Raw genomic sequence first — 72,089 nt, 5'->3', positions numbered from 1 at the left:
AAATGAAAAAAATCGAGTCAATACCTTTTTCGTTGGATGTATCGATATGTAAAGAAGAAAGTAATATATTCTGTATTATCTTATTGGTATAGATTTTGATTTTAAAATGAGTTAAAAGCATATAACAATTAGACATAATTTAAAAATATATTTATACATAATAATATCAAACAAATATCTAATAAAATCTATGAAAAATAACAGATAACAACGTATTGGTAAAATATAATATAATATTGAAAAGCCAGAGAAGTCGCTCAGCGGTCCGTAAGTATATATATGGAAAAGTGGAATGTTTCAAGTATTTTCGGTTTATACTTTACAACAATATAACAAATACTATTTGTAAAGAAATCTTTATTTTACGTGTTTATATTTATTCAAGGTAGACAAAATGTCAACTTAAATCGTTCAAAAAATTTAATATATTATGGCTTTGTGCTAAACTTTTTTTTAACTTTTATGAAAAAAAATATATGAGAAATTTTATATTACAAACCAAATAGGTTTAATTTAAAAATTGCAAGATTATTTAATTACAAAATAATTTGAATATTTTCATAATTTTGTTGAATGTCTACAATGTTTACATGTCTTATAAAAAAAATGTGACTACCTATGTATTTTATATTTTGTAATAACATTAAAAATAACCTAAGAGGAATCTTGTATCAAATTGTTAAATTTTTTTACTCGCTGGAAAATTTAATCAACTGAAAAACAAATTATAAATTCGACAATTTCAAATGTTATTTTAATAATATAAAATATATAATATATATTATTATAAATAGCACAAAAAATGCAAACATATTTAAAAAAATATACCATGTATAAAAAATGTTAATATCAAGTATCTACAGTTATTCATTTCCAAATTACCTAAGAGTACAAAAAAAAAATAGTCAATTTTTTGTTTTCAATTCTGATTATGTTGGAAAAGTGCTGGGACATTTTTACCATTCACCCTCCAAATAAATGTGATAAATATAAATCCAATTTGCTAACGAAAACCACTCTAAAAGTTAAACTTTTAAGTAGACAAAAAATATGTAACAACACACTAAACACTACTGTAAAAACAATACATTCATCGTTTGTTAAGAATCTACATATATAATAAATAGCCATAGTACTATAAAATATATATGTGTGTAATGAATAATGATTTATAAACAATACTATAGAAAATAAAAATAAATCTATTATTTTGAGAATAGTTGAAACCACTATACATTTATATTATTTTAACTGAAGTACAAATATCCGATAAAAATATTTTAAAAAATTGTTCAATTGCATACATTTATAATCATGTTGCTTTCACTATAAATAAATGTGTGAAAGTATCATTCCACAACCACTGACTGTCCGGGAAGATTTTGCGAAATAAATAAAATCGTTAAATTTTATTTTTCATGAGTATACATAATGTCCATTAGTCCTATTGTGTTATCATTAAATAAAATATAGGATAATACATTTCATTTTGTCAAAATATGATGTTTTTTAAAGTATAAGAGTTGGTCTGTATGAAAAAAAAATTTAGTTCTAAAACTTCCGTAGATTATTTTACAACATATTATTAATATCACTACTATAATTTTTTGTCTTATACTTATTGTTAATACCTCATATTGATAAATTAATAAAGAAATTGTGTTTATTGAACGATAATTCAGCTGTAGGCATTCTTTATTAAAACAAATAGCTGACAGTGGTGTTTACCGGAGTGGAAAAGTTGTCTATACTGACGATCGATTGACGAAGTATGGTCGAAAAAAAGAAATTGCAACGGAGAATTATTTAAATCAAACATTATAACCTTAAAAACCTATTGCACACTTTTTATGAGACCTGTCTTTCCTTGGAATATACCTACTATTATATGTAGACATTGCCTCCTACGCTTCCTAAATTGCAGATAACAATAAAAAAAAAACTCAAACCGCTATTAGTCTTATGTTTTTTTTTATTATTATGTTTATTTATATACCGTGCACCCAAAGCCATTGGAAATTATATTAATCAAATTTTTGCATATTTAGTCATTTTTATTGCATATTTAAAGTTTATCTTCACGATAATTAAGAAGGGGACATTATACCACACATTTATCGAGTTTTAAGTGGTATACGATCCCATCTCCAAAATAACATGATATTGATAAAAGTGTTTAAACTGATTTTTCTTTACAGTACAAGAATTATTTACAATAGGAAATAACTGTGGAAATAATATGGAAATAACTGAATTATATTTGTTTGTGTAAATATTGGAATCACAATTTTGAGGATGCTGCAAAAATACTTTAGAGTCGATTAACACGACTCTAACGTCTCTATGTTTACTTTTGTTTTTTAGAGTAGATATTACATATTACATATAGATGAAATACTATAGGTTGTTATTTGATAAGTAAATAAGTCTAAATCATTGGTTTTCAACTTTTAGATTATATAATCTATATTATAATTATATAATATATATTATTTTATTTCCAGACCACTGCAGTGTGCCGCGGTCGGATTGTGAAATCGATTTCAAACGATGCACCGTTGCTTGAGCGGATACGAATTCAAACTAAATAAAGTACGAGTACCTACTGCACAACACGAATCGCGAAAACCGGTATACCATGAACGTATAAAACACGGTTATTGGCAATGGTATAAAATAATTTGAAATTGGCGTGTTCATTACGGAAACGCGTAATGTGTACGACGTTTCGCATTTATATTGTAGATTACACCAACGGTCAACGGACGGCTGCGTAGACGCATCGTTTGAAATTGTCGGTATTACATACGTATTATTAGCACTTATATTTTGTGCAAGATACATAGAAACTCCTTGGACCACACTTCGTCGACCGCATCTGTACGACTCACGCATCAGAGATACCACTGCAGTTTTGACACGCACTCGCGAACGACGACAACGATGATCGAACGGGGTGCCGGGACGGTCGCGGAGAAAAAGGGCGGCGGTGGTAGACGTGGTATCCTTTCATTGACCGACCAACGAGACGGCAACGGATATTACCGCGGTTACCCGCTCGCGAGTACAACTGTACCGTGTGTGTATGACGTGTACCGCGGTACCGCTGTCGGGTGACCGCAATATTTTTCGTTGGTTGGAAAAAGGTGGCGACCGCCTTTCACGTCCGACGCGCTGCACAACTGACTGACCAGTTGAAAATATTTAATTCCATACAGCTTACGTTTATATGAGAGCGGGTAACCGCGATAATTTCCACGTAGTCGATCTGAGGAAAACGCCATCGTCGCAACCCTTTTCTCCGAGTCTATACCAGAAATACCTAGATAATATACGTGATCAATGTTTAGTTTATATAGTGGTAGGTATATATAAGTGCTGCAGTGTTCACGCCACTTATCTATCAATGTTTCACTTTTCACTAGTAAGAAACTATAATAAGGTTTTCTATAGGCAATTAATTAATATGCAAAGAACTAAAAGGAGGATTAATTTTACACAAATTTAAGATGAACTTAAAAATATTATTTGAACTTTTTTAGTTGTGAGAAAGTACACAAGTATAGGAACATCGTACAGTAAAACTATTATTAAGTTTTCTCCGACAAGGTTAGGTTAATATAAATGGATCTTGTTTTATTCGTATTTCTGTTGAAAATTAAAGCTACATTTAGACTACATTTAGACCTATACGTACTAACTAACAATAAAGTATAAACATTTCTTTTATGCGTCGTAACTTGTTTGAAAACCTTTTCTGCGCTAAATGATATTATGCCATTTATCGAAAGTAACCAACGAAACATTCTTATGTATCTGTCATAAAATATTTTAATTTTTTCCCCCTGGAATCCCTACTGGAATGCTGCAACATGGGTATAAAAAATGTATATAATGAACCAATTAAATTGAAAACTCGGAATATTCATGATGTTTTTAGTTAAAAATTATAAAAATTAGACAATACTCGTTAAAAATCAATTTGTCAGGTTCGAAATTTATTTGTTCAATGTAAATTAACATTTATTATGATTTTAAATTTTTATAACTATTAAAATGCCATTACTGAGCATTACTGAAATAATAATCATGGAGTTAATCGAGTATATTACCTTTAAACTATTTAGATGAATAGAACATCATGCACACTTGACTACGCAAGCACTAAATTGTATTACAATTTTTTTAAGTTTTAAACTATTTTTTTGTAAGAAATTAAATTATTGAACATTATTCATTATTTTGAATTAAATCTTAAAAATCATTCGTATTTAATAAAATAAATATGATTAATATCCTCTAATTATATTATACATTTAGACAATCTTATTTAACCTTTTCAATGTCACATACTTAATTCATATACCTATTTCAATAAGAATTTTATTTTTTTTAAATTTGCTGTGGAAATATACTCAGCTAGATAGTTTACGGCAATAAAAAAATTAATAAAATGTTAATTTTTACTAAAAAAAAGATTGAAATAGTTTTTTTGTCACGCCTGCACCGAAAGTTCAGTTTTCGATGACAGTTGAAGCATTGGAAAGGGACCTTTTTCTATCCAGCAGGTGGTAAAATGGGAATCCCCAAAAGGGCTGTCGCACATATCACGCACATAGGTATCTCTAGCATAACCAGGCACTGAAATCTATACCACGGTCCTTACAAACCATAAACTTTTGTATACATTTTTTAATTTATATACATAATATTATAACCTCCTTGCATGACGCGTAAACATTTTTATTTCATGAAATTGTTTTCGTAGAATAATCTGATTGTTGCATAGATCCCTGCATAGTGCATTACCTATATTATATACATTGTTTATTCTTATTTTATTCTAATAATACCTGACAATTATTATTTATACTGAAATCTATACCACGGTCCTTACAGAACATAAACTTTTGGTTACATCTTGTATTCATATTATAACCTCCATGCATGACGCATAAAATAAATAAAACAAAATCGTTTCTTTCATGAAATTATTTTCGTAGAATAGTCTAGTTGTTGCATAGATCCCTGTATTACCTTTGTCGTGAATCGTGATCGACGAACGCAGAGGCGTGACAAAAAGTAGTATGTGTGGCTCGTGCGGGAAGGCAATTTCATTCTCGCCCGCGACTGAAATAGCTCAGTATTTCCAACCTTTCCACACAGTATACTATTAAAACGACGTTCATGTTACTTACATTTTAAAGGAAAAGGAGTTGATTGTAACGTCTCAAACTGGGCTTTACAATTTGTTTAATTGACGATCTATATGTTGATAAATAATATATAAAAATAAAAGTTGGCAAATGTTACTTTTTTGTCTAACTTATAAGTGCTAGCGACACCTGTTGTAGGCCATTTCAATACATATAAAATATATTATGTTTAATTATAATTTCAAATATACGTTGTTGAAACTTGAACTATATAGTATAGTAATAAGAACTATAAATTGAAAAATGCTGATAAACAACCAAAATAATCGTCATATTTGTATGAAAAGGAATATAAAGCACCTAATAACAATTTTATAGGGTCTTGCTCTTATATATTCATTAAAATATATTTCAATATCTACAGTCTTGTGTTGTACTTATACCTTGTAAATATAACAATATAACAATTTTATTGTATTTTAATGGTAATTTACTGTTGGCATACCATAAAATAAATATTAGACAGCCAATGCTTTGATAAATGAATCTATTTTCTATTCAGACGCCAATTTAATATTAGTATTTAGTAATAACATTTACCATCGTAAATAAATTCGATTGTAAAGTGTGTAGCTGAGAATTCCGGAGGTCCAATTGAACAATAAAACATTTGTTTCATACCCATTTTTGGACCAAATTTATCCAATGACTAAACAATAACATCATAATATAATACTTTCTAAATTGTTTTTAAACCTATTGTTAAAGTTTGTTAAGACCTATTTTCATTTAACTCCAAAAATTCCATCATAGGATTTTTGAAAAAAATTGAAATTCCTTGTAAAGTTAAGTAAAATGAATTAATCAAATTGTATATAAATAAATCATTTTAATCGAATTCAGTTGAAATTTTTAAAAATATGTGAAACTTGTTTAATACCAGCTAATTAAGTAACATATATTTTTTTTAAATAGAAAAATAATTTTCAAGAATACAATATTGTAATAATATGGTAATAATAAGTTGTTTTAAGAACCCTTACCACAGATTAAATAAATCATTCGTTAGGTACGTTACGAAATGCACGATAGGGCCTACCGTGGCGAGTAGGGTATATCGCTGACATGTTAACATAATATGTGACTTTCAAGGGTGCGTGGGAGAGCCTCACGGATAAGCGTGGAATCCCATCCACTAATGAATAATGATCATTCACTTCACGCATACTCACATGACGACACGTACGCACGTATAATGTTATCTGGTGTCTACTATATTGAAGTCCTTAAAAACAGTCCGTTTACAGTCCCCTTAACTTTGAGTAACGCGTGTACATAAATCATAAATGAACAGATGGGAGTATAATATAACTAATATAAGGTATCTACCTTACTTCTCGGTGATTAATAGTTCCGTTTAATACCGTGTTTTGACATTCGGTATGTATTTTTGATCTTCGAGTTGAAAGAATATTGTTTTATGAGTTACGGCAACCAAATAATCCGTTATTGTCGTTATAACACATTAACACACCTTTCGCTACTTTTTGTTGTTTGAAAACTTTATTCTGAACAGGTATCGTAACAATATCATAAATTACATTTGTGTCGGAAAGGTGCTACATACCGTATCTATTTCATATTGTAGTAAATATTATGAACGTCAGCACGTAGGTATGAAAACTTTGTAGATGTGCAGTTTCATAGCTACGTTATTAACGAGTAATAATAATTTTCTTACCCACTAATTCTCTTCAAGCGGCAATCGGTCTGTAAAACATCGAAGCTACAATAAACATATAATAATCTACTGCACTATACATATTAGTATTCTCATGTACCGAAAATTCTCTATACACATTTAAAAACACCAATTGGTGTTTCTTTTTTTTTTGTAATTCTACGTGTTAATATTTTTGATATTGCGATGTCGGCATAATATAATATTAGAATGTTAACAACTAAAAAGTGTTATTTTTGATTCATCAATAGCAATGAACAAAACATTTTGGCATCTAACCCAATTTAGTTAGTTGGTAGAATTAAATCCTTCGTTAGTAGTTATTGTGGCCACCTAAAAATGTATTCCATCTACATTGATAATTTATAAAAACCGTGAAGCCCTCGAAAATAACATATTAAAAATATGTGGTGGTATTTATACACATATTATAATTTATAGCAATAACTAATAGAATCCAACGATCTATCGATCAATGTGATACACTGGCACACAAACAATATACTTTTTATTCGGGAAATGTAAACTGATAAAAAAAAATCAGTGAAAGAAAATCGACCGTAACGTAAAACCATTGCTTGCGGCTATTTTGAAACCAATAGTACATAACGCAAAAACGAGGTGTGTGGCACACACGTAGGTATATCAATGCGTGTTCTGTCGCTCGGGGAGTCGTCTCCGGAGAAATATGGTATGTGTTTTATTTCCATACCATTACGATAAAGTAACCTGCAGTAACACGATTAATAAAATTAAAAAAATAATAATAATAAAAACGATAAATATTAACAACCAATTAACACCGGTGTCAGTGCAGAGTCTGATGTTTATTTCGGCGAATACTAAATTATACGAGTACCTACGTTGTTCGCTACACTGGTGGTCATCATACAGATTTTTTTTTACTAATCTGACAACCTATACCTATTACAACCATACACTCCAATATGTAAATCGGAATGAATGACATGAATAATATTTCTAGTTATTACTTTTACACAAATCTACTCTACTTTTTACTGTAATATTTTCAACGCCAAATAAATAAATAATTTATTGAAACACAAAACGGCAATCAAATCGATCAAAGACAAATTTACAATTAACAAACGCATACATGCTAGTGGCCATGTTTTTATTTTCTCTTCTTGTATAGACGTAAAGGAATAAGATCTAAAACAAAACCAATATAAACTTATTACACTAGTTGTCTCTTGTATCCCAGTAAAATCTATATTTATCATTCAAATGCAGCCTAGTATCTTCATAATAAATCTCTAAATTTTCTGTTAACTAAATAATAAAATTCAATATTTTATTAGGAGAGTTGTGTTTTGGGACCAAAGGCAGTAAAAAGTCAAACCTTGTGAAGCCGTTTCTCCTTACAGTATAGACACTATAATACTATATTATACCTATTTAATTTGTGCTTTATAATATTGTTTCAAAACTATAATTATCACAATCTGATCTCAGGTATTTTCAACATTTTAAAACAAAAAACAAAATTGATCTGAAGCCACAACGAATTAACTATGCATATTGCATATCAAGTATTTAAATTTTAAATATTAGATTCTATTTGAAAACGAATAACCTGTATTTTCTATAATCCCATTAAAATATAGAGAAAATCAATTTATCGAAGCGATTGTAAACAACCTTAATTACTAAATATTTATATGGAGTTGTCAGAAATTGATATTTTAAAACACGGAAGCAATTTTATAAGAATCCTGAAATATACAAAATCCAGAAGATTCCACCAGTTTTTGAAACATGAAATTCTGATCAACAAATACCGATACTCGTATAGAGTAAATACCTATTAATAAGTAATTTAATTTTTGATTAATGATGGGGATTATATTCAAATTATTAAATTATTAAATATTCATATCCGAGTAAATAAAACATAAAATTTCAATATTAATTAATGGTTTTGGACATACTTTAATAATGTTTATTATGAAACATCACTTGTATTTATAACTGTAGTATAAAGTATAAACTAATTACTGAATCAGGAATAAATATACTATAACTATACCTTAATACCTTTATGATGTATAAAAACTTACTTATGTAGTGTATGCAACTTAACCTAAAACTATTATTTAAGGATTATCAAGAAATAATATTATCATATCTCACTTAATAATTTTTAATTTAAATACAATATTAAACATAACGTATAGTAAAGACTGCTGTTTGAAGTAACAGTTCTTTTTTTAGGAAGACTATATTATATATTACGTGTTTTTCTAGAAAGTAAATAAAAATATCTCTGCGTTTGACACTATATTATTTTCATATCACTATTATTTGAAGATTTGAACTACTTATTATTTAATAGACTCCTTATAATATTATTTAATCTTTACATCATTTTTTTTTTTTATTACTTGTGACAACAGTCATATATTAATTATTAGGTACTAAATTTTCGTTTTTGCAATTAGTCTAAATTCATATTCATTCATATAACTTCGTAATATATCAATTAGTGATTATTATTAATTATTATACCTACCTAGTACCTATAATCTATAGATATTATGGTGTAATTGGCAGACAATTATTCAATTATAAATCATTACACGTTAAAACAATATGTATATATAAGGAGATTTGCTTCCAGGTCAATTAAATGTTATGTTAAGCATAATAACAACACGCACATTTTCGGATAGCAAATAAGTAATTCAATTAATATTTGAGTATAAAACGCAGGATTTTAAATTCAAGCAAGGTGACTTTCTATTTTAGCAATCGCCTACTGGCTATTCTTAAAGTGGAACTTATGACGATTATTCAGAAATATTTCTCTAATATATTGTAAAATTAAAGCTACTCGATTGGCATAATGAGAAAGCGCATTTGACAAGTTAGCGGGGAAAAATCAATCAATTTTTATTAACTGTCATAAAATACAAAATAACATTCAATATAGGTACTATTCATTATTTTTAAATGCAATGCCTCTCTCACTGAAATTATAAAACTCGAAAATCATGTTTAAAAAACAGGACGTTCTATATAATATTTATATGTACATTAGTACATATTACCTGATATAGAAAATACTCAATAAAATATAATGTACAATACACATAGGTACATTAATCCCATTTGAAAGTTGTAATATTCGCTTATTAATTTTCTTTAATAATAAATATACCTATTGTTGAAATGAAATTCTGAACTTAATATCTCAATTAAAAACGTAACGGATATTATCGTTATTGGGCTTGAATTAAAATTTCCTATTAAAATTTTGTGGATTCTAAAATATGAAAATCAGAGAACTTTAACTAAATCTTAAAATGTTAGATTACGTTAGTTTATTGGTTTTAATAATGATTTCCAAGTTGTAACACTGTTCCAAATAGAACAGTGTTAAAAACTTAAAAATCTACTACTATTATTAGCTTATTATTTCAGTTTGTGTGACATACGAAATTCCATCCAAATTAATATAATAAATTATTGATTATTACTAGTAACTATAATAAGTAATAACACTTAATATATTAACAATTATATCTTTTTTTGGTGATTTTGCAGTTATGATTTAAACAATCACTATACGATTATTTATGAATAATTATTGATGATACTTGAAATATACACTAATGACTGATATTATGACTATTTTCCATACATGATAATTGATAATATTTTGACTCTTCATGAGTTATTTATAGACATTTTAGATTTTTTTTAGATTTTTTTAAAATTATTGTCGATAAAAAATGTTTGCTCGGTCAAAAATCTTAGGAATTGAATTTAAGGTTCCTCCAAAGTTATTACCTATTAGAGTACAAAAAAAAAGTTAAGCGTTATTACATAATAAGGATTAAATTTAGATTAACACTTATTTTTTACAAGCATCTGAATTTAGAATTTTAACAAAATTCATCAAAATCACGAAAATTTGCAAATTATTTATGATTTTAAAATTTATACAAGATTTTAATTTATTATAATTCAAAAACGAATATCCGTAGGCACCTACTTTAAATTATCACCAAATGTTTACTTTTTCTATACATGATCAAATATTCAAAATATTTTTGCTCTTTTTGAGTTATTTATAAAAAACATTGGAAATTATTAATTGTTTTTAAAAGTTTTTTTCTATAAATATCAATAAAAATTTAAACATGATTTTTTTTTAAATTTGGATGAAATTAGATACCTGTTTGAAAGAATAACTTAAGTTATTTTGTTATAGTTAAAAATATTATTCGTGAATAATATATTTTTTTCACACATTGCCGTTTTTAAAACCTTTTATCTCAGAATTATTTTTAGTATACAATGATTTTATATCATTGAAATTCAAATTTAACACATTCATTACACTATTACAGTGACTCACATACACCTAATAGAGTCAGCAGAGCGGCAACCACTTTCCCATCTTATTTTTAATTGTTATTTCATGACAATTAATGAATCCATCACCATGGTGGTATTTTTTTAAAGCAATGATTTACAGTAAGTATTATGTCAATATCGTGCACCGAGTTCACTGAAGCGAGACAAGTGCCTTGCAACAATAACCCGGCTTATATTATATATCTCATCAAGCATAATATTATTGTTATATTATTTATTTTAATATGAGATATTACACATCACATTTGTATAGAAATATGTAACTTTAGATATTCAGGCTAGAAAGGTTAAAAAAAAGTTAATTTTACTGTATTTTGAATATACCTGAAATACCTAAAAAGAACTCATAAAGTCATAAATATGTTATTATGATAAATAGGTAGACGTAAGTAGCTTGAATAGTTCAAATTTTGTTACAAAATTAGTACAATACTACAATATAGTATCACATTAATTAGTTAGTTATTTTTATTGTATAAATAATAGTACGTAGCTATAAATATAATAACATAGGTATAGGTAATATAATATATATTTATTATTGTATAAATCGCTCATTGTCTATTTTTTTTTTTTAGTAAAAAAAAATGCGAACATAATATAAATCTCAGCAGATAGATGCTGTTTTAACTAAGCTCTAAATCAGAACCGTTTTTGTCTGAAATGATTTATCATCCCATTAGAATTTATAATAAATCATAAGCTTCTTCGCAAATTTTAGTTCCCAACACTGAGTATCAGTGTCCATTCGTGTATTTTGTTTTATTTATTTAAATAAAATTACATAATATTTTGTATTTTAAATATTATAAAATTTGTTTCCCGGCTTAATATGTTACTGCGAGCGCTCATTATACCTTCAATTAAAGAGATCAAAATAATTACAAAATATAATCATTAATTGTTTGTTGGAACATTTCTCACTGGAATCTAAAGAATAAATTAAGTACCCTCGGTTCGTAAACATCTATTATAATTTATAATATTATCTATAAACCTTATAATAACCTCTATTATTATCTATAAACCTTGCGTAAACATGTACATTATACTGTATACGGAACGTGCATTTGGTTCCTATAGTTAACATCAACATTAGTCAGCTGTTAATATGAGCTATTGTCTATTGAAGTATTGAACAACCATTGAGATAACTGAACTAGAAATCGTATTAACCGATAATGGGACTATCTTTAGAGAAATGGAAGGAGTTTTGGCGTAGGTAATTTAAACATAGATTCGTAATATATTAAAAGCAACACGCGATATCCGTGAGGGGTGTGAGGGCATTTTGCTGACAGGACATGTTTACGCATTTGAGCAATTTAATACCAGACCGGAAGGATATGAATTATGAATTGATCGAATATAATATTCTACGTCATTCGGTGACGACTGCTATGGAAGTTAGAATACGAATCGACTACTGTACAAAATATGAATGTAATAACTCCATGTAAAATTTATTCTAATGAAGAATCTCATTTGTAAATATGTGTAATGGTATTATGATGGACGAGACTAGACTAAAATGTTTTTTTACAATAACTAATACTGTACCTATGTATATAGATTACGGCTTTCGGTACCTTTTAAAGTATAGACCTTTTTCTTTTTAATATATCAAAAATGTATTTTAAAATTCATAAAATAATAATAAATTTAATAGAATATGTAATTTAGAAACAGGATTTTTTTTATCTTATACCAAACCTAAAATAATAGAATTGTTTGTTTTGGTTTAATATATTATTAGTTAATACTTATTGAAGTTTTTATATAACATAATATCATAAAACGTGTATTATAGCAGGTACTAAAGAGATATCTCAATCAATCATTTTATAGCTGACCAAATAGTTTTAATATTATTATTATGTTGCGCATAGGTACCTTTTATATTTTATATACAATGCATACATACCTACCTATTAATTATTATTATAGTTATTTTTGATACTTTTCATGTTTCAATGATTAGCACTACCAATCTATTCAGAGGGACATAATAATGTATCTATAACATTGAACGGATGTTATTGAAAATAAAACTAGTATCAATAAACAAAGTTATATTTCGAAGAGTTTTGGTGGAAGTGATAAAAATGAACCACCATATAAATAAAAACCGACATTTGGAAATACTTATCTATACGACTATAGACATTGTTTACGAGTTCAAATCACGCGTAAGATAGGTAGGTACCTACTTCTGTTTCCTATGTAAGGAACATAAGTTCCACGCATGATCGATCTATCAACTCTATAGATTGCCAGTGGCATTTAATCATTAACGAAGTGGAATAATATTATGGTACCTATTATAGATAAATACATTATTTTATAAGAACAATAATTTCTTTGTATAAATTATTTTTTCAAACAAATTGTTGTTTTTGTTGTTGTTTAATAAGTTTGTTTTCTTAGTTTTTAAAACTATCTTTGCCCGTTATGCCAATGGCCGAATCCTTTATTTAATCCTCAATTTTAATAAGAATCGAAGTCAATGAAATGTACGTAGTTTTAAACTTACTTTAAACAATTTAATTATATTAAATTCTTATTTTCGTTATCTAGATTCCTTAAATACATATCTATAAGCTTAAAACAAACGTTAATTATTCATAATAAAATATAATGATAGAATATAAGTATATGTTATAATATGATTATTGCATATACGTATGAAAATAAGTATAATTAAAAATTCAACGCTTTAAATCATGTTAAAGTAAGTACTAATCTGTATTAATAACGATAAAATAATTATAGTTCTCAAAATTGAAAATTGTTTAAACCGTTACTTCATTCTGCAGGTGATCATGATTACATACAATTAATATTAGTATTCTATAACACATATAAGTTACAGAAATATTATTATCCAACGTAATATATTCTACTAGGTACCCATAGAAAATAATTTGTATTATGATTAATAAAACGTCTTGTTCAAATTTTTTTTTTTAATATTAATGTAAAAAAACAGTTGAAGTGTGTATTTGTTTTAAAAAAGTATCTGTTTCCTTGGGAAATTCAATATAATAAATAATAATATTATCTCAATGTTAAAATTGTTATAATATTGCTTGACAATAATTAGATGGTTAAACAATCCTTGTGGACAAAACTAACAAGCCGCCTTGCCCCATTTATTTTTTTAAGAATATGAACATACGGTGTTATTCACTTTAAAGTTTAAACGAACTTAAACCTATAATAACCAGTAATGGGTTTTACATTAAAATTATAAGTGGGTACCTATACATTTATAGTATAATGTATAATATGAAATATTGCGTATAATCCATACATTTGGCGACAGTTTAATTTTAGCTTAATACGACATTCCCAATTAATGATTGTTTTTTTTATTTATTAAAATTTGGAATAACTATGTTAAATTTTTTAATTGAGTGAAAAATCATCCAAATCCTTTAAATGTTAGGTATGCATTGAGTAAAAGCTTTATAACATTTTATGAACTAGGACATTTTACCAACTATAGTCATAACATAAATATATTATATTATATAAAGTAAATAGAAGTAAAAAGCCTTAATCTCAGTAAATATTGTTACTTTTTTGGAAGCAATCCACAAAACTATTTGATGCAAGTGAGTCACGGGATCAAGTAAATCGTAGCAGTAAATATATTATTATTATTATCAGCAGTTCTCCGGCGGGCAAAGACGACAAAAAATTTTCAGTTCATCCTGTATTTTGAATAAAAGAATCTACGTAAATACATTATGAAGTCACCATAATTCAATTATATGATTTTTTAAACGTAAGTAAACATATAAGTACGTCACAAATCACAATGGTTCATTCAGCAAAAAAAAAAAAACAGCGCAGTTATCTGAAATTAAAAAAAATATTTTAACCGTTATGATTATAATAATATTAATTATTATATCAGGTATGATATGTATAGTTGAGTGTGATTTTTATCAACAGATTCGGGAGATAGGGCTTCACGCCTTACACTATTTTCTTAAGCTTATAATACTATAATAGTGTATATTATTGTTTATATCTATATTAGTATATATTACTTGGCAAGACTTTAATGTGATGTCAGTAAATGTCCAAGAAAAACAACTGAATTTTCCTTTTTTTCAAGCAGGGATATAAATATGTTGCAATAGTTGGTTGTTTGTCTCGAACGTAAATGTTCAATTAAATTGGATGTTGAATTAATAGTACACTACGTTACACACGTTTATAGAATATTTCCAGCATGTAAGCACATTTCAGAAAACGACATATAATTATAATATAAACTAAGTATATAACGCGTATAAGAATCGAAACTGTGAAATTCTAAGAATCGAAACTGTCAAATTCTATATAGGATTTTTAAGCTAACCTTGCGAAAAAGGTTAAAATTCATTTATTTTAGTTCTCACGTACATATGTTCAGGGACGAATCGAAGAGGGGTCATGGGGATGTTATATATTCCCCACTAAGCAATATTTGATTTTCAGTCGGAAAAATAGAATTTATTTTCACCTGAATTAAAATAATTAAAACAATTTTTTAAGATGAGGAAAGGAAAATGTAATAAATTGTTTAAATGTTAATATTATTTTAACTCAATATTTTCGTAATGGGCTATGGAGCGGATTCGCAAAAGTACAGCGAGACTGCGAGAATCGGCAGTCAGCACAAGATAAAAACCTTATGAACGGCTCATAACATAACACGCATACTTATAATACGCATACTTAGGTACCTAATAATATTATATCATGCATATAATATATACAGTAGAAAATCGATAAACAGTCTATTTCTGTCATCCGTCATCGCATTTAAGTTGACGTTATTTTCGTTCTAATATAAATTAAAAATAATAAGCTAGGTATTTCTAAGTTTCAACTTCAAATTTAATTTAAACTAAAAATTGAAACATAAGGTAATAAAGAAATTATAAATTTATAGCATGTAACTAAAAATAACTTAATAATTAACAAAAATGTTGAATTTCAAATTCTAGTCGGCAACTTTGAAGATAACACCCCCCCCCCATGATTTTTTTTTGAGATCGTCCCTACACGTCATGTCAAATGTATTAAAAACGATCACTGCACGTGCTGAAATACGGAGTTGATTATGGATGAACAAGTTTTCTAAATTTTCAATGGGTAGTAATAGTTATCAATACAATAAATGAATGAAAACCAGATTTAACCAGAAAACCTTACATTTATAACTATTATTAATTCTTTTTCTTTCTTTCTGGGTTTTTACAGGACTTTAAGGCCCATCGCCGCAACAACATATTGTTTCCATTCTTCTCTATCATTTGCACATTCTTCTGCGTTTCTTACGTTCAAGAGTTTCAAGTCAATTATTATTAATTACCTATAACATAATACTATATTGCGATAAACATTGTAAGATTTCTAACGTGTAACTTAAATACTATGAGCATAATAAAAAAAAGTATTGTAATTTCTTTAATCAGATAATAGATATATGGACCATCTAATATTTTTAACATTTAACATATATAACGTCTACTACGACTTCAAAGTCACCGCTGTTCACTATGTCCTCCTCCCCCCTATACAATATAACATTTTATAGGCAATAAAACCTTTTCGTTTAAGAATCCGTCTCCGGGCTGTACGTGTGGCACAGAGGATAACATTTCCGACACCAAGTGAACCAGAGTGTCGACCAATTGATCAACGATTTAGCCATCCATCTATCTTTGTCTGTATCATCGGTGCCGGTGTCCAGTTGAAGATTGTAGCCAAATTCACGTACGTGTCTCCAGCCCCTCCCCACATTAGAATTTTCCATGGCTACGATATCCTGGAGCACCGACTGGACGGTCGTCTCGATTTGGTGGACGCTGGAATCCGAAAACACTGCAGTGATGAGGTCTTCCAGCACCTCCTCGATGATGGTGTCGATGTTTTCGAAATCATAGAGTTTGACATAATTGCGAGTCTTATAGTACGTGTGATGTCGAATAATAAATTGTGAATGAACACATAAATTTGTCGAGCAAATCAATTGTCTCCCGGACGACGGATAAAACGCGCGTAGCAGCGAGTTCTAATCGAGCAGCATGATTGTATGATTTTGGGCTTGTCTATTTTTCTAAAGACCAACAACGTTTTTTTTTTCTTAAAACCAGATTTACAAATTAACTTTTTAAATTTTTCAAAAAAAAATTATATCAGATTTAAAATTTTTAATTTCAGTACATATTAAAAAATATAAATATTTGTAGGTACCAATACTAAACATGTAATGCAAGCATCTGTAAATTATATTTAAAAAGTTTACCATCTATATTAGGGACTTTCAGATGGACATCTAGACAATTAATAGCCAGTATAATATACCTATGTTTCTGTTCCTCCCCACACAATAAGACATTTCTAAATACGCTCCTGCTTAAACTTTACAAACTATATAATAGGTAAAGTGTACTATTGACATTAGTATATTTACTAACTATTGTCACCAAATAAATTTTTTTGGTATAAATATTGAGTGATTATGAATTTATGGATATTTTCTTTAAACTATATACGGTACACTGATGCTGTTTTACTATCAATCTTTGTGTTATCATATATATGATATTATTTATTTAATTATTTGCTAAAATTATATGTCGCAGTGGGAGAGATTAGGTTGCATTAACTTGCAAAAACCAATTCTTAAGGTGCCAATAACTGTACACAACAATTTCTATTATATTTATAGATATTATATCATATTATATTATGGATAAGACTTAGAACACATATATAAAATATAAAACCAAATCTTTGTTGAAGATAATTATTGTGTATCATGTTTTAGAAGTGTTGGCGTGTAGGGTAAATTACAACTAATAATCCATATAAAAACTACTAATTATGACTATATTAACAAATTATCATTATTAATTGTGTGTCACTATGGATACGAGGTTACCTACATCACTTATTTCATTATCAATAAGAACCTATAGCATTAAATTGTCAAGCTTTTTGACCATTTTTTCTGTAAATGGCTCAAAAAGAGGAATAATGATAAGGTGTTCACTGTTCACGTAAAACAGGGATGAGCAACTCAATGTTACTAGAGGGCCAATTTTTGGAGTTCAAAAATCTAGTATGTCAGAGAACATCGAAAGCAAAAAAAAAAAGATGCTATGTTAACTATATCCCTATATATAATATAATATTAAGACATTTAATAGTTCAATATTAATTAAAAATTCATATCCTCGTTTTACACTAAATATTATATCGATTTTAATAATTGTATAAATATAATAATATAAAAAAAAGGAAAATCCTAACATTTTATATTTTTATAGAGTAATTTGAAATACAGCATGGGCCAGTTAAATATGGTACGCGGGCCGCCAGTTGCCGATCCCTTACGTGTAGTACAGCCGATGAATGGATATTTGAAAAAATCCTTATTTCTGACAATATCATTGTTCACAATCTATTTTAAAGTAAAGTTATACGTATTTTCTAATTATCTAAGAACTTATATCACTGTATTTTGTAAGAATATTGTTCGATATATTTTGTAAGTTGTAACTAATCAAAATCAATGTCGTGGGTATAGAACACAAAAAGAAAACACACATATTGTTGAACAAAGTACGATGTCTTTAAAGTACAATACCAAATAATTAGTAGATCACAATTTATTAGAAAAAAAACATCAACCTATAAATAATGAACAGAAATGCTTTAAAAAGAATACCCATCGTTTCTTTAAAATTAAATCGAATAACTCTCTGTAAGCCATATCCCCACTGGGATTTCTACTCAAGTGTAGTTTCTATACTATATACACATTGTTCACGTGAGTAAGACAAAATACACATACACATATACTTAACACCGTGTTGTCACTGTTATATTGATGACAATTTCCAAAATAACATTATAAAACGTATTCAATTCATCTAATGTAGATACTTCAATTTCTAAATATTTTGTATCTTCGAATCAATATAGATTAGCGCAACGCATTTAAACTATAATCAAAATATCATTGTTCTTTCTAAATATTTATGATTAAAATACAATTTTTTTTTTTTAATGAATCGATTAAATGTTTACGGCGTTGGTGTAGAAAACTTTTTTTCTTAGGTAAAGTACCAACTGATTTTTTGCACATTATTCATAATATTATTATATATAAGTTTATAACTATACCTACATTATTTTGTTCAATACAAATAATAAAATATACAACTCTCATTAAATAATAATCAAATTGTTGCAGGGGCGTAATTAGGGGGGGGGGGATTAGGGGGATAAATCCCAACCAAAACTTTTTTTTTACTGCTAACATTTTGATCAAAGTATTCCCCCCCCCCCCCAAGCCAAATTCCTAATTACGCCACTGAATAGTTACACAACCATGATTTTGTTGTTTTCATTTATTATTATTTATTACATATAAATTATGATAAATTGATAATACATATAATTAATATGTACCTATTACCCTAAGTTATAAAATAAAAAAATTAAAATTAAAATTATATATCAACAATAAGTACTATATAAGTCCATCTCCTTTGGCGTGCAACTAAAATCATTAAACAAACGTAATATTATAGCATACTAATATATAAAATTAAATATCATTAAGATCAACATTAATCTTAAATCAAAGTTTGGTCTAGTTTACATATTATATGTATACAGTTTTAACTTTTATGCAAGTCCTACAAGTACTACATATTTTGTATAAAATGTCATTCTTTTAATATATTCAATACAACAAATGACAATACAATAAAAACTAACAAGTGCATAAGGTGTGCAGTATAATATTTACTATAATAAAGTTACTTTTTTTCTTCTTAGCTGAAGTTAACTGTGGTTTTATAAAGTAACCTACAAAACATTTAATCTTACATTTTGTATTATAAATTATTATTTGCGATGAAATTTATTATATTTGAAAAAAATCTTCGTATTCAAGGATTCTAAATCACCTTAAAAATAAATACCTAATAATATTGTATACCCATTATATCTATTTTACTATAGTTAACATGGTAAAAATGAAAGTTTAAATATGTGAAAATAAATATTTACAATCAAAGTAATATTAGGCTATACATATATATAATGTATAATGTATATATAGTGTTAACTGGCTTGAACTTTAAAACTAACGAGTTAAAACATAAAACAAGTTTGGTACAAACTTAAAAAATAAAATATCAATATTAGCCATTATATAGCAATTGGAACAAAACTCCGTTATTGCACCTTATATACTTAGGTAATAGGTATTCCTAATGTTTCTTTATCAAAAATATAATACCTAAATTCTATATTAAGCTAGTGTTTATCAGTAATAACTATATTATGTCGTTTACAAAATGCATTAAATATTCTGACAGGATAATATTATTATTTATTTATTTCGTATGCATTTAGAATGAAAAATCACCATTTTATAACACAACAATATGTCTACATATAAAGTATGTAATAATTTTGATATATACATAACTTTTTATCTATCAATAAATTAAACGTAATAATAATAATATGGTGCTTTTGAAAGATTTCGCCGTTAGATTTTACAAAATTTAAAGAAAATAATGTATCGAAGAGAATCAGTCTTATTTAGGTACTAAAAAAAGTTAAGTTTTTTATTCATAATATGAAAAATAAATATGTATTTTTCTAATGGATTGTAAATTGTCCAGTCCATAATATATATAGGCAACACATTGTACAAATTTCGTAGTAACCTATAAATACAATGCATGCTTTTGCCGATTTTTTTGGTGATTGTAAACCGTTTATTTGAGCCAAACAGACATGATGTATTCGTTTTCAAACTTCAAACCAATCGATCTAACGATGCGATAAAAATTCTGTAAACAAATTTGAACTCTTCTTTGTGTCTTCTTGAAAACGACTTTTCTGTTTTACAAAAATCTGGATTTTCATCTGTCAATATTAAAAAAATTAAAGTTTACAAAAACTTTAAATATTCATACATTTTTTACTTAACACTCGTAATTTGTACAAACAATATATACGTCAAAGCCATGATGCAAAAATGCAGTAAATTTCTAGTTACGTCCCAATTCACGTCGCAAATATGCAATATTAAACATATTTTATACCGTAGGTACGGAAAAATAAAATCCAACCATTTCAACGATAAAAAAATGACTACAGGAAAAACGGTTATGCCTCGTAGAATTGTTTCATTTTGTTCATTTCTATTATTTGAAAGAGGAACGCATAATTCAAATCACGTTTAACTCTGATATTTTAATTAACTTAAGATAATGCTAGAAAAATATATCTCAAAATACTAAAAAAAATTGTGATATTTATATGTTTATTACAACTTCTGAAATAGACATAGGTGATCACAGTATTTGTTTATAGTCTGTTCGGTTTTATTGTGATAAACATGCAATGATATTGTACTGATATTGTTACATAGATGATATTATATACATTTTAAACATGCATTTTGTAACACACGAAAACCATTTTAGTTGCTCTCTAGTCTCTACAACTGGTGGGTAAAACTCATGCAAATACTACGTATTATATGGTTGGTTATTACATAATATTACACTACAAATTTAATAAGAATTTCCTATATATAAAATACAGTAGGTAATAGGTATAGATGTACATTATAGGCATTAATTATAAAATAGTCTATTCTATAATCAATGATATACAGTGGGCATAGCCGGGGGGGGGGGGGCTGCAGCCCCCCTCCCCAAAATGTTAAGAAAATTAAAAATTATTTTAATGGTCTATACACTTTACAGCTATCTATCTGTGGTAGTACGTATTTAATGCGTAAAAGTGTAATAGTTGATGAGCCCTCCCTCCCCAGAAGTAAAATCATGGCTACGCCACTGATGATATAGGGGATTTAGAATTTACATACTAATAAATTATTATATTCTTAAACCCAACAACATTAATATTTCTATAATGATTATAGAATAATAATTACATTATTTACTTTTTAGAAGTATAACTATATAAGACGTGTTAATAGCTCTCGTGTTTTGAAAACATTTTTAATGAACGCTTAGATCGTATAATATTTTTCACAAAAATGATAAATGTAAATATTATTATAACATTCATTACCTAATTAGAATTATATCATACTTTCCATATAGTACATTTATTAATGAACTATTGGACTAGTTTACTTTTTTTAAATAAGTTATACACTTATAAGAATACCCAAGGTACCCTAGCTAGTTATAAATAAAAGTAAAACTAGTGTAACCACAAAATTCAATCACTTTTAACGATTTACTAATTAATATACACTCACCAGCATATGATTGTTATCGTGCTCTTGGTGGTATGTCTCATGGATTGATAAAATAATTTGTCTGCATATTAGCAATTAATTTTACTCTATAATTAAAATTTTTCAGTTAATTTATAATTATAATTGATTTTCATATTTTATCCTTATCGAATATATTAATTGATATAATATTATCTTTAATAAATCAATGAACTGTAAAATAAATCAAATCGCCCACTGCGTTATAATTTGGATAAAAATGAAGTAAATAGTTAGGATATCACATAATATAACATTTCATGGAGATATTTCAAGTTGTCAACACGACAACACTCAATAGTCAACAATGCCGGTAACATATTATACGATTCGTAAGAGGAAATCTTTGTTATCATGTTCTTTGAAGCTTTTCATATCCGATAGTCATGCGGTTTTTAATGATAGAGTATATCATGGACTACGGAGAAGGTTTTAAACCTCTTTCAACCCATAGGTAGCAAAAGGGTATATCACACATTAATTTTGTTCTGCTCACATAAAAGATATACATTTTTTTTGTTTCGTTATAGGGTTGCCAGAGGTTGCAGTTGGCAGTTAATTATAATAATTTTGGCATGAGCAACGTCAGGCGGGACAGCTAGTATATTATATTATCTATAAAAGACTGACGTTTTGATGTCGTTTTTGGAATTACTCACTGTTGAATTTTTTTATAAGTACCTACATGAATATATTATACAAATACAACAACTTACATAGACAATGACACTTCTTCGACATGTTTGACAGTGAATACAAAGGATAATTAGATTTGTGGTTGTTCAATGACGATCATTCTTATTGAATTCTTCATCGTAAGTTTTCGTCAAAATGTTTATTTTGATTACCATAAAATACGAATAAATGATTTCATACAACTTTTTCTGAAACTTTCAACTGTTATTGTTTTTTTTTTTAATTGGAAAACGAATAACGATTTTTATAGATAAATAAAACGTAACAATGAAAATTGTAAAATAAAATAGAATAAAAATAAAATGCATAAAACATCTATGCTGTGCTAAAAAAATACCATGTTGGTTATTTTATATAGTTTTAAAAGTCACTCGATTCGAATTATTTACGTGCAATAAATTATATTGAAATTTATCATTGTAGTTATAAAATCGATATTATCTAACAAATACGTGTAGATCGGTGTCGTAAATCCGGATAAGTTTGGAAAACTATCTTGGCAACGTCATCTGCGTTGGGTCGCCAATGTCGGTGCTTATCGTTCGTTATCAAATGTTGAGTTTCACCGTTTGGAACCAACATTGAAAAGGATTACGTGGGACTTTAAAAACGACCATAACTTACTATCGAGTGAACGTTATGGTTGGTTCATAGTTGCTGTTTCCAAAACTAACGCACTTACGAAGGGTGTCGCAATGAATTTGAACATTATTATTTACACAATTACGCCTGTGTATTTTGTACCACTGTACAAAATACTCTACTAAAACAGAATAATTTTGAAATTTATTTAAAAAATACGTCTGTCGCTCCGCTATCAGGTAACGGAATCTTGTTTACTGTATTTATTTACCCCTAAAGTGCATTATCGCCATGTGAAGTGTGGTCATAGTTGAGTGGATGTTCCAGATTTATACAAATATACGATTAATACCTTTTAGAATTCAAACAGCAAATTAAAATCGTTTGATGAAAATAATAATGCTATTATAAATATTTGATGAAAATGTCAAAATCGATTATGTCACAAACTGTTTTTGCTGAAAAGTCTTTTCCCAATTATTAAAAAAAGTTGTGGGAATTTTTACTTTTTACCCCCCAACTTCCAAGTAATAATGCATTTTTAATAATAAAACCTTAGAAAAGCAATGAAGTTGGAAATCAAAGCTTTTTAAAAGGTTTTGAATACTTACACAGTTACACAAAAATAAATAAATAAACAAATAAAAAACACTTATTATTATTATGTTATAATATTATATAGGTAACGCATAGCACAGCGAGCGCGCCAACGGTTCGGGTCACCGCGCCGCCGACCACGGGACGCGCTTGTAAACGCGAGTAATCTGTTGTAGCTGTACACCACCAAACCCGGTGACCGCGGTCGCATTTACGATTTCCATTGAACAGGGCCGCATCACGATTATCGTCGACGCGGGCCGTGCGGTTTTTTCCGGCCGCGAACAAAGCGCGTTCGCGTTTCCGACGTACCAGGACAGCATGCGGCCGGGTGCCGCGTTGCCGTTGCAGCCGGCCCGTGGCGCGTGCGCCACTCGATTTGTGCTGACGCCGGTCGACTCCCGCACCAGGACACCATCCGGTCAACCATCTGGTATTGCCGTATTGACGACACGACGAATTTGTGTCGGCGGCTAATGCGTGGGTGGACGTCCGAGAACAATGAAATCGGCCCGTTCTGCGTCCCGTAGTACCAGGACCGCATACGCACTCGAGCGTTGGTCGCCCGATGCCATCGCTGTTCGGTATTATTTTCGTTACGGTCGGTTATGTGTATTATGTCCGTTGCGGGCGAACAGCGCTCGCGGCCGCGGCGGCTTTATCGTAGGGCATCGTAGATGTACACTATCACTACACGTTCACTAAAAGTGGTTCACTTATAGTGGTGTTATAGAACTAATAATTACAGACCGGAATTATAATATGTTTTTGTATACTTTTATTCAGATTACGCTCCTATAATTGATAAAAGTACAATAGTATAGTATAGTACAGTGTTAGTGTGATGCATGTATTATGTTTTAAGAATCAAGAATGACGAATGTATTGGTATTTTTGGACACCACTTGGACGACAAACATCATTTTTTTATATTATTAATATTAAGATAGTATAATATGAAATTCTAATTTTCTAATTTATTGTAATTATTTATTTTTGATAATCTGTTAAATAATAATGATTATTGGATCTAGTCAGTGTCACAGTGTCACATAAATACATAATAGACTTGTATTAAGAGACGAGAGTGATTTTAATTATTTAACTATTTGCAATTTATTATCTTTGATTGTTAATTTAATATTGTGGAATGGTCGTCTCATATTATTTCATCGACATACTTTCTGGACATAATTTGAACTAATAGGTACAGTATATAAGTATATTGTCCCTTTTTTTAACGATATAATTAAGATTAACAATTGGTAGGTATAGTAAAAACTAGTATGAAATATTAATAAAAATAATTATTAGTTACCTATACTTGATCATGTATTCATTTTTAAAAGTAAGTGCCTAATGCCTATAATATTGTAATTATGGTAAATTAAAAATTTTATAACCCACGAAGGCTTATAGATATTTATAGAAAAGCTGTATTATATTTATTTTATTTTAAATCGTTTATTCGATCATTGTCAAATGAATATATTAAACATGACATGATAAACGCTATGATATACCATGATAAACGAACAACTCATGCAGATATTTAACAGGTGAGGAAATTAAGGTTTTCGTTAACTAATCAGTTCTCAAAGTCCCATTATCGATGGAAAATAATGCAATAATTATATATATTATAAATTTATAAATATTATAATTTCAAAAAAATACTATTTCTGTATAATACTTTTCCTAAATTATGAAAATATCAAAAAATTTTAATTTTAATTATTATCAAAATATTATATTTATCATTTCCTTGTGGTATGCTGATGGTATTCATGATTAAGTTGAAGTTTGTGAAGGTTCAATAGATTGAAGAGTAAAATTTTATAATTAGTCATAAATCATGAGATACAAAGTGACCATAATTTCATTAGTTTTATTCTTCAATAATTTATCTACCAACCATCGTATTCCTTTTTATTATTATTTCATTATACATTTCTATACCAATTTAAATATACTGTTAATACAAATAATAAATTATGAGAAACGTGTTAGACAGTGCACTCTAGTGGTCAATTTACTTAATGTGTTGTATTAAAATAAAAAAAATGAATAAGAAATGTAGTGCCATTATTGTTTATAAATATTAAATACTAGTACCTATTTATAATAAATTAATATTAGTGGATATAAAATATAAAATACTTGTATTTATAATCAATTAGAGTATATATATCATATATTCAAGTAATCAAATACAAGAAACAGTGTAACTCAATAATTAATTGTTATTTTAATAAAATGTTAACTCTAAAACGTTATATTTTATTATATTATGTGAAGTTCTCATATATTTAAAAACGATACTAGTTTTACTATAGTATTGCTTGTGTTAGTATTGTGAATAATACTTAAAAAATAATTGATATGACTTATGATTACCTATATGATTATTTACTTTAATTAATAATACTACACCGCTACACGCTACACAGTTTAATAAAACCATTGATTTTATATTTATTTTAATCTGAAGATTATAAAAAATATTTTTACTTGGTCTATGATTATACCCATACAAGATAACATTTTTTTTTCTTTGTACTCTTGTATTGTTATGTTCGTGTATAAGTATAAATTATAATAATATGTACCATATTATATCTATTATAGTGATAGATGGTATGTTTATTGTATTTAGTGTTTTCCATTCAAACACCCAATCAAAAAATACTGATTTACACATTATGTAACTAGTAACTACTTATTTTTTAGGTATTTTTTTTTTAATTTAAAAAAAAATGCTTTTATTTTTAACAACCATTACAAAATAATGTCTTTTAACAACTTTTTGTTACTTGTTAGCTTCAGTATTAGAGTATTAGAGACCCACCATCATAAAAAAAAATTAAGAACACTATTTGTGATGGTTTTTTTACAATATTTAAATTCTTATTGAAGCTACGAGATGGTAAAATCATTGATTATAAATAATATAAATATTACAAATACTACCTATAGGCTATACTTACCCTTGATCAGAAATAATTTCAGTGCACTGTAATAAGACTATAATATACCTAGTGCAACGTATTTTGTACCGCAGTAAGCTATCTATAGTATTTATAATCAATGCCCAATGATATCAATCTTTAAAATTTAAATATCGTAAAAAGCCTACAATGAAGCCTGCAAGGGAGAGAATACCAATTACTACGCTGGCGGATAACCGTAGAAGCAAAACACGTGAGACAAAGAAAAAAGCAGTAACCGATCGGCGTAACACTCATACCGTCATTATGGTATCCTGTTGTGCGTGGTTGTCGACGGTCGCATTTCCCCCGCAAACGGTATCCGAACGGACGCGGCCCGACGCCGACACTCGTACACTGAGGCCCTGGTACCCAGAAATCAAAGCCGTGCAATAACAAGCAAGAACTCAATCGAACACATATTTTTCTATATTATTGATGTCAATAACATTGATGTCCACGCTCGTCGAAATCGAATACCCAACCGAAACACGGAAATACGTGATTCCCGCTCCGCTGGTCATTAATGCGTTATTATTATTTTCGAAGCCGGTGCGCAACCTACCTCTCTCGACTGAAACCTGATCTGCCCACTGCCAGTGATCACGATATCAATCTTATTTTTACATAATGACCTAATTATGTATTGGACTAATTAAATGTTTTTTAGAAATTAAATTACAATTTATCTTCATTAACTGTGATGAGTGATTCCTCCAAGAAACATACCTAATATGAAATATAATTTAAACGATTATCTCCAATTTATAAATCAATATATAATCTACCTGAGGCATTATTGTCGAAAGTAACGAAATAAAATAATCATTTTTAAAATATGCATGTTTTTTAAAATTTCAAAAAAGGCAGTGGAGAACATCAATAATAATTTCGAAGTTTGGTTGCGAATAAAATTAATCAACCGACAGTAAATTGATGACATTGTTGTTAACATTAAGTTTTATTAGTAAACTTATTTTGCTACAAACATTTTTTTCCAAGATAAGAATGTATTGTATTATACTCGTTATAGTATTAACTATTAAGTATTTAAAGATGGACAATTTATGAAAATAAATTATTCAAATATCATGGCTACCTACATTATATTATTGGAAATGCAATATTATGATAGTGATTTGTTATAGGACATGGGTAAAGTCAACTAAAGTGTCGAGTGCCATCGTCCAATCTTTAATCGAATTTCTATAATTTCTATAATTTCTATAATTACTATATTTATTTAAAGGCCGATCCAACTAGATTTCCTAAAGATTAATACATTATAATTAGAAAAATAATTAACAGTGAATCGAAATAAATATTGATTTAAAGATTTTAAATAATTTTTCTTTATTTTTATAATTATGTCATGAATAATTTCGATTTTTCAAGTTGTTTACTTGAGTTAATTGTGTACAATTTATTCAAATAGTTGAACCATTGATTAAACCAGTTAAAATACTAGTAGTTATTACCAATGGACAATGGTGATAATTATATATAATACTTATTAATTGTATAGTGTCAACTGTCATGCACTAAGCCTATCTTCTTAAGCACTAAAAACAGTACTGGTCTATCTCTTTAGCTTATAATTTTAATGATAAACACTTTAATACTGTAGCATGGTTTTGACTCTTTTGACTGTACTTTTCTATTCATATTTCACTCGTAAACAAGTAAAATATTAATATTACTCTCGTGCGCGTGTTATCTCTGCCCGCCGGCCACCAGAAACCGGAGTAATATTTCAAAATATTTAACACTAATATTAGTAAAGTTAATGCCAATTTATTCAAGCATTCTTGAGTACATTGCCGATATAACGTAATGGCATCGAGTCGTAAAAATGGCACAATCGTGTTAAATAAACAGTAACAATAACAATTTATTTAATCATTTATGTAACTTAATTTCATTCGGAGTGTAACCTACTGTAATATAATTTACTTCTAATACAAGCAAAGCTAGGGAAATTTTTCAAGTTATGACTTATGACTTATGAGTATGTAAAATTATATAATTTAGAAATATTTATGACTCACTAAAAAATTAAAATAATGTAAAAAACTCGTGTTAAACACAACACAAATAACAAACACAGATAATTTTCTTTGCGTGAAGTCCGATAATAGGCCAATAAATAATGGTAAACATATAACGGATCTGAACTCAAGCCCCCTCACAACAGTTTCACACATTTTAAACGCTATTTACACCATTTATGCCCGCATGGTATACGATTATTTTATACTCCGGCCCACGAGAGTCCATACGTAAACCGCGCATTCATATAGTAATACGTGACGTCTGTTTTCTCCCACCATGATGCCATTCCCACTATTCGGCAACGTGCCGATGCGCAATGACGGACGCGTTCTGACATATGGACTCTCGTGGGCCGGAGTATAGAATAATTCATCATGTATTAATTTGTACCTACGCTAACTAATATAGAGTTAAAACTTAAAATGCCAATACGTATAATGCCGAATTTACAATAGTTTATTACGTCCGATCGATCGTCATGCGGCCCTGATAGGCGTGCGGCGCACAAAAGCGTGCTCGACCGCAGGCAACTCGGCGCGGCACGTGTATCGACGCGCGGCAGCGAGCAAACGAGCAGCGATAACCACCGAGGCCTCCGCGTTGCATGGCCCCCTGGTCGGTGCTTACGGAAATGTACAGCTACGGCGAAAACGGTAAACCGGCAAAAAGTTGCGCACGTGATGGAAAGTCCCGCAATATGACAGCAACATGGTAGTGAGCAGTGACGGTGGTGCTGATGACGTATACAACTATAGACTCGACGCCGGTACTGCCTTTTAGAAATTTATAATATAGCTGTTAAGTGCTGCTTGTGTTTACTTATCAAATATTATTATTGTGTTCGAATTGAAATAATTTAGTGCTATTTTTTTTTGATTATCCACATTTATAAATGTCAATTTCGATTGTAAAAATTAATATAAACCCAATTAAAAAATAATGAAAGTAAATTATTAACTAAAATTAGAACTTTATTAATTATTTAAAATTAAATGACAAAGTATAATCTCCTCTGTTTTGTTTTTCCAAATCTTGAATTAATAATGTCATTGAAATTTACCCGACGACCGACGCATCAACTTATAATAGTTACATTACTTTTATACATTGAAAACGTAAGTGACCGCAAACAATGTTTGTATTTTTTGGTGCTTGAGAACTCCCTTCACAATATTTTTATGTTGAAAATAGTCTAATGTTGAGTAATTTTTATTCACAGTCTTTTACCCTAATCACAGATATTATATAAATAATCAACTAATTTCTAACTCATGATAATAGACATGGCTAAATGTATAATATATTTATATGTATATTTAGCCATGATGATGCAACTGTGGTCTGTGAAGTCAAAATACGCCATTATTGAGAGAATTATTGGTTTTATCACAGAAAATTCTGGCTTCTTATACGGCTTCGTTTATCTAAATAGTAAGTATACAGCACTACAGCAGTTAGCAATTAGAAGTTAGTTCTAGTAGTCTAGCCTAATATGTCTGCGACTCAAATTCGCTTACGTCCACGGACCACGGTTTAAGATAATTTCATCTATAATCGTATTTCCGTCTAAATGGAGCTATTAATATTTAATATTAAACATCATATTATGGCATAATTTTACATAATATAGGTAGTAGACAGTTGTTGTACTATAATATTATGAAAAACGATAGCTGCCCGTGATATTGGCTTGCGGAGAGTGATGGCGACCACTCGTTCATGAGACACTGGTATCCGGAGCCGTTTGAATTTATGCCTTGCCGTACCGTTCTGCGCAACACACACCGACGTGGGGACGGCACATGGGTCGCTGCGAATGGTTCGCGCCATGCACATTGCACACGCGTGTCTCCGGTGACGTCCGCCGACTCGCACAGTCGCATGCATGAGGCCCTGGTACTTGTGTGTCCGCGTTGCGAGTACAAAGAGACGTACACGTGTATTTGACTCGCACACATATCACACGTCATGCTCCACCACCACTTCTACCGAATTTCCTTCGACCGACCATTGGCGGCGGCTGTGCCGGCCGAAAAGTAACAATATTGTAATTTTGTTGTTTTCGGAATTAAATTAAATCTACGGACGTAATATTTACGTTATTATAAATTATTATGTTATATACGGGCCATTGTATTTTACGTGCCTTATTACTGAAAAATGTTTTTCTCGCCAATACGACCCACTGCAATAAGATATTTATGATGACCAATGAGTAAAACGATGGACTACGAATAAGATACATCTGTGCCCTGTATAATAAAAAGCGGGATGGGATGTTTGTAAATTATTGTAGATAATATTAAAATTGTATCCATAGTCTTATGTTGTATGACACAATGAAAAAAAAATTCAGCCGTGCCACTAATATTTGTCAACACAGAGAATGCATGTACTAGTTAAATACAATTTTACCTATATTTAAATGATGCGTGCTATTTATTAAATAAATAATGCAAATAATATTTTATTAAATAAATATTGTACAAAATAATATCTATTTTTCAATATGGTTTAAAAGTTTATCGAGACCTTTATAGAAGTACAACAAAATCTAATCTTTTGAATATGTTTGAATAAAAAATATGCACAATAAGGATCCTCCACACAAAATTATATAGAACTAAAAACTTAATGTACTTCCTGATAATATCGCTGTTCAATCAATTTTCCATATTATACGAGTCGAATGAAATTTAAATTAAACAAGTTAATACGCGTGAAATTAAAATAGGTAAGTATAACATTAACGTCTGGTATAAAATAAAATATTTAGGTAAACATCTCATTGATTATCTCGATCCAACTAAGATTAATTCTATGCCATTACATCTTAAAATAAATGTTATTCATAACTTAAATAAAAAAAATATATTTAATTATAATTTAATTAAGTATACATCTTAATAGACAACTTAATAGTCATAGTTATAATTAGAAAATTCACTTTGTAGAGGAATTACTATTTATTTTAAATTTAAATTTTAGTATGTTCTATTTGTTGTAACTCATTAGTCATTTACCCCACCACAAGCCATGCTTAATTGGGTAAAAACTAATCGTTAATTTTTACTTGTCAAATTGTATTTTCACTGTTATCAATCAGATATTCTTGAATAAGTAATAATTTATATTTTTCCTCTATAAGAAGAATCTATGAATCATAAATATTATTTTTTTGTTAATAAGTAACCAATGGCAACGAAAAATCGGTCAGAAACAAAAAACGTGTAGATATGGAGGTACATTCATTTGAATGTTCACCAAATCAATAGGCAATATTCATCTTGTAGGTATTTACATATTTAAATTTTTTAACATTTTTTTAAAATATATATTTTATGCTAATCGGCAGTTAACAAGGATATATATAATATGTAGGTTATAACAATTAAGTAACAGTAACAAAGCTATGACAAAGCTATAACAATAAGAAAAGGCTTACAAATTTAATGATATAAGTATAGCCAGATAACGTAGACTAAAAGCATTTTGTGGATGATTACCATAGATGGATTGTAACCGCATGGCGCATACACTAGACAGTAGTGTGGTGCAAACATAAAACTGGACTAGGTTTCGTATTCCACAGGTAGGTACTATATTATAAGTATGTGGGTAAGTGTAAATGTGCCACATTTTAAAAGTTAAAAGTATTGTTCTTCGACATAGTAATACACCTATTTGGGCTACACATTATGCCATGTTAAACTATTATTCATATATTATTTTGAATGAAGCAGGACATCGAATTCACTGGGAATGATTAATTATATTCCTTTATTTTTTAAAATTTGTTTATCAATTAACAGAAACAAATTTGTTCCATGCATCCCATAATCATATTGATTTATTTATTATTATAATTCATTATTCTAGGTCCTATTCAAATTTAAAACGTATTAATTTGTAGTGTTATAAATTACACGATAGCTAGTTAAGACGTGCGCAGCGTACTGACATTTTATGTAATCAATAGTTTGAATGAAGCAGTTTCATGGGCACTAATTTCGTCGCAGTGAACATATATTTCTGGAACCCTAGTCATGAGATTGAAAAACGATCGTCAATAAGTGCAACGTCTTCGGTTTGAAGGTCATTTTAATATAAATTATAAAAATATACTTGTCGTTACTTTTCAATCATCTTTTTTTATTTTAGAAAAGTCATAGTAATAAGTAATAACTAATAACTAATGACAATAATATCGGACATACACAAACAAAATAATTGGATAAATAACAAGTTATATAGAAACAACTGTCCATTTATAATTTATAATTTATTTGGCATTTCAAATGAAAATACTATAATATTTTATAGTAGTACAGCAGATTAATTATATAATATCGAAGTGAAATTCTGTCGCACGGGTTTCAGAAAATAGTGTCCTATTAATTTTTTTCACTTTATTTTTTCTTCATGAATTATATGATAATATAATCATTTATTTAATTAACGTTTATCAAAGAATGGTCATTTTATGTTTAATGTATTGTAACATATTGTGCTGTATGCTATAAATTATAATGGTATGTTTAACTTTATTTGATTAAATATTATTGTTTTGAATATTCAAACATATTATGATAGTTTAATAGACATACGATATAACTGATAGGAATATAACCAAATGCGCTCGTAGGATAAAATCCTTCCCAAGACTAAAATTACCTATAATTTATAAATTATAATCTAATATTAGTTATAGGCTATAGCGATGTTGATATTATATCAAGTGCTTAGTGCAATCATCAAACAATTATTGCAAGATATGCAGTCCTGTAAAGAATACTTTTAAAAAGTACTTGAGTAAATACTCAAATACATTTTTTTGTATTAATTATTGTATTATTGTATTAATTTAAGTATTTAAGATACTACTCAAATACTTTAAAAAATATATGGAATACTTTTCAAATACTTTTGGTTTTTAAAGTGAGTTTCTAATTATCATAATATAAACACATAGGTAGTAGGTAATCTAATAGTTTTAAAGGGAATATTGTTATTCAATAACTTTTTTTAGAAATCTGATTTTCACAAACCTTTGGCCTTCTGCTAACACAGAAATACAGAATATTAAATAAAACTATTATTCTATTATTGTAGTTGACAATAATATTTTTTCAACCAATTATTTCGAATAAAAATAAAATGTTTGAAATAAAAAAACAAAGTATTCAATACCAAAAAGTATTTAATACAAAAAAAAGTATTTAAAATACCATTCAAAATACTTCATGCTGAAAGTATTTAAAAAGTTATTCAATACTTAAAAAAGTATTTGAATACTTTTACTCAAATACTTTTGGCCACAAAGTAATAGATAACGTTCTTTTGTTCTTAACAAATGCTGCTCCGTATGACGTATATAGACTTGAGGCTGGAAAAATTCGAACATTTAATCCCCTAAATGTTATATTTAACACCTGTAGCACACGGATTTCGCCGTGTAGCTGAAACCGTAAGATTAAGTTTTTCTTAGTTTATTCATTAATCGTGACTAAAAAAACTTTTTCTAAAAGCTCCTATAGACTATAGAAGAATCCTAACATTTAAGGAATAAAATTATATTCTAATTTATGCCTTCCACCTGAGCCAATTATTACTCGGTGGGGTACTTGGTTAGCAGCGTGCCAGCGTCAAATACTATTCCAATAATTTCGAAAAAATTAAAGAAATTATTTCAAATCTTTATTCAAATACTGAAATCGCTATTACAAAAGTTACTGATATTATGCAAAATAATGACCTGAATAATCATTTAGCGTATATTTCTGACAATAGTTGTTTCTTGATTAAAATAATAAAAAAATTAGAAAAATCAAATCTAACAATAATTGAAGTCTTGCGATAGTGGAAAATGCAGCAATCTAATTAAATAAAGTTCAAGAAGAATAAAAAGGTTATAATAAAAAAAAATTAAGCTAAATACTTGCTAAAAACGTTGCTTTATAAAATATCCAAGCTATTAGAGATATTATTTTGAATAAAAATGAAAGAACGTCAATATTTATTTATTTATCATCATCTGAATATCTGATATATCAAATATGAAATATGTCCCATTATCCTCAGCCGACGTTGAACGCTTCTTCAGCCGCTATAAGTCAATTTCGAGACTAACTGTCGAACATTTATAACATCTATTGGCACTATTTTTCGTAATGTTAAGTTTTGTTGATTTACCGAAATTTTAAATAGCTATCCTAATTCCTTAATTCATAACCTTTTAACAGCAGTAATCCCAGAAAAGTAATATTAATACTAGCATAAAAAAATAATCATTGCCCAGCATTAAAAAAACATTAGAATTCCTTTATTTTCTTGTAGATTATTATAAAAGAAAGTCATATAAAAAAAAAATCGTCTTAAATATTAGACATTTTTAGTGTAATATTATAAGCCCGTTCGTTCGACAATTTTACTATCCAAAGAACAGGGACGCACACAGCACATACGCATGCGCGTATTGGAAATACAAATAATATTACAGTAATATAGGCTATAGCCACATGCCCACATGTAGTTGTTGTCGAGTCGCATCTCATTTCCCCACCACATGTATGGCTTTAATTGAAAGGACATTATTAAGGCTTTGTTTCATTTTAACTGAGAATTTAATGATTCGACCATTTCAACTATAACAGTTAAACTGTTTAAGTCTCGCAGGAATGACATATTGTACTGATGATACCACGTTTGTTACAGTTTAGTGTTTTAGTTTCCTATGTCTATGAAGTTACTTTCGGCTCAATATACGAGCAACTGCAGCCTATCGATGTGGTTCGGACGTCGACAGTCGGAAACACAAGTTACGACTGTTTCGAAGATCAATATGATATGCCACTGGTGTTTTGGCATAAAGCCAATTTAGAATCCAAATTATCGTTGATCCGATCATTGGACAATCAAGACGTGAGCATTAAGCGTGGTAAGTTAAAAGCTTATACAATATATACACAGTGGTGGCTCGAAATTGTGGAGGCTTTGAAGCATATTGTATATCGTATATTTTAAATATGTTTACCACCGCACCCTTTATTGAACCAAAATTAGCAGGGGAGGCCAGGGGCCATTAATAACTAATAATTATATAATATTTTCCATGAAACTTTTGTGTTGAGGTCTTACGATTATAATATATATATATTTCATATGTATATACCCACCCACCCATTTCAGACATGCTTCAAATAATCCTATATCCCACCGCCACTGATATATACGTCATACACTATTTTAGTAACAATGGTCTTTAAATTCAATTTACGTCATGTCACAATTGTTTTCGTTCACGTTGTTTAGAACTGCTAGCAGCTGGATGTAAGTGGCTCTGGAATTCGGTACCAGGGCTGATATTACTAGAAGTCTATTCGGGTGATCAACAAATTAAGTCTTTCAAAAAGCGAGGAAACGTATACTCTTCAATAATAACTAAAATCAACAGTACGCATTGGAGGTGTGAGGATAACAGTTTTGTGGAACATGTAGAAATCACTTTTGAAAATAAAATCACGTGAGTCACGAAACACTATTCATTATTCAGAAATTATAGTTACAGTTACTTATAAATAATAATTGAGTTTGAATATTTAAAATTATTCTTCTAGTTTCATATTATCCTATATAACAATTGTAACTAACATTTATCATGAGTAGGTATAATACATCTTACCTATATTATTATTGATTAATTTTAAAATAATTTAAACATAAAATATAAAATAATGTAAAATTTTGGAACATTTAAAACACAAGACTCTGCTAAGTTGTTATTCAAGTTTAATACTTACAATTTATTTTAATTAATTAAATATTAAAACATTTCAAACGAAATATTTCTGTGTGACATGACACTAAAATATATATTTGAATTATTAATATGACAAGCGTATACTAATATATAAAATTAAAAATATTTATCTCAATTAAAATTATTGATTTCATTGACGTATAACGTTCATTCAGTACTATATAAGTTGTATACTAGCTATATCGTATAGTTATACGATATATAGGTACAGCTGATCTAGTACTAAATTAGTCGTCATAACTCAGAATTATTGATTTTTTTCTACTAATATTTCAATATATATATAATATAATTTTTAATTTAGCTGTTTTTATTTGGATGTGTATACAAGCATACTTTATTTTTTTTTCACTTGACTCTGTCAAATATGACATAACAATTTTAATAGTATGTGTTGTCTGAATTATCACGGACGACGGACCCTATAATAATACATGTTTGTAATATATTTGATTATAATATTTGACACCACACATTCATACGAACGTTGAAGCATAGGTTTGAAATCAGAAGAAATATGAAAATCAGTTAGTAGTAGACAATAATTGTGAACGTAGTAATATTTCTACTGGATGTCTATATATAATATTATATTAAAATTTAGAAATATTTTTCATTCATGAAAATCTAACAGTTCCTTATATTTATAGAATACTTACAGTGTAGTGAATTCAAATAAGTTTCGTATAGTGTTGTAGTTGAAGCCAATTTGTCGGCAGTGACGATTGATCAGTGTGAAAAATCAGGAGAACCAAATGCATTCAACGGGACGAACAGGTGCCACCATACGACCTACTGTACTTATAGGCCGGGCGATCGACCTTTTGCGGCTGGAAATTACTGGTGTGCGTGTAGACCAGGATATTATTCAGCATTCACCAAGTTCGACGGGGCACTAGTAGAATGTGAGTACTGCCATAATACAATAACTATATTATGATTATGCATGATTACACAAAACGAACGAATTAGTATTAGTAGAGAGAGATAACTGTATACGTTATTGTTCAGTGGCTTCACCGGAAGATATCGACAACAAATATTCGTGTCACAAATGCTTGGAAGGATGCGATGTCTGCGATGGACCTGAGAGCTGTATGGCCAAATTCATGTGGACTAAAAGGTGAATTATTAGAAAGAATAAGAAACATAAGCGTACCATTAAGATTTAAGGCTAAAGAGTACCTACCGGCTACCATGGTACATATATGCTATACAGTGGCCTGTGGGTACCTATGTCAGGAAGACTTGATAATCGTAAACAAAATATATGTACCTAATAACTTTTATTCAAATCAATATTTTAAAATATTTATTTAACAAAATTTATTATTAATCAATAATCATACTTATAATTATGAAATAACCATACTGACTACTGAGTAATAATATAGTAATCACATATAGTTTGTTAAACACGTTTGTCGGTTCTTTCTTACAGCCTGTATACATTATTCTGTTTTAAATTAAAAACAGGCAATATTTACGTCATTCGATGTGTTTTAGAAGTACGTTTCTTGGTATCACGGTCGTCTGTATAATATCTACCGTGATATTGATATGGTTCGTCCATAAGAACCGTCGAATCAAAGTGTTCCGAATCGCAAGTCCGACGTTCCTGATCATCACGTTGATCGGCTGCATCATCATGTACTCGGAAGTAAATATTAACAAAAATATAAATATAAATCATAAGGAACAAAGACAGTCTATCATTAAATTCAAAAATCAAAATTTAACACATTAATTTAAGTGAACAAGTCAATGATGAGTGACAATAATTAGTCATTAGAACTAACTATGTATAAGAAACGGATTCTCTTTTATCATCTCTTTTATCATCTCTGAATTATTTTTTAAAATTATACTCCAGTCTGGCAGTCTCCCATAATCCCATAATAATAAAATATTTAATATATTATGTAGATTGTAGGTACAATGACTAAAATTAAAATAAATACATCGCAGATATTTTTATTGAAAATAATAGGTCATTACCTACTTGTGATCATTATTTGCGATGTTATGATATAACATTGTGTATTTGTGTATTTGTAACTTGTGACTTTAGTTACTTTCAAAGCATGTTAATACCTATAGTTTTCAAAACTTAATCATAAACATAAACTATAATTATATGATAAACTATTTTTTATAATGCAATAAAATACTAAACAAATTATAAAAACAAATTTCCATCAAACCTATAAATTATACAAAATATGTATTAAAAGGACCACTGTGTGGCTTAGCAACTCTCAGGTACACCAATGTACAAAATATTACATCATCTGTGCGAATATTAATATTTATATTAAATGATATATTTCATAGATGGGCATTATGTTCCCTGAATGCACCCAACAGCTGTGCGTGGCAACTAAGTGGACACGACATTTTGGCTTTTGCATAACATACTCGGCGCTGTTGATGAAGACCTGGAGGGTGTCGCTGACGTACAGAGTGAAATCGGCACACAAATTAAAGCTCACTGATAAACAGCTGCTACAGTGGATGACTCCGATATTGGTGATAATATTAGTCTACATGGGAGCTTGGACTCTTAGCGACCCACCCCAAGCAGTACTGGAAAAGGAAAAGGAAACGAACCTGAGATTTTGGAGGTGTTCGAACGACTGGTGGGATTATTGTCTGGCGGCTGGTGCGCAAAATTTATTGCTATTTATATTAATAAAAAATAATGTGGGTACGTGGAAATTAGGACATTTTCCTCCCGAGTGATATTTTCACTATATAGCCGAGTTATTCGTATCCAAAAAACTGAACATGCATTTCCTGAAAGTCGAAAATATTCACCGATTTGGTACGCATATTATTGGTATACATATCATATACAATGAGTAACCAAGGCTGTCCGAAATAGTGCGAGGTAAATGTCCAATTTCTAGATCCAGTAAAATATACGTGGTTACGCGTACAAAATGACATCGATGACAACAACAACTATATAATGCGATGACGATATGCCTATAATATAGGAGAAGTGCTGTTCTTGGCGTGGGGAGTTCGGGTGTGTTATGTTGTGCGGAACGCAGAGTCGTTTTACAATGAAGCGCAGTCAATCAACTTTGCTATTTACAACATATGTATAGTGAACATCATTATGATGACGATCCAGTAAGATTAATGATTATCACTTATCAATGTTAACAATATATTTTCTGTGCCATATAGTAGTCAAAAATAGGGGACATTTTCACCCCCTCCTCAACCGGACATTTCCCACATATTTTTTAAGTCTAAAAATATTATTACTATTTAAATTTAATACTATTTATTATTTAATAATATTAAATATAATAATAACAAAAATGAAGTAAAAATATAATTTTGAATAAATAAAATAGGTAGTACCTACAGTTAAAAGATTTTCTAAATAAAATATAATTAATAACAAATAAAAAAAATGGTTAAAAATTCCGACATAAAAATGATAACCCGCTACTTACATAATATATCAGATATCTACTATAACGAAATTAATTAATGACCATTGAACATATTGTATATTATTAAATATACTATAATAGGTTAGGCTTTTTTTTAAGGTATCTGTACTTGTACTTTGATAATACTTCTTAATAAAATAAAACAACATTAAATATACCTAATTGTTTTTAAACAACATATTACATAGGTAATGTATGTTAAGTTTAGTTTTTATGTTACTAAATTATCTACCAACTAATTTGAATATAAAGTAAGGTCGTTAAAATTGTTAAAATAAAATATTTTTAAATATTTTCCTGTAATTATAATATATTATAATAACAAAAATCGGTTAGGTTACAAGAACACAAGAGAACAACAATGGCAGTTGTTACTGGCCGCGTTGTATATTATACTTGTATTGTGTTTTGAAATATGAACTCTGAAATATATATATTTCAGAGTTCATATTTTCTATACCTATTATAATAGGTATAGATATTTATATTATTATATTATATCCTGTCTGTATAGTAGTATCATTGATTATAAATACTATACTAATACTATTATAGTATTTATAATCAATGGTAGTATAAAGTATTAATAAAATTGCCATGCGGCATGCTATATGGTGCCTAATATAATAAGACATTATACTTTATAGTATATTTATATTTATATAGCTGCAGTAATCGTCGTCCGCGGGCAGTGTACGAAACAGTACCGGATGTTTTCATGGATAATTTTACCTATAAAATAATACCTAATTAGACCTATAAACTTTACTAACTTACTATATTCATGGGATATACAAAATGATATTATACATATCTATAGTATTATAGTATTGAATGCGTATTATATACTATATAATTAAATCAAATATCATGTACATAGATTATTTCGTCAAAGACGGTATACACATAAATACAGTATCATTTTCATAACAATAATACTATTATTATATAAATCGTCGTGTTTTTCTGTCACCGCAGCAGATCAGAAATAACAATGTAGGTAGTAGGTACATTCATTTAATTAATGGAAAATGGAAATAAGTAAATAACACAAAAGCCAACAATAAATTATGGAATTATGGCTATCAAGACAACTATTATATTTTGTGACTACGTTTAATTTGTTCATACTATTTAAAAGTACTGTTATTAAATTTCTATTAAATTACATTATTATGGTTTTAATTTAAAAAATTATCTAAATAAGTTAATATAGATAATGACATTTTTGTTTGACAATGTTGGCCCACTACTTCGCTCATCTTAACTATTGATATAAGTTATAACTAAAATACCCTAGTTGTCCAAAATTTGATTTTTAAAGATCGAATTTTTTCGAAAAATTATTTGATTAAGAATATTAAATTAAAAATGTAAATTGTCATTCAAAAGAGTAAAAAACTTAAAAATTATAAAAATTGTAACAATTTAAAAGAAATATTTTCAAAATCGTTAGTGTTTTCTGAAATAATGAGTGTCTAACCTAGTTACATTTAATGAATCACTTCATACAGAACAATATTATATTGTGGTACGCTGGTATCTAAGTAGTAAGTAGGTAGGTACCTACTTTAAAGTTTAATGTATTGGTGTTTTTAGTTGCTGCCACAGTCCCACACTAAGTAATTAATAAGTAGTAACTAATAGGGCTCTGGATTTTGAGTTAGTCATTATGAACCTATATTATGTAGGTATTAATTTGTAATTTAATTTTGTTATTTATTTAGCTTTTTTCTTTTTCCCGACATCGGTCCCAATTTCAAATACACATTAGGATTCATCCGGACTCAATTGAGTACTTCAGTGACCATAGCTTTGGTGTTCGGTTCAAAAGTCGTGAGAGTATTGAACGGCCAAGGTGACCACTGGGACAACAAGGCAAAAGGCCTAGTGTCATATGAGATGAACGATGTATGTGAAGAAACTAACGATTTACAGACAGAAAATGAAGAACTCAAAGAAGAAATATTCAAATTGGCAACTCAAATAGGTCTGTTGAAAAATTCACTTATGCATGTGAATAATAGACACCTGAGGAAGACTGGTTGTCAGAGTTGCAATCCAATTGCTTCGAATCAACAGAGCCCTACAAGTAAAACGGGAAGTTTTTTCAAAAGTTTGGGATCCAACAGCTGTTTAGCGCCTTCAACAAGCGCTTAAAAACTGTATACAATAAGTAAAAGGAAATATTGGCTTTTAATTATTAATAAAATATTTACTTTACAAATATATATATAAAAAAAAAGACTTAAACAATTTGTGTAGGTACATACACGCATATAATACAATTTAATTTATAAATATGTTTATAATATTTAAATATATAACGATCTAATACCATCAATCGTTCATTTTTGTTGAAAAAAAAATAATAAATAAATATAAATGGTTCTGGTAAGTTTGATTCTATTGCATACAAATAGTTATATTATTTTACATTTCTGTTTTTTTTTCAGTCTTATATAGGTAATTATTTTTAATAGAAAAAATATTTATCCTAAATATCAGTTTATCATAATGTAAAATACAACTGACAATAAAAAATAACCCTAACTTAGAGAGTGGAGACAAACAGTACCAGATTATAAGTGTAGTTTTGATTGAGATATTAATTTAATTTTGAGTATATAATAATATTATGATAAACTGTAGTTATTAACAAGAAAAAAAATGTATGTATTTTTAGGACTAAACACAAAATACAAGTCTATAATAAATTCAAACGGTAAAATTACATAATTATTTTTTGTCATAATGATACTATAACTACATCAAGGTAAAATAGAAAAATGTACAATACACGTATAAGTTTTTGTCATCACCGTAAAAATGAACTATGCGAACCACAATATCCATTAAAGTACCATAAATGTATAAATGGGCAAAAATAGGGACAGACCCAGAGCAGATCCAAACCCCCCTGCATTAATTTGAAAGTACACTACACAAGTATTAAACTTGAACGTTTTTAAATATTATATAAGTAGGTATAAAATCCCTAGAGATAGGTGGTGTAATATATGTATATTATAATATATATTATTTAACTTATATAAACTAAATAGGTAATTAAATTATTAGATTAAACATTACTTTAAAAAAATGTAGAAATACAATACATGTGAGCTTGAACCCTTGGATCTGTCCTTTGACTGACGCCAGTAATTAATACTATTTTTAAAAAAAATTCATGATGACATTAACATTTTAAAATCCAGATATACAGGTACACAATTTTTTAAATCAATAAATTAGACTCAATAATTGATGCACTATCTAAATGGTATCGTCCGCATTTCATTTATATAAACTATGATTTAACTCTTTAATTATTTACACTAAAATCAAACCAAATACATTAATTATAAACTATAAGTCGTGAACATAATTGAACAAAAAATTTACAAAAAAAATAAGAAAAACATCAAAGAGGTCTAGAGATCTAATGAGCCAAGTTCAATGGCTCTTGTAACTCCTGAACAGGCACCGGTACACATTGTTCTTCAAAATTTTGAATGTTTGCCACCATTGTGACATCAACGTTGCTGGGTGATGAATCAAACTATAACACACAGACATAAACTATTGTTAATAAAAAACAGAATTTCGTGCATACGATTAAAAATTGTTTGCACAAGACACTGGTATTCATTAGTCGACCAGTGTCCCAGTATACAGTTTTCAGTATGCTGACCTTTTTCGGTCTACCTCTCTGCTTGGGTCCAGGAAGATGAGCCATACTGGCATGCTGCTGCATAATATGATATCTTAACTTGTCTGACCTCGAGAAACTCTTTGGACACTCTGTGCACATAAATGGTCGTTCTCCCGTATGCGTCCTGTGGTGACGTTGCAAATGTGACAGTCTTAAAAATGACAGATTGCAGAATGAACACTGATGTGGTTTCAAACCGGAATGGGTTTGCATATGACGCCTAAGGTTTTGTTTGTTCAGGAACGTCCTTTGGCATGTTGGGCACTCTACAGACCCGGTGAGGTTAACTTTGTTTTGGGCCTCAATAAAGGCTTGAAAATCTACTTGGGTTGGCTGGTACTTGGGTTGCGACAGTATTGTGGGTTTGTTTTCATCCATATGCTCGTCCATCATTACTTGAGGGCTTAACATAGCTGAATGTTCGAAAGATGCATTATTATCTGATGAATCGTCCTCGCAAGGTACATGGAATGTCCTTGAATCAGTTTCAATTGAGCTAGTGCTACCATTTGTCTATACAAAAAAATAAAAAAATGTTTAATTTTACTGCATATTAATTTAAAAACTGTAACCAATATTGGATTATTAAATTATTTACCATTTCAAACTTATTATTAGCATCTTGGTCAGAAGTTTCAGATTTAATTGGTGTATAATTGAATGTTGGCTTATGTTTCGATTGATCGTTGGATACAGTTTTCTCTGACAAACCTAAAAATTAATTATTAATGATAAATGGTTATTTTTAAAATTTAAATTTTTTTAACTAACCTTTAATTTGCAACTCTCTAGCGACTTTCAAAAGAGAACTCAAACTGCTCTCTTGCACTTCAACAGAACCCACGTACATATACTGGCACAGACTCTGCATCTCATGTAAAGTAACACCTCTCATTATCACCGTAGGATGTTTACACGGATTTTCTTGAAAGATTGTCTCAAAGTATGGACTACACGCTGACAAGATAAGCTTATGCGCCTAAACATTAAATTCATAAAATATTTCGGTTAATAATTATTAGGATCATTTGAATTATTAATTTAAAATTATTGAAAATTTGATATAACATACCCTCAATAGGCCATCCTGACAAGCAATTGTCACATCGACCAGAATTTGTTCGTTAAACAGACATTCGAAGAGTGCACGTAAATTTTCCAAATGATTATTCCACCGTAGATGAAATGATTTATTGCCGACTTCCATGTCGTTAGTCATCTAAAAAATAAGTATAAAAATTGTATTTGTTTTTAACTTTATAGAAATATAAACGATGTATTAATTTTCTTTTAAACAGGCATTTATGTTTTTTGGACATAGTACAATTCTCACTTATTTCATCTTTTTGTCTTATTGAAAATAGTTTTTTAGTAACATGAATTATTATTTATGAATTCTCACACTATTTGTTTTAATTATTAAAGTGTAAAGGTAATTAGAATTTTATATTATCTATATTATTTTTGGGAGATTATTTTTCAATTACCTAATTTTCATTGTGGGCATATTATTTCTATTATCATCCCAAGTAATTAAATGTAAATATTTCGATAAGTGCAACAGAATACGATAATTAGATATAAGGTACCTACCCATTATGAATTCCACGATTAATATACAAAATGTTTTTAATGTTTTATAAACAATGTATAATACGCCGTTGTTTCGTTCATTTTTATGTGCGCGTAATATTGACTAGAATTTTGGTCACCCCTGCGAAGTACCCGAGCATCATGCCGGGGGGCCTTGGATTTAGTGTGTGTATATCTGTGTATATTCACTCACACATTTACTAGTACACAAGCGCGACGCGAACATACATCGTGTGCTGCGGAAAGGGACGGGTGTATGGTTGGGGGCGGGCACGCCACAGGCGGGGGAGCCGGACCTTTTTGGATAGACCTGCTGCATGCACGTCCTGACTATGGGGCAACATTATAAAACCTTAGCGAGGGTCCCGCATGTGCGCACCAACGCAGTGGCTACAGTTTAAAAACGTTCACGTCATTATTCAGCTGATTGAATATATAGGAAATTAACTGTTTCCCCCAGAAGTTAGTTATAAAAACTAAAACCAAAAAAGTCGAGATTATAGAATATTTTGTGATTTTGTTAAACTACCGATGTTGAATAAAGAAACTCAGATCAATAATATCTAATCTTGTTGGTAAATTTTGATTTTTTAACAATTTTATAAAAGGACAAAATTATACCAATATAATTTATTCAGTTATATTAAATGTATGATAATGTGTAAACATAATATGCTTTTTCCATTCAGATAATGGGCATAGTCACCGGGGCATTATTTAATAATAGTAAAAAATTTAGTTATAAAGCGTATAATTAATAAATATATATATTTTTCTATTGAAATATTAATTTTAATACTTATGATTTTCCATTGATACTTTACAAAGTTTAGCTAATTATCTCCATTATGATTTATGTGTGACCCAGTGATTCAGAAATTAAAACAAAAAGATAATATTATTATAATATTAAAATTATATGTTCTGATGTCGCTCGAACGTTTTATTTTATTATTATCATATAGGTTATGCCAGTTATGGTATACGTCAACACACAAATTAACTAATTTAAATAACACCATATGTATGAATTTTAAGACTTTATAATCAATATAAAGATATGATTTATATCTCTCAAGATTCGACAATTTCGAAAAAAAAAAACTAATGAAATTGGTTATAAATATATATATAAACGAAAAAGTAAATAACACTTCGAAATTAATATATTATATATACAACGTGTAAAAGTCTTCCATTATTCGTTGAACTGAATTATATGACATTTGGTTATCGTAATTTTACTAACAAGTGATACTGAACTTGGCTCTTCGATCTGGCAGGCAGTTCAGCAACCCTTTTTAGCTTGAAATATATATTTTTTTTTGTTTCACGTGTGTGTAGGGGGTAGAAAGTGGGGGAGAACTGCCACGAGGGAACCGTCGTAGCGATCGTTAAAAGCGCGGGCCCCGTATATATATATACATGGGCGCGCGCGCGTGTGTATGTGCGCGCGCGCGTTGTGGGGAGGGGCAGCGTGAAAGGGGGATTAAAACAAGGGGGACAGACCCTTTGCTTGGTGACTCAGTGGGGGTATAGGGGGAATCCACAGTCGATAATATTGCACGAAATAATGCAGGGAGAGCCTACGCCATGGAGGGTGAATTGGAGGGGAGAAAAGGACGCGGACCAAAAGCTATGTTGGAAAATTATGATTTTTTTTTTAGAAAACATTTGACGAAGAATTCTCGGATTTGAAGAGCAAAACTATTGTGAAGAGCGAAAAAAAAATTTACCCATTAATCAATTCGTACATTTCTATTAAATCCAGAAAAAAATAAAATAAAAACGTCGGATCTCAGTAGGTGGTGTCTATTGAAGGCAAATCGTGCTGTAGATAGCATATGTCGACGAAACAGGTATACCTACGTATTTAATTCATGACCTGCGATTGTTATTTTTGTTATGTCTTGGTATCATTAGTGAACAGTGTGCTGTCCCTTTGCCGGATGTTAAATAGTGTCTGCAGACAAGCAAACAAAAAGTAAGGAAGAAGAAATACGATTTCAAATCTGTTTAAAAATATGTTGGTAGAATCCTACGTTTTGATGGTTATACATACTTCACACATAAATATATTGATTTATGTATACATCATGCCTTTATGTATGAACCAAATAAATAATTAAATATATTATATTATGTTATAGTACATTGCAGGTCCCCTCAACGCAGTTCTCTTACGATTAGTTTGCATTTTTTTTATATTAAAAAGTCGATCTAATATTTTAAAGCAAGTGATATTATGCAAAACTTATTACAGTGACAGGATAAACAACGCACGTTTATTACCATTTTATTCATATACCAACCTGAATACAATAACCCAACTAATCAGATTTTAATATAAATATAATTAGTATCTAAGTGGAAATATCTTACACGAAAATTATATAAAAAAATATTATGTCAACAATTTTTACGTTGTCTTGGTAACGTCTGGAGTGAAAAAATAAAAGCTCGAGCATTTTTTTTTACATTAGTGCAGCCCGAAGGCCATGTATTTTTAGACCCTGCGTTTACGTTCGCAGCAGTATTTCGGGGCGGAACAGTTATACGACGTCGCCTGGGGTCGGGCACCACGATGGGGGGTTCCCAGTAGTGGATGGGGTTACCGGGCTTGTAAACGAGTGGTGGGATGGGTGGAGGGGGGTTGAATAAGGGACTTCCCTCTAGGGGTCTTGTTTTGTCCGTACCGGCACCCCTGAATGCGTATATATCTCCCCCACGATGTTGTGAAACACAATATCGACCCGGCGACCAAAACGCTCTCGCCGCTCATGTATACAGTGTTGAGTGAGAAATAGAAGGGGAGGAGAGAGAAAAACCCTCGAAGGAAGCCCCTATACGCGAGATTCCAGGTATTAAGTTTGCGAGCCGTAAGGAAAGTGCGTGTAGGACGCTCCCTTCGATGCTATATATAAGGCAGTTTTAGAGCTTCATAATATATCATCAAAGACTTTTAGGATTTCAGAAGAGAAAAAATTCCCAGACTAAATTTAAATTGTAAATATAGTGAATATTAATTTATTCAGATTTCAGACTTTTTAATAACTTTAAAATGATCTAAATATTATTGTACGTAAATACACATTTATTTAGAATTGCTGCAATTTTAATGACTTCTAGAATTGGTATTTAAATTTGAAATTAGAACAGCGTTCAGCTGAGTTAGTTTTTAATTATGTAAATTAGATACGTCAAATTTTACTAGACGCACGTACAACTATGTACACCAAAAGTATAGTCCATAACAAGTTATTCTATTATAAAATAAATACAAAATAATGTTCCAATGATAGAATCAATTCACAAGATTATTTTTTTACAATTTATACTCAGTGGTTCGATATTAGTACTTTACGGTTATTAATTTAATATAATAAAAAATATTATTTTTTGAAAATGTATACCTGTTTTATATTATTTTATATACGCGCATACGAATTATACGCGTGAAGTTATATAATATTATATATACACAAATAACGTACTTAATGAAACGCACAAACGAATGATTTTTTTCATAGTAGGCAAAGATATATATTCCCCATTGAAACATCAATACAGGATATAAGTTTTCCCTTTCTTTTTTCCTTATTCATATGACAGTTAGGTACCTATATACATTTTTATGTTGACCAATGACTTTTTCACAGTCATTACTTACCTAACTCTGTATTTAAATGTTGTTGTATTCATATAAATGTAAAAATATTTCAATTATAATAACACAAGAATTGCTATATTATAATATATATATATCAATTTATTCAGATAGGTACATTTTAATTAAGATCAATACTTTTACAAGGAGGCATTTCAAAATTAAAATAATTAATTTAATTGGCTCATACTATATTTTATGAATATTAGTTATTGGAGATTGGAAAAGGTGATATTACGCTATATGCCTATATCTATTTATATAGTATTAGTGTCTATTACTATATAGTATATAATAATATAAATATGCCTATGGGTATCATGTGTTTATTACAGATTACAAAGGAAATATTATATTTGTATTAAATTTCTTACGTAAATACTATCTAATCCTGCTAATCTGGTGAAGCAGAAAAATTCTCCACGAAGTCTATTATAGTTTGACTTTCATATTTTCTTTATTTTTTTGACTTAGTAGTTTCTCAAAAAGTCAAAATTTTTCTGATGATTGTCATGCAGTATTTGTGTTGATACTAGATAGTAGATGCTCATATTTGTAAATTACCAAAACTTTAAACTTTTATTGGTAGTCCTTGGCGTGATGTACAGAGACTACCGATAGTAATAGAGGATCCCCAATAATATGCTGGACCACAATAATATGCTCTGCAGTAAAATGTAAATTATTTGCATCCCTTATAATAAGGGATAAGTCTCAGAAAATCGTCGTAATTTTTGAGGCTAGGTCACTATCACTTGCAAATAACTTATTGTTTGTTTCACTACGGGAAGGTCCAGGAGTGGATACGAGGGAGCGATGACCCTCCCCAAATGTCACGAAACAAAAAAAATATATTATACTAATATGCCAAGCAATGATAAAAATTATATTTTATTTATAACAACTAAAAAAAAACTAAAGTTTTAGGCTGTTATTTTCACAGATATATTATATAATAATAATAATAATAATATATTATTATATATATATGTGTGGTTATTTTTTAGATTTTATGTGCATAATAAATAATAATAAATAACTACATTGTTTTGTGGATCGTTCTATTTATAATTCGGTAATTTCTAATCGTGCCGACTGACGACATGACAGATACCGGTCGTCGTCTCATATCGTAGTCGCCCGCATTTATATGCCTACTGTTATAAATATTTTCATTCGGTATCATTAATTTTATTCTGTGCAACTAACAGTCTATATACAAGAATTACCGACACCGTCACACCGACGACAATATTGGGCAAGTGGGTGTCACTCTGCTGTACAGTAGGTTACAAGGCATACTAAAATATGTGTATAGTGAAAGTATATAGTATGCATTATTTACCCATTTCATTCGTTATCTGGTTATTTATGTAGGTACTTTATAGCTACATTTATACCTTTCTATAAGTAGTATGTAGTAACTTAGTAAGTATCTACTATGTTATAGGTAAATTAGATTATTTAACGAATATGGTAAATACTAAATATCACAAATTTGTAATACACCAATAATACATGTCATGTAAAACCTGTTCTACATACGATAGAATGTAAAAAAATTAACTTAATAAAAACAAAAAAATTGGCCTATTTTTTATCTTTTATAATTACACACATTGGTAGGTATATTATGTACTGGATTAGACTACAAGGTCTCCGCTAAAATTATACCAATTTTACCTTGAGTGTTTGTTGCAGACTGTAGTGGATATCGAACACAACAGTAAAACACGATTGTCGCGTAGATAGAACTGCTATAGAGTATAGGATAGTAAACAGTCCAATAACACGTCGAACATACAAGTTACACGTTGCCCGATTCCGAGAGAACAAGCACTATAACTACCCGAAACGTCAATCGTTTGTCAATCGACTAATTTCGCTGTTTGGACAACAATACGACATACAATAGCTGGGGGATTTGTACGTATTAATACTATTTCGTAACGATTGTGACTCGTGTAAATGGAAATCGGTTACGATGACAAACGAGTCAGTGACGGTGGTTTTTGGGCGACGAAATAACGCGTTTGAGGCCAACAACTGCATAGCAGTTAAGTATATCACTCTCGCTCTTCTCCTTTACCCCAAACGAGGACGACACTTATATAATGGTATATAAAGTGGGAGACGGGTATAACTGGGTAAGGACTACAACATGTCATTATCATATCACTACTCACACACCACGATTGCTCGGCAATTAACGGACTAATGGGAGACGGTGGTGATATTATCATAAGACGCAATAGGTAGGTACACGATGCTGGACTTATAATCGATGATGAATGGTTAAGTCGTTGTTCATGTGGACAGAAGATTTTCACGTGGACAACAGCGGCGTTGTGTAACAGCCGAACCCGAACGTCCTTGTCACGCGACTTAACTTAATATTATTATTATAGTAACCAGTGGTCATCTCAAAACCACCTTATATACATAACACGTGCGATTATATTATGATTACGGTTTGGGTTCCCCGTCGCCACTGACAGACAGTGCGGTAAAAAAATAAAATCGAAACCAGTTTCGGGGGGACCGGTCCACCAGAGCGCACGCCGCCGACGCCTATATTATAGTGATGTTAATATGCTATCATTGCTATCCTAGGACAACTAACACGGTGCCGCTGTCCGGACCGCAGCGGAGATAAAATATAATATTATTATAATAATAAAGCATCGTGCGGTGATAACACGCACACGTGCTGCTGCCATTCGGTTCACCTGTTGTATAGCCGTCCGTCGGATGCAATGATCCGCGAACTGCCGTAATACGCGCAGTCTCCGCCGGAAATAGCCGGGATGCCCGGCCTTACGAATCCGTGGCTAAATAATAATATTATGTCTACGACATATTATTATATCAGCCGTGGGTATTCTCGATCTATATACCGTACACGGCAGTAAGCTGTACCTACAATATTGCGCGCTATATTACACCAGGGCACTAATTCTAGGCCACTATAATATTTATACTTCAGCTTCTAAAATACCGGTACGATACCGATGTACTACCGTGTATTATGTTATTATTACCATTTAGAGTAAACTGAATAATACAAAAACGATTGATATATATATATATATTATTATATTGAATTGTATTACCTCTTTTTACGGTTCCTGGGTGACGGCAGACGAAGATATACGATATGATAATATAATATAAAGTCAATTATTACAGTACGATATAATATTATGATAACAATTATTATAATATTGAGAACTGATCCAATTTAACCGGTGCTAGGCGTCTGCGGCAGGCAGGCTGGTGGGCGGGCGGACGTCGACGGAACGCGCGTGACACGATTCGCACACGTCGAGAACGTTACTGAATTTCACCACCGCCGCCGCCTAACGTACGTGCACGCCGTGGTGCGGCCGACGGCAACCCCCTCTAGGGTACGGGTCGGCGGCCGTGACGTCATGTGACGCACGCGGCAGTATACGCCGTCCCCTCCACCGCCCGTGCGGACGCTCACACGCACGCACACCCACCGAAGACCCCCCTTCCATACCCTTCACCCAAATGAGCACGGTGAGGTGGACCCCCCAAATGGACGACGGAGACTTGGCGCCTTTATACAACACACACACAAACGCGCTATCGCAAACACACACACACACACGTGCGCGCGCGCACACACGCACACACACACCCACACATACACTCGGACGGTGGCAGGTGCACACGGCGCGGTGGGTACAAAGGGTCCGGACTCACCCGAACCCCTCCGACGACGACCCTAAACGCCCACGCCCCTCCGACCAGTGTCGGAAAGTCGGCGGCTATTTTCGGGGCACACACATATAACCGGTTTTCCAGTCCGTTGGCTCGGCGTGCAGTGACGTGCCCGACGAGGGGGCAAACATTTTCACTGGGGCGATACTTGCACGGACTTGGTCAGAGGGGGTGTCTATCCACTGACTATCCCACCACCACAACCGATTATATAAAAATACTTGATAACTACGTGCGCTGTTGTATGATGAGAGATATTAATAACATAATATAAAAGTGCATAATAATTAATATTATAGGGAACTGACCGATAATACGTGTGAGCAGACAGGGCATCGCATCGATCGGTTCGCAGGCAGCAGGCAGCAAATAATTTACAAGATAAGGACGTGAAGAATGTTTATGAAATATCACGCCCGCGCCATGATTTGTGCACAGAGCGTATGGTGACAAAACCGTTATTGATGTTAGTACTTAGCAAGTTAACCACTGCTATTGGAAAGCTTAATTTTCTAGCCAGTGAGGGGTAGATCTGTAACGGAAAACTGCAAAAATAACATATTAATGATACACAGCGTCCCCGTTACAGCTTATCAATTTCTATCGTCAATAGTCAAAAGGTAACTTCACCGTGGTCCGTGTGTTCAAAGTATACCTAGTATGCCCCTTGAGCGCTAAGATATTATGTATATTCAATATTGTATAATCACAGTGGTCTGAAACGTCAATGATTTACGGAGGATAATAAACGTCAAAACTATACATTTAAAATTTTTATTGGTATGTTTTTATAAATAAAATAATTATCTACACATCCTAGGGAATACTGATACAAAGTTACAACCTATATTATTTTCAAAGAGTATGTTATTATATATATTTTTTATTGATATAAGTTATTAATTTTTATAAGTACTAGTAATATGGTAGGTTGAATTATTTTTTGGTAAAATCAAATCGCACATATTATATTATAAATGAATTATTAATTATTATATAATATTATTTTCTGGTATTTTAACTTTTATAAGTCAATTTCTTCATACTGTATGTTGTAGAATAAGTTCATGAAATAAATAGCTTTATTTACAAATGTTTTTGATTTTAATAAATTACCTATAAAATGCATATAAGAAAGTTGAGACTTTTCATTCACGATATATTTATAAATAGAGGTATATGCAATTTTTTAGGAACCTATTGTATCTCATTTTCAAGATTCTTATTCAAAAATAACAAATTGCTTATACATAAATCAAAAATAAACTTAGAAAGCAAAAATTGTCAAACATATTCATATATACTATATAAGTGATATAAGTAGCATAAAAACATTTAAAAAATTATATCATGTCTAGAAAATGGTGATATACCTACATTTTTGGCAAAAAACCCAAATATCTAAAGTTTTTTATTTTTAAACTACTTACAACCACAAAATCAAGATCAATAGGTATTGTCAAATATTGATGTTGAGTAATTATTTACATTTTTTCTTCATTTTTTTCTCAATTATTTTGAAAAGTATGGAGACATTTTAACTTTTGACCTTTCCAAAATACCAACTATAAAATAAATTTGTTACCGGAAACAAACCTTGTAGTTGAAGATCGAATCATTTTTATTTTTTGCTACTTCAATACTTCATAATAGGTGTACAATAAATACACATCATTGTAAAACTTATCTAAAACTCAAATTTTATTTTTTGTCGTAACAGTTATTATATTATAGAGTTTACTCTTTGAACATATCTCTCTTGTTCAGTTTTTATTTGTTATGGACGAATACAAAATAAAATAAATTGCAGTTGTAGGTTCACTAGCTTAGGGTAAAATGAAAAGTTTTTATCTAAATGCTTACAGGCGTATTAGTATATAGCGGCTATTTATCTATGAAATGTTTTCTCGAAGGGACTTACGTGTAAAAGTGGGAGCGCCTCCTGGTGTTTTAACGAAATAATGCCATTAAAATATTAAATACAAAATTGAAAATACTAATAATTCTTAAAAATTAAAAATTAATAGTAATAGAACCATACAAATGAAACCATTTGGATTTTGGTTTAATTTCAAAATAAAAATGTAATAAAAAGTTGATTCCCCAAAAAAACTTTAATAAGATTAGATACCTAATAATTAATAATATAGTATTATAGTTATATAAGCAGTAGGTATATAATATATTATAATTAGTAAGCATTTATTTTCTTCTTTGGTTTAGCTGAAAAACAAAAATACAAATATCTAATAGAATTATCTGTAGCTGAAATTATAAAATTAATTTTTTTTTTTTAATCGTTTATTAGAAGATATACAATCTGTAATATTATTTACAATGAGCATATGAGCGGAATTCACAATGACCGTGACAGCGAGAGGGGAGTAGCTACCCAGCAATAACAGTCGACGTGAAGTTTATTAGGCTATTTTACATATTATATACATTATACATGCCTACTTATGTCAATGTTTTTTTTTTTTTTATCATTATATAATAATTATTCAAGTAACGAATTTAGCTAGCTAAATCGCGACACCAGCACCTCTTTAATCTTCTCGGTGGATTATCAGGAATGTTTGCGGAGTTGAGGGCGAGTATTAGTGGATTTAGGTGGTTTGTAAGGCGAGAGCGGTACCGCTTGTAGGATGATGTGGCCACATCGGCTACAGTTGGTAGTCCAAGATCTGAGTGTAGAGTATGGTTAGTGACATGGAAGTTGGTAATTATACAAAGTGATATTGATTGGAATAAAATAAAATATTATAAATAAATGTGAGTTTCATTCATAAATAAATTATTCTTGATATAGTTATATCTTTTCAGGTTTTATATACGATTATACCTAGTTTTTATGTATGTGCATAATATATGACCATAATATTATGTAACGATATAACACAGTATTATACTATTATCTTGTAAATTTAATACGTCATATTGTTCTTGGTAAACTAAAAATAAATATGAATTACTTTGAGCTTTCCAATAAAATAATATAAATATTTTAATTTTATTTATAAAACTTTTGGCGTGTTATTATCTCTTACTTCTGAAACGTGTTATATAAGTAAATTACTTGTACCCTTACCCTTGTGGTCACAAAACACAGTACATAAAATATAATTAACATGAAGCAATCTCAAGGATTCGATTTGGTATCCGTTTGAAAAAAAAAATAACAATTTTGTCATTTTTAATATTTTATCGACGATAGGTATACTGATTATTTTTAGCATGTTTATCGTTCACTCCTCTACTTTCGGTCTATTCACTTGTAAACACAGTTACCTACCTAAGTGTTAAATAATATATTCATTGATAAAATATAATATTTTATTGCTATCAGTAAATCAGTTATCAGTCACTGACCCCCGTCGTCTTCTCAACTACTATCATAAGAAATACATAAAATTAACCGATGATAACCTAATTCTTTAATACATTTGATAAATGGTAAGCAATAAAAGTATATTAAATATGAATAAAGTTAGTATTTTATGGTTTAAAAATAAATGGATAAGAAAAATATTAAATTACATTTATTATTTATGATATTATGATTAGTGATTACTGATATATTAATATTATGTAGGTATAGTTTACTGGAAATAACCAATTGTATTATATGATTTCAGATTTGGCAAATGGCAAGCAATTAAGGTATAAGAATAAGGAAAGCGTATACGGTTAAAACCATACTGTACCCATTAGCCATCCATAAAATATTTCTAGTGTTAAATCATTAAAAAAATGATACAAATTACGAGGTTGAAGAAAGAGTTGACGAAGAAAAAAAAAATTATGCTACTTAAACGTATGACACAAATTGTTTAAATTATATGATTAGTAAATCATTTAAGAAATATACTCATGTCAGAAAATTCCCCAAAAAAATATTTTGAAATAGTTATTAGGTACGTTCCAAATTCATTTAATCAAAAAAATATTGATATTTTAAAAATTCGAAAAAATAAACTACTTGACTTAAATAAATGTTTTTACTATCAAAATTGTTCTTGTAATCAGATTCACCAATTGGTTATTTTGAATTATCCAAAGAAATTTAAAAAAAAAAATTAAGTATTGATTAGAACAAAAGTTATTCCAAAAATCAGTTCTATCTGTACACCTGTATATAGTATATACATACCTATAAATAAATATATTATAATTATTATATAATACAACTATAAAGCTGCACCAAATACCTATGATTATAACTTTTAAATATAATAATATAATATATTAAATACACGCATTGTGATTTGTTTTCTGGATTTGGTATGTTCAAGATTAATAGTTATATAGTTATAACTTGTAATAGACACTTAAAAAAAATTCCATATTTTAAATAATATAATAATAATGTCTAACGAGAAATTATCTTAAAATGTACATGCAATTATTCTAAGACAATGTTCAGGGGATTTAAAAAATATCTATGTTGTAAATTATAATGATAATGAATATTAAACATAACTATGCTAAATATTATTTTAAGGTTTAAGTATAATAATTATTAATTTATAAATTATAATATACTCTCATAAACCATAAACAGTAAAGTTTTATCTATGTGTTATACTATCATAATTTGATGTTCGTTATTCCAGTTAGATCATAATTAATTATTAGTATTAAGTCATCTATTAATACAATATTATATATAAATATATATATATTTTTATTTATATATTTTATCATTACTCGGTAAAAATGAAATAATTGTTAAACTATAATACAATGATTATATTATAATTTGTATCTAGATTCTAGGTAGTGGGTGTACAGTTAATTTCGAGTAATGTAGGTAGGTATAATTATTTTATTTAATTGTAAAAATAATTATCATAGTCAATCAAATAAGTAGAATAATAATTAATAATAATTAATTTCATTTAAGCTTTAACAAATGTATGATCATTAATAATAAAATGTAATTATTAATATACAAATTAAATGTTATGTAAATTGAATATCATAATTTCGTTTTGAAAAATAAATATGGAAAACTTGTGGAAGCATAATGTCTGTAGATAAATATAAAGTTATTTTTACAAATTAAAACGAATAAAAATGTCTTATTTAAATCCCCAAATTAAAAAAAAAAATTGAATTTATATAATAATTTTTCTGTTTGTATGTTATCAGTTATGATTTACATGTGTATTATCACTTTAGCAGTAACTTCTTGTTAACAATAATAATCGTATTATTATTTTTATTTTTACTCTAAAATAATATATTTACAATCTGCATCCACTAAATACATTATATATAAGTAACTAATATATACAAAAAATAAGATACATAGACATTCTGTCTAAGAATGGCTCTATTGACATTAATATTACAAATTACAATATTATATGTTATAAATTATAATACATATATACATACCTAATTTAGGTAATTAGTACCGTAATATCATATAACATTATTATTATATATTGCATTACAATAAACTACCAATTAAATGAATACATTTTTTTGAAAGAAAATTAGAAAAAAATATTTTACTTTAGAATATTTTATTTTTTTAAATCTTATACTTTTTTACAAGCAGTATAAGGACGAATCCTTGTAACGTGCCCCCGTATTTAACTATTAACCAGTTATTATATGAGTTGATATAATTACTAAAATAATATAATATAAATACATTTTTTATGTCTTTAAACCACTTTATAATGTTAAGGTTTTGAGATTTTATCATGCATAATATATTAATACACATATTGTATTATTGTGTATACATGTTTGTGAATACTTACGACTACACATACAGTATTAATGTATTATTGTACATGATTTTTTTTTCTGTTGTAGTGATGACACAATAATTTACAACTTTTTTATAATAATAGTATTACAAATTTATATAATCATAATATATGTACTAAAAATTATATGGTTTATAACACATTTCGTCAACTTTCTACAAATGGTATAATAATTTTGATTTAGAAATTGTATAATTTGATGTATAATAAAACAAACTTCTTGTTTATAAATTATTATGCAGTTGTTTTATGAGTATATTATGAATGTCGAATGATATAACGATTTTAAATTATAATGCGATGTATTTTAAGAAAAATACTTCTGCTTTAAATTTATATTTTTTAGAAAAGTAAGTGTAAGTATACAAATGTCATTAATTTCCAAAATAGTTGGTATATCATTATTAATTTAAAATATTTTGCTAATAACTACCAGTATGTTTAGAGATAACATTTTTAAAACGTATTTCTACGAATGCATTTATTGATCTATTTTTATTTTTGAACCTAACCATGGTTTACCACACATGCCTAGCACTGTAACCTATTTATCTATTATACATAAAGAATAATTATCATTTATTGTAATCAAAAATCTAATTTTATTAATATGATAAAATAAGACTAATTAAGGCTGTAAAACGTTATCGTGTATTTAATAATATGAAAAACTAATAAACGTATGTTCGATCCAACTACGCGTGTTTTGCCCGAGAAGACCTTTTTTACCTATTTGCTAAAATAATTTCAACGATGATTGCGAAATCGTAAATTTCAGACGAAAAACCTAACGGGATATTCCACAATAACTACGAGAGTTTTTTCTCATTTGCAAACAAAATTTGGTTCTGCGTGCGTTTAAGAAGTTTTTTTTTACGTGGAATGAAATAGAAACCCGAGTAATTTCGTAGAATTGAACGTGACAAAGGCGGCCCGGGGATTCTTCTGCGGGATAGAATAAGAGAAAAAAAAACACCGCCCCCTTCGGAGTCAAGACGTGGGTACGAACCGTACGGTGTACAGGTCTATTTGTGTGTGCGGGTATATTATGTACGTGTGTGTATTTTTTTCATCACGTATAGCTGTTTTACCCCAGGGTTTTTTCTCCATACGCAGACCCCTCGTTATTGTAACAAATCCCATCAATTCTTATTTATTTTTTTCCTCGTTCTTAGCAGTGAATGCATAAATATATGCTGTTAATACAGCCGTGCAGGCACTGAGGTTGGAGAGCCACTCGGTCAGTACATAGAGTAATATTACTCTATGGGTCAGTGTAAGCTAATTTGATGTTTCCAAATTAATATCGTTTAAATAGGTATCACTTGTCAGTTGTCACTATGAAGCGTATGAACGAAAGATAAGCGACAATATTTGTCCGATACAAGAGTATTATACGTTATTTGAAAAAAATAATAACATTTTAATTTTTAATGCAGAGAGATTTTTTAAATCAAAATGTTGTTATACCTGAGACTTGCTAGTTGCTGCAGTATAATAATATGATATGGTACGATTTTAAAACTTTTCTTAAACTATAATTAATTATTAGTAAATTAACTATATTTTGTTTCGTGATTTGATAGGTTTAAAAAATTTAAAGAGTTGCCACTATAATCGTTTATATTATTATAAACGACACAGAAAAAGGTTTAATGTACATAACACTTGCTGTAGCTAATCAATATAAATCAGAAAACGAGTTTAAAATTTAAATAAACCCACAAATCGCTATTATTTTTATTTTCGCACTAATAATATTTTTAAACGCAAAACGTCCTGAAAAAGATAAACCCATCATCTACCACTCATGTAAGGGAACAAATTGTGTAAGGATGGTAATCATGTAAATCCATTTGTGTATAGATAGCTATTTGTTGTTAATAATTTTATCTAAAACTATTTTATTATAATAATTAATATTATACTGGGCACTGGCAAATGGTAAATTAAAATTGATCGTTCGTTATATTTTGTACTGCGTTCGTTATTTGTATATTACTATCGCAAAATGGGTTTACCGACAAAAAAAACAATCACTTGGAAGTGGTACAAAAAAATCAACGGTCAAATCACTACTCTCCTAATCTACAGAAGGGCTCGGGAGATTAGAGCCTGGGACGGCAATTATTATTAGCCATTTAAATCTAAAATGTATGTGTATAATATTAGTATCCTCATGCGTATAAGTGTACAACAGCCAATAGCTACACACCCCTTCTCCAGCGGCGATAAACGTTAAGGACCGATAGTACGTCTCGTCCGCACACGTTCATTTACATACCTACTCAGTTGTCGCATACGGTCGGATGTTTTTGATTCTATTGCACTGAGAGCGTGCCGCGAGATAAGTTTTAATGTAAAGGATTCAGACTTCCACACCAGTCTATAATAATTATAGACAACGTATAGGTATAGTACAAGCGGCAGCGACGTGCGACATCGCTTCGTATTCTTAATATAATAATATTATACAGTCCAGAAATTCGGATGTACCTACATAACGAATGCTCGTTCGACTTGCATGTGATTTTGCGTATATTTTGTTTATCTCAACCTACCGACCGCACTCCAACGTCTAGCCTCTTACTGCAGCCAGAACACGTCTAGCGATATGTATACCAATACTTTATATTATAGAGTCTAGACGTTTGTTTTAATACATTGATATAATATCAGTAAATGTTTTTTTTCTTTATTTTATATGTGTATTTAGTTTGATAAATAATATTGTATTATGTTAAACGCAGTGTTGAATATTTAATGTGAGTTTTTTAATTGTTATTTAATTGCATTTATATTTGATTGTAAATTAAACCGATGTTCCGGCTTGAGGACAAACAATAAGTATTACTATTGTATTAATACTATAAAACATCTAATTTTAACACTCGAACAGTAAACATTGTTAAAATACCATATTCATACTACATTTTTTACTTCATATTTGTATCACTTAAAAGGGTTCTTTTACAACAAAAAGTAAATACAATCTTAAACCATTTAGATAATAATAGTATCTATACAAACAGTATTAATGTATAAATTGATTATAAACATTTTGAATGTAATGATGTTATATTATATTAAGGGCATTTCAAATGATTTTTTTGTTCAAAATATATAGGAGATTAGAAAACGCATTGTTATTAATCAATAGTATAATGTAAAATTAACTTATTTTTTATCAATGCATTCCTTTGTAAACAAGTAGAACATTTATTTAACTATAGTTTGTGTAAAATACCATACCTACTATCTTTTCTATAACTATGGTCGTCATATTGCTCGTTTAGAAAATATTGTAAATCATCAAACAATACTTGATACATACTTGTGTGCAGTATTATTTTGATTCTATGTATTGGTAGTGCATGAGCGCATTATATACTTATGGATATGGAATACTAAATTGGACATCGTGCGTTTTAATTGTATAAATGGACGCCAACTGCAGAAAGAGGAAACGAGAATTTTTTGAAGTTAATGTCCGTGCTGTAACGGACACTCTAGACCTATCTGTTTCGCCATTTATGGGGATAAAATGCCGTTCATTATGTCGGATTCAAGGACCTTGGGCGTTTCGATCTATACCCCGAAATTATATGAACTTGCCATACAACATAACAACTTATCAACAATTGGTGGTGTATGGATCTTCGAAAGCATGGCCGTCATTTATAATACAGAACCTCAGTGAAATAGTCGTCAGACCTCGACGGTCTGGGGGACATAAATCACTTTGGAGACGGTCCAAAAAGTTCGTAAGAAACTGCGTCACATGCGTCGGATGCCAAGTTTGTTTCTGCCTGTGAATTTGTAATATTTATTTTTTCAAATTCTTAGTTATAATCTTCCGTTTCTAATGTGTGCTTACGTTAGATGACTCGTGTCCCCTATGCATATACAACTGCAGGATGCTTTATTGGTCAGTTGGATAACGAGAATGCGCAGCTGCTGAGACGTTAGTGCTGTCTGTGTAGCTCGGTCGTCGTCTCGTCAGTAGTATCTTAATCTAGTCCTAATACGTCTAGGTACAGCCGAATACGGGCTTACAAATGCTTGTTAATTAGCTTTCAAGGATTATTATTGTTATAACTATTTTTTAATACTTGTCTTGCAGGAAATAATATTGTGTACAATAAAAGTTGAGTCCCTACTTACAAATAATTACCCATGTTTTGTATTTAATTTGTTTGGTAAATGTATAGATAGAATGTTTTGAAGAGATAAAGTTCACCAGAAATCTTATCTGCATTAATAATAACTATAAAATTTTGATGGTGAATATGATTAAAATATAATATTTAAATTAAAAAAAACACATACAAAGATACAAACAATAAATATAATATATTGAGAAATTAGGTTCAAGTAAAATACAGACGGAGACGGTTCATACTTCATACTGATACTGTACCCAATATGGGATATGTTCATCAGCTACCTATCTATTATTATATCTGTCAATATTTATAACAAAAAATAAAAACCTGTTTTTGAATTTTATTTATTATTGTAGTTGTCATTTGTGAAGAGATTTAAAAAAAATAAAAACATTCAATAAATATTTAGCAATTAGCAGCATATACTAAATTAAAATATTGTATTGTTTCAAATGAGATAGGTACTATTGAGTTGTACTATACTACTATGTTATATTCGACTGTACAGTTATTGATAAATATATTAAAACCTCTTACTGTGGGGTACAATTTAATATTCTATAGTGCCATAGTGGGGTTACATAGTTACATTTAAAAGTCTGATTATGGACTAATTTAAATACTTATTATTATTATTATTTTTATTATATATAAGTAGGTAGATAAGTAACTACCTACTATTACAAGAAGTACTGTTATGTTTTATAATATATTCTTACTAGAGAAAGAATTTGTTTTTATAATTTTATTTTTTATCAGCACATGATTTATACATTATTATGCTCAAAGTTTATTATACACTGAGTGAGCTTATTAAAATAATACATAAGTACCTATACTTTTATGAGTGTTCATTTTTTTAATGTAAAGACTCATTTAATGTGCCTCAGATATATTCAAAAGTACCCCTACTATGGGGCACATATGAATAAAAGGTTTCTTGAGATTAACACTTTTTAATACATTTTTATTTGATAATATAGAGTTTAAATAATTACAGTATGATGTTCAAATAATATAAGAATCTTACATGACCATTATAGTTCACTTAACTAAAAAAAAATTTAATTTTTATTAAAATCTTCCGCACTTTCCCCTTTGTGAAAATGTTATAATATTTTATTATAAATAAGTACACATTATATTGTACAGTCGAAAAAAAAAAGTTCTTTCTCTTTGGAAGTATAGCTTTTGTCGGGGGTCCTATGGCCCACACAGCTTTTTTTATTGCCTGTTATAATGCAATGACATGTTCGATAGGCATGACATAAGTGATTTACGTAATAAAATATCTTTTTTTTCACATCTGCATATTTTTAATTAACTCAAAAATTCTTATTCCGTATGACGTTTCGTATATTGTATATTTATATTCATTGGTCATTAGTTATTACTATACAATATACAGTGTTGTGTACTTGTGTCTTATACTCTTGTAGGTATTGTGTTTTAGTTCTCTAAACTTAAAAAAAAAACATATATTATAACTTATATTAAGTTGATAATGAAGACTTTGACATATTATGTGGCACTTAAAAAACATAAAACTCGTAAAATATTGGAGTTCAAACTTTAAATTAAAGCATGTATATTATTTTAATAGCTTAACACCTTTTAGATATTTAATAACATTAGTTTCATTGCACTTGGTGAATGCATCCTCCCAAGCGTTTGGAATGTTGTGGTTCAGCCGTTGATGGAAAATTCCTTTAACGATGATTTAGCGGTTTTTTAAGTAATATTATGATTTTCATAGTTTTGTTGAAGTTCTTTTTCAAAGAAAAGGAGGATAGGTACCTTTATTTTGAATGTTATACGTAATTGGATGAGAGTTGTGCAGATTTTTCTTTTAATAATTGTATGTTTAGTAATATTCAAATATAGTTATTTAGATGAAACAAAATATATTATAATATCGTTATACTGGGTTTTTTTTCATAAAAGAGTATCTTACTTTATAATTATTGCAGTAATACAGTATTTCACAGTAGATAGCGACCTAACTATTATTGACGAAGTTAACGACATATATAATAAGCTTTATTTTGAATATTAGCTACGATACGCAATCGAAAATCTAATATAAATATAAATAGAATATGCAATTTAAATGAATTAAATAATGTCTGTATAGATTAATAGAAGCTGGATATTCGTTAGGGTTGATAGTTTTTTCGGTACACCGTGATTGGCTTATAATACCGCCATTCCGCAATACTGTCAACCCTATTATTAGCTTAAATAAGATATAGCTTAACTATTTTTCTTAAACTGTTCTATTTTAAGACTGGCCATTGTAATAATATAAAAATATTAAAGTTGAACTAGTTAAGTATAATTATTCATGTAGTACAACCAAGAGAAGTAGAACTTTTCAGTTTTCAATTTTTATATTATGTATTGAGCAACATTTTGTCGTAGTTTCCAGTATTTCACGTCTGTAAATGATTTAATAATTTAATTCTATAAATTTATGTATTTCAACTATAAAATAAATACTAATTGCAATATGTATAATGTATGTTTGAATGTTTGTATAGTAGTAATAGTTCTACGATCTTATATAAACCTTATGTCTCAGAAAAAAATTTAAGTAAAAATCAGTTATTTTCATGTGTCGCCATCTTGTGACTTAATAGTGAAGTCATAGGTTAACGATACTTGGATAGATAGTCCAAATAAATACAAGTTTTGTTAAAATAATAAATAACAAAAATCATTACATTCATTTGCAAGTAGGTAGGTACTTCATAGTAATTTAATAAAAAATATCGTATATTTACAAACCAAAACGCAACCAAAACGATGGCAAAATTATAAAATGAAAAGAACAATTTAAAGTTGAAAAAGTTTAATGATAAACAAATAGGAAAGCTTAAAATTAAAAATTTAAACTAAATCGATAAACAAATGGAGAAAAAATGGAATGCCAAAAACGTTTTTAAGTATTTTACCCCTTTATTCAGATTTTAGGATCAAGTTATAAATAAAAATGAACCATTTCCAACTCTTTTAATCCAAATAATTAAATACCTATTCGATTCAATCAAAGGAAATACAAAACAAATATGTAGGACCGAATACAGATTGGCGATGATTACTAATCTCGTTTTGCTTGTCTTGCTGAAGATAGTATTATTTTATAAAGGAATTGAAAACAGTTATAAACCCTTGCAGTAAAAAAAAATCTGAGTGATTAGTGAAGATTGGTTCCCTTTAACCTTTGGGTACCTACTATAATATTAATATTTATATTATACTATTTATACTACCAAATATATTATGGGACAGTATTTAAAACGTTTGAATTTTAGATGGGATATTAATATGTTGTTATACATTGTCTAATAATTAAACATTTAGACAGGGCGACGTATTGTCGTATAAATGTATAATGTGAATGTCAGGCTTAAAGGTTTTGAATATTAATCTAATAATATAATATTGAAATTTAGAAACAAATTAAATTTCATACAGTAATACAAATGTGCTTCAAAAGTCAATAATTAAACATTTTTGCTTATCAAAATATTTTTTACGGTGTATTTTTTGGTTTTTAAGTTAAACGATGAATATATCAGTTTTACATGATGTAGGGAGGGGGGTTACCTAAAGTCCTTCTCCTAATAAGTAGTTTTTCCACAGCAATTAAAAATATCGAAATACGTGTTCCTTATTTATTCATTTTTTTATTGTCTGAACATAATATTTTGACAAAATTCGTAAAAATTATAACAATTTGCCCATTATTTTGTAATTTAAAATGTATAAAATATTTTATTTTAATACTTAAGACTTAAAAATTTAATTCCAGATTTCCTATAAGTTGTTCTTACTGGAATAATCAAAAAAAATTCCGCAAAAATTCAGATTAATTAGGAGTAGGTATAATAATATAAGAAGTTCACATTTTGATAGAATCGTGTTGTTATTCAAAAGTATATACATTTTTGTTATTTTGTTTAATTCAAAATTGTTAATTACAGAAACTTGAAACTCTATTTATAAAATTACCAATCATGAATTATATATATAATGAATATTCACTAATAATTAGACTAATTTTAAGCTATTTATAGAGGCATTACATTTTTTTTTTTTGGTTAAAAATGTATTTTTTTTTATAAATATTGTATTGATTTATTTTTTACATTTTGTATTTAATAGGTCTGATTATTTTATACCTTAAGACACTTACAATATCCATGTGTTTAGTAATATTATTATTTATGGGCATCATAAAATCAGTCAATCCATTAAAAAGAGTTTCAAGTTTATTCAATAAAAATTAATTTATCTATTAATATATTATTTGTGTATTTAAATCATTTTCGTGCTCCTATAAAGTGGTGGATATCATTATATCTATGATATAATAAAATAGGTATGATGACAATGAACCAATTTTTGTATTATGTTTTGCAAAGATGGCGACGGTCTTTCGCCACTTTTCATTGGTTTACATAATATTATCATAATGAAAAATTGAAAAACGGCGAAAGACCATTTTTTTTTGTCAGAGTAATGGGGAGGGGGTGGGTGAGGAGAATGCGTATCCTGAATGTGTGCATCATGCATAGTTTATTATATCATGATTATATCATCGATAAATAAAAAATATAAATTAAATTAAGTAATGCCTAAAAATTCACGTGTAGGCAACACAATGTGCTATGGCTGTGTGGTATGTACATGTGTACAGGTTATAGGATCATAAATTCACATCACTAAATTTCGGTTCAAAAGATCCCGGGACCGAAAAATAACGGATTTATGGTTTTCAATATAACTAATATAGTTGAATGGTACATACTAATAAAATTGTTCACTTTTAATTCCACACTATGTATTTCATATTTATCACTAGGTAGTAGGTACAATACTACAATATTTTAACTATATTTTTATGGTTATCTATTTTTCCATTTATTTATTGATAACTTTATCGCACCCATAAGTAGGTTATTTCAATAATGCCTTGTACTGGTAGTTGACGTATATCAGTATATAATTTAGAATTAATTGGACTTAGTATAGATTAATGAGAAGTTTAAACTTTGAATATTCCAATTTCATAATGGAAATTAAATAACTGTAGCCTGTAAACAAATATAATAAAGCGAACAAAAAATAACATACACAGAGTAAAGGCGTTTAGTTGTAGTATTGTTGGTTAAACAGAAGTAACAATTTAATTTAAATTAAAATAGGTATATTATTATTATTTTATCTTCCTTAATTATTTACAAAAGTAACATGTTCACTCTTCAATTATTACCAATTTATAACAGTTATATATATAACCTAGGTATATTATGTTAAGTGTATAATTTATTGAAATATATAGATAACATTTTTTTGTGAATTAATTAATTGTGTAAAACAGAATGAGTGAAAGTCACATTAGTCACCGTATTCTATGAGTGATTGAGACGATCAAAAGTGATCAAGTGATCATAGGTTAGGCTTGGACTATACACGGCGTATTTCGTCGCGTTTTAAACGCAGCGGAAAATTCTGCGGAATACGCGGCGTTTGAAACGCGGCGGAAAATGCTGCGGAATATACGGCGGAATACGCCGTGTATAGCCCTGGCCTACACTACTATACAGTTATAAATAAAATACATAATGTATCATAACCAATATTTTACTTATAAGCTTTATTAAAATATATGTTTGAATTTGAACCTTACCTTTAATAAAACTACTAATGTATACCTATTGTTTGTTGTTTTTTTTTTTTTTAGTCATTTTAATTTAATGTATTTTTTATAGACCACTTAAAAATGTATACAACTTTATTATTTTGTCATATTATGTCCAGTCAGCAAAGCACTTTTTTATTTTTAGAATCCCGGTTTGGTTGTAAATCTAATTTAAGGATTATCCTGACTCAGCCCGATAAATATTTTTAATTACTCGCTGTCCTGCAGCCCGAAAGTTTTGACGTGCTGGTGCTGAATTTGGGCCGTTTAGGTCTTTAATATTTGTATATGCACGGGAAAGCACTTTTCAGATTCCATTTAAAACAAAATATGAAAAAAAAAGAACAGGACACAGACGCCTTGTTTTGCTGCATTGATTGTAATATAGTCGTGTTTAGTTAAAACACAGTATTCATTGATTTATACATTTCGTAATTTTATTGGTATAAACAATACAGCTATCAGAGTTCTATGAAAAAATAAAGTAAAACACTTGGAAATATTTGTACATAATACATCATACGTTTCATAAACAAATATGAACAAATAGTATGGATTATAATTTTAAAACGAACTATGCAATTATATAAATTGCATATTCGTAAGTTATTTGAATAACGGATCTTTTTTACAGTCAGTATAATAAATCATCGTTAGTCTATACTAGTATTCTACTTTAAAGTATTTTTTATCCAAAATGTGTTGGGTAGTACATTTTTGGTAGATTACAATGATACACTTTAATAGTACTTATTAATTTTTAAGCCATTCCGTCATGGGTGGTTCTAGGAGTCAAATTTCGTACCACCATAAATATATATTTATAATTAAGCTATAGCCAATAGGTCAACCAAAATTCCTTATCCGCAAATTTTTTTCAAATATGAATACCAAAAAAAAAAAATATTTTCTTTATTCTTTAATATAATTATAGAATTATAGAATGTAGTTTATGTTTAACTTTGCTACATATATTTACTGAAAATTGTAATTTTTTGGTCAATAAATATTATTATTTTTACCATCTTTATATATTATATAATTCTACTGTACGTGTGTTGTGACTGAACTCATCCTAAACGGGAAGACCGATTTGAATGAATTTTTTTGAATGAGTTTGGGTGACGCCACGGATGGTTTAGATTCACAAATCATCCCCTAGGTCCAACCAGGGGATGTACTCAAACGGTGATTTAGAGATTTACGGTGGAAATTTTTGTTTAATTGTTGCCATGGGTCTTAAAGGTATTATAATAATAATTATTGGTTGCCGTGAAATCTGTGTATTCATTCAATGCATTTAATTTTTTTGTATGTTTTGTTTGGATATTATATGTATCGCAATTACGTAAATATTGAGCGTATTATACTCATATATAAGTTACGTACATAAAACAATGCCACGTCTTCGTGGACGAGGAGGAGATAATAGTCGATAGACTCGGATTCACAGGTAGTCCAGTCGTTTAGGAGGAGTTCAGTGACATCCTTGGTATAACTTTGATACTTTAGAATTAAATTATAAAGTTACGTACAAACAGCACGGGGTCCGCGATCTACCGCAGGTAGATTGCCTACCTGATAATATACTGCTGCGAATCTGAATTTTTATTCCAGGCAACAGAAAAGTTAAGATACATTTTGAACACCATCCACCGAATATTAAATAACGAATTGAATAAAGTTTGAGTCATAAAGAGTTGGTACAGTTAAAGGGAAATGAAGTGCACTGGATCGGCTAGTTAATTATATAATCTTATAAAATAAAAATTAGGTTCTTGCGTTATTATAAATTATTAGCGACAACGATAACTGGTATGTTAAAAAAACGAAATCAATTTAACAAGGTGTAGAAGTTAATGAACTATTTTCATTCTTTCGACTAATAATTCTATACTCAACTTATCAAAACGACATAATATAGAGCTTTTCAATTGGTAGACATCAAATAATTTGGTATGGACGGCTACCCACCCTGCCATTACGCTTGAACCACTATTGTATTCCGTATATACTTTGTAGTTTAGTAAGTGGTACTGTTTTTTTTTTTTTTTATCTTTTTATATTATGAATTATATATGTTACTATTATCTTCCAATTTTTAGTGGTTTTTGCGAAATTTGTTAAAATGTAGTGCTTGTAAACAATATATATTTTATAGAATTACGTTCGACTTTCTTTTAATTACAGAAATAATAGCTTATGTGAAATCTTGTACTAAATATTCACGTTTTTTGACCAAGCAAAAATATTTCTATCAACAATTATTGAAACATAGGAACAAATGAAATAACGCAAACGTCGAAAATAACTTAAAAAGAGTCAAAATATTTTGAAAATTATATCATGTACGTGAAACGTTAATTACATTTTTTGTTTTTACAATTATTAAGAAATATCTGGAAAAGATTTACTTGTGAGACTCCCTATTATACGAACTAGATTAATTTTCCTACCAGGAAAGATGCTTAAGTTATAAATCAATGCATTTTTTTTTTTACTAACATAGTGTCTCTAGACAGAAAAAAAAAATACTTCATCGTAAAATCAATGCATCCTTTGCTCTTCTCAGAATCTTAAAAAAATATAAATTATAAAAGCACATTTCAAAGAAACCATTAAAAATAAATATGACAACTTTAAATGTGTACACCCATATGCATGAAAATGGAAAAATTTGGTCACACTTGTGACAAGGTACAATATTAATTTAGTGTACCTATTCAAGTAAATGAAAAATGTATGCAGTCAATAAATCAATGGATTAGAAAATTAAAACTAAATTAATTTGATAATGTCTACAAAATAATTATTTTATTATGCTATTACAAAAAGATCATAATATTAAATGTGATTC

General features: G+C 29.1%; 2 protein-coding genes across 3 annotated transcripts; one reads left to right on the top strand and one right to left on the bottom strand.

Annotated features, from left to right (window-relative positions):
- The first annotated feature begins 36,109 nt into the window (after window positions 1–36,109).
- Window positions 36,110–43,114, top strand: LOC100165101 (probable G-protein coupled receptor CG31760). The gene is made up of 8 exons (XM_001949421.5): window positions 36,110–36,499; window positions 36,874–37,084; window positions 38,072–38,286; window positions 38,393–38,504; window positions 38,888–39,041; window positions 39,716–40,043; window positions 40,381–40,519; window positions 42,579–43,114. Exons 1-8 carry the CDS (start codon window positions 36,256–36,258, stop codon window positions 43,009–43,011), a joined length of 1,836 nt encoding a protein of 611 aa, XP_001949456.1. The 5' UTR covers window positions 36,110–36,255; the 3' UTR covers window positions 43,012–43,114.
- Window positions 43,108–53,169, bottom strand: LOC100167134 (zinc finger and BTB domain-containing protein 24). Of its 2 annotated transcripts, none has more exons than XM_001950603.5 (6): window positions 52,940–53,168; window positions 45,639–45,785; window positions 45,338–45,545; window positions 45,165–45,277; window positions 44,546–45,079; window positions 43,108–44,413 (listed from the first exon to the last, which is right to left on the bottom strand). In XM_001950603.5, the coding sequence occupies exons 2-6, from the start codon at window positions 45,783–45,785 to the stop codon at window positions 44,294–44,296; spliced, it is 1,122 nt and encodes a 373-aa protein (XP_001950638.1). In that variant the 5' UTR covers window positions 52,940–53,168; the 3' UTR covers window positions 43,108–44,293. The 2 variants fall into 2 exon arrangements, with proteins under 2 accessions (XP_001950638.1, XP_008188152.1); XM_008189930.3 differs by having other exon boundaries at window positions 44,287–44,413; window positions 44,560–45,079; window positions 52,940–53,169.
- Between the last annotated feature and the right edge of the window lie 18,920 nt (window positions 53,170–72,089).

The sequence above is a fragment of the Acyrthosiphon pisum genome, chromosome A3 (assembly GCF_005508785.2).
Source record: "Acyrthosiphon pisum isolate AL4f chromosome A3, pea_aphid_22Mar2018_4r6ur, whole genome shotgun sequence".
NCBI classification, from domain to species: domain Eukaryota; kingdom Metazoa; phylum Arthropoda; class Insecta; order Hemiptera; family Aphididae; genus Acyrthosiphon; species Acyrthosiphon pisum.
The sequence above is the reverse complement of the archived record's forward strand: the minus strand, read 5'-3'. Positions and strand labels throughout refer to the sequence as shown.

Coding starts and splice junctions, on each gene's coding strand:
- LOC100165101 (XM_001949421.5), top strand. CDS start 36,256: ATGATACCACGTTTGTTACAGTTTAGTGTTTTAGTTTCCTATGTCTAT. Junction 37,085..38,071: donor ACTTTTGAAAATAAAATCAC/GTGAGTCACGAA, acceptor AGTTTCGTATAG/TGTTGTAGTTGAAGCCAATT. Junction 39,042..39,715: donor GCATCATCATGTACTCGGAA/GTAAATATTAAC, acceptor TATATTTCATAG/ATGGGCATTATGTTCCCTGA.
- LOC100167134 (XM_001950603.5), bottom strand. CDS start 45,785: ATGACTAACGACATGGAAGTCGGCAATAAATCATTTCATCTACGGTGG. Junction 45,278..45,337: donor TAGAGAGTTGCAAATTAAAG/GTTAGTTAAAAA, acceptor ATTAATTTTTAG/GTTTGTCAGAGAAAACTGTA. Junction 45,080..45,164: donor CTAATAATAAGTTTGAAATG/GTAAATAATTTA, acceptor TTTTTTGTATAG/ACAAATGGTAGCACTAGCTC.